Consider the following 72,089-nt stretch of genomic DNA (forward strand, 5'->3'; position numbering starts at 1 on the left):
TAGTACTGTACTATTTATTGGCCAACACTAGGTGCTTCATTGCTTTGATCTGATTATACAATGGGCATCATTTTGCCTAAGTTAAAGTTTGTATTCCGAAAATAGTCTCGCGGTGTGATCGAGAGAAGACCAAATCATATTGCAGTGGATGTTCCTCCATCATGTGTGGTTCATTCTCATGGTTCCAGCTGTTGGTGAAACCACTTACGTTTGCAAGAGGAATTGTAGACTTCACAAACAAATTTGTCTTTCAGTCTGTACTGAATGTTGGCCAAGAGAAGCATCCATGTTAGTAGGAAGAACAGATGTTTTTTCTAGATCTCTGCTTTTGGAGCTACATATTTGTATATGATCTGTTATTGTATATCTTAATATTTTTGTTGTTGATTTGTTATTGTATATCTTAATATTTTTGTATATAAACTTGGTCAAAGTTTGTAAAGCTTTACATTGACCAAAGCTAATATGCGAACTAAATAAAAATGGAGGGAGTACCTCCTTTCCGGTTTGCAGGCTTAATTCAAACCTCTCGCCAACCAAGGTACTCCCTCCGTCCGGGATTTATTAGTCCCGTGAGCAAAGCAGCAAGACCAAGGCATGGCAATAATTAACGGCATGCAGAAGTTTAAGCCTAATTAATTCTAGCGATTTAAGTGGCTACATGCATGCCCTCGGCTGCGACTCGTTGCATGCTGCTTCGCGTACTGCTTGCGAGCGATTCTGAGTGCCTGCATGCAGCCGGCCGTAATTAAGGTAGCTAACTGATGCGAAAAAAGATATGCTTTAAATCCGTGGAATCATTATTGACAAGGAGGGAGATGATTCTAGTGCACTCGTTTGACCGCCATGCCGGCGTGCGACCCAGACGGGACAGGACGGCACAGTCATAATTTCAGTTTCTCTAGTTTTCCATGGGAAGCTGGCACGCTAAGCCATTATGCATTGAATTCCGATGACCGCCGCGCTACCTTCCGCCTATAAGTACTGTTTCCCGGCCTTCTCAGGTGCCACCATGACCCAACTCGCCATATCCTCATAAGCCCCAACCGGCCCGACGTCGCTCGCCACGTCCGCCATGCCCCCGCCCGTCCGCGGTAACGACGCCAGAGGCAGTCATCGCCGGAACTAGTGTTCGGGTTTTCACCGGAAGGCAGACGGAGGGAGGAGGCATTCTATTTGTCTTTAGATGGCAATGCGGAGATCGAGGAGTTGTTGGAGCGCGACCGCATGGCGGAGGAGCAGGAGTTGTTGGAGCGCGACCACCTGGCGGAGGAGCAGCGTATTGCTGATTTGCCCCGCCAGCGGGACATGGAGCAGCACCGCACCGATGCTTTGAGTCGTGAGCAGAGCACCCGCACCTAGGCCGACTACGTGGAGGCCGGCGCCCGACAAATAGACCTGGAGGCTGTCGGGCACGCACGCGTTCGCGATGCTGTTTTTTACTACCAGCTCGTCAAGTGGGTTTCCCGGTTGGATGCCGAAGCTTCGGTGGACCACGCCGGCATGGAAAGGGCCAACGCGCGTGAGCAACGCGCCCTATCGCACCTCTGGCAAGTCCGAGGCGAGGCGGAGGACGCCGGTGCCGGCGTTTAGCATGGACAGCAGATGGCGGCCGGCATCGTCTAGTTAGCTAAGAGTAAGTTAGACCTTTGTACACTACTAGAGTGTTAGTGGGAGTAGATAGTTAACTTAGCTATGATGGTTGTCAACGTGGAAGTTCAGTACTCTATATGTGGATCAGACCTGTTACTTTGGTCTGAATGTTGAACTTTCCGTTTGAATGTATGGAATGGGCTGTTATTTTTTTAAATGGGTTGTATTTGTCCTCCACGGTTTAGAGGCTGACTTATGGGCCTAGCAAGTTGACGCGTACACAATCAGGAGATGATTGTACGTGGAGAGGATGACAGCAGGGACCCGCCAAGGTCATGGCGGTACGCAAGCAAGTGCCTCCTTATTTCAAGCCAATAAAAAATGGCTCCTCCTAGTGGATTTCTGACATCTGGGTCCCATGCCATTGTCAACGTAGTCAATAAACGAGAGAATTGCACAACGAGCGGCTGACACCAGGGACCCAGCAGCTCGCCCTGTTATTTTTGTTTTGGGTTAATTTGATAAATGCCACTCCAAATCTGGTGTATCCGAGAAATGCCACTGCAATTTCCAAACTTTGAAAAATGCCATTTCAAGCCATTTCTAGTGGCATTTTTTGAAGTCTGGAGTGGCGTTTTTCAAAGTTTGCAAAAATTTGCAGTGGCATTTTTCAAAGTTTGGAAATTGCAGTGGCATTTTTATGAATCGCCATAATTGGAGTGGCATTTATCCAATTTGTTTTTGAGACGGAAGCAGGGTGTCAACTGGGCTGTGCGGGACACTCTGGCCTGTCTAGACAGCCTTTTCTTTTATGTTTACCACAGACCAGCCCAGTAGTTTTTTTTCTTTCTGAAAATGGCTAGCCCAGTTCTTTTGTGATTTGTCAAGTAAGTCGCTTTTTGAGGCCTGTTGGGCTGCAAATCTTTCAAGACAAGGAGAGCTTCATTCGGCTGGCCGAGAAAATGGCCTATCACTAATGAGAAATGGGCTGTACATTTTTAAAACACATCAAACCGGCAATTATTTTCAAATATCTTTTTTTCATTTCGAGATTTTAAATTGCATTGATTTTTATGCGTGGACAATTTATTGGATTTTATGTTGATATACATTTATTTTTAAAATCAGTCTAAATGTGACTCGAAATTTTGGGATTAAAAATAGTTCACACCGCACCGACATATGCAAAATTTCGTATAATTTTTTAACCGTGGCCACAATATGGGCTGTAATGCTAACATAAAGAATATGGGCTCCAAAAAACCCATAAGAATTAGCAAATGGGCTGTAAATTATTTGCAATAATGGCAGATGGGTTGTATGCTGTTTTCCACATATTTGAGGCTTTTGATAGATGGCCTATATACTGTTGGATGTCCATCCAACGGCCGTCGTGCATCTTCAATCTCTGCTCTTCCTGCTCCAGCCGCTCAAATAAGCGCTGGCGGGACTGCCTACTCCCTCCTCCCCGCGGCCGGCTGTGCTGCCGCGCAGGCCTCACCGCCCCACCATACTCCCATCGCTGGCCTAGACATCCCTCTACTCACCCACACCTGCTGTTATTCTCCAGCGAGGGCAGACGAACCAGTAAACCCTCGTACAGTCGTACTCCCCTCCGCGTGGGAAACAAAAACAACGGCCGAGCCTTCCCTGCCTCTGTGTTGTTCCCTTCCTAGGCCTCGCCGTCGTCCACCGCCCTGGTGCTCTCGGCGTGGCGTGGTCAGCGTGGTGAACGACCGACATGCATTTGAAGTGGACTGTACGTGGAGAGGCTAACAGCTGGGTCCACGGTCGCACGCAAGGAAATGCCTCCTTATTACGCGCAAAATAATGATTTCCTCCACCTGACATCTGGGACCCACCGAAACGGCCTCTGTATTTCACAAAAAAACATTACCACCACTGACAGCTCAGACTCACCAGCTATATCTTCGCACGCAAGGAAGTGCCTCCTTATTACGCACAAAAAAATGAATACTCTCCCTGCTAGCTGGGACCCAGTATAGTGGGCCTACTAAGTTGACGGAGACGAAGGGCTTTGTCAACTTAGTCAATATGCACGATTCTAGCTCGATTGACCGTACGATGTCCATCCAACGGCCGTAGTGCTTCTTCAACCTCTGGTCTTCTTGCTCCAGCCACCCAAAGCAGCGCCGGTCGTGTCGCCTGCTCCTGCCTCCCGTGGCCGGCTGTGCTATCGCGGAGGCCTCACTGCCCCCATACTACTCCCACTACTGGCCAGGCCATCCCTCAACTCCACTCACCCACACCCCCTGTTATTCTGCGGCGATGGCAGCGCAGCCGAACCAGTGAACCCTCGTACTTCTCTCTGCGTGGGCATCCACTGCCGCGTCTTCCCCGGCTCCGCGTCGTCCCCTTCCTAGGCCTCGCCATCGTCCACCGTCGTGGTGCTGTTGGCGCGGTGTGGTCAATGTGGTCAACGACCGAATTCCATTGGAAGAATACTGTACGTGGAGAGGTTGACAGCTGGGTCCACGGCAGCCACAAGGAAGTGCCTCCTTATTACGCAAAAAATAATTATTCCTCCACCTGACAGCAGGGACCCACCGGACGCCCACCAGTATATCACAAAAAAATGTTTGCCCCTGACTGCTGGGACCCACCCGACGGGCCACCGTATTTCGTGAAAAAACGTCCCCCCTGCTGTCAGCTAGGACCCACCGGAAGTGCCTCCTTATTACACAAAAAAATGAATACCCCCTGCTAGCTGGGACCCACCTTGGTGAGAGGCCGACTTGTGGGCCTACTAAGTTGACGGGGACGGAGGGCTTTGTCAACTTAGTCAATATGCACGATTCTAGCTCTAGTGACCGTACGATGTCCATCCAACGGCCGTAGTGCTTCTTCAACCTCTGGTCTTCTTGCTCCAGCTGCCCAAACCAGCGCCGGTCGTGCCTCGTTCTCCTGCCTCCCGTGGCCGGCTGTGATGCGGCGAAGGCCTCACCGCCCCCTAATACTCCCACCGCTGGCCAGGCCATCCCTCTACTCACCCACACCTCCTGTTATTCTGCAGCGACAGCAGCCTCACACCGCAGCGAACCAGTGAACCGACGTACTCCTCTACGCGTGGGCATCCACTGCCGCGTCTTCCGCGGATCCGCGTCGTCCCCTTCCTAGGCCTCGCCGTGGTGCTCTCGGTGGGGTGTGGTCAATGTGGTCAACGACCGACTTCCATCAGAAGAGTACTGTGCATGGAGACGCTGACAGCTGGGTCCAAGGTCGCAACAAGGAAGTGCTCCTTGTTAGGCGCAAAATAATTATTCCTCCACCTGACAGCGGGGACCCACTGGACGTGCCACCGTATTTTGCAAAAAAATGTTTGCCCCTGACTGCTGGGACCCACCAGCTACATCTTCACACGCAAGGAAGTGCCTGACAGTCGGGACCCACTTGGTCGAAGCGTACGTAGCGTTGTCATTCTGGTCGCGAACGTGTACGTACATATATACTGGTCGATGTAGAGGCGCGCACGTGTCGTAGTAGAGGCGCGCACGTAGCATGTACACGTACGTACATCGGCCAGGGTGCAAGAAAGAAAATACGGCCACGTATGTGTACATATGGGCGGGGTCTCGAACGCCTACTCGCGCATACGTACGGCCAGGGCTTGTGTACATGGCTGGGTCGGAACGGAGAAACAGCGTCGTCGTCATGTTCATGGGGAGGCAACGGAATGCGTCGTGTTCATCGGGAGGGCTTGGATGGAACATGCGATGGAAACGAGTCCTGGCGTACCGCAGAATGGAGGAAACGGCCTTGTGTTCGACCGGCCATGTTCGAAACGGGATCCTATTCATCGGGAGGGGTCTGGCGTACCGCAAAACGGAGGAAACGGACCTCCTATGGTCGAAACGGGGGTCCTGTTGATCGGGAGGGGTGTGGCGTACCGCAAAACGGAGGAAACGGACTTGTGTTGGAGTGCTACGGTCAAAACGGGGGTCCTGTTCATCGGGAGGGGTGTGGCGTACCGCAAAACGGGACTCCACGGGATACTGTTCATCTCCACCGTCGACCCCCTCCAGCCTCCACGAGCTACTACTCATCCACCGTCGACCTCCTCCAGCCTCCACCTTTCATCCACGGGCTCCTGTTCATCCAGCCTCCACCGCGCGCTACTCCACCGGCTATTGTTCAACTAGCCCTCTCCACGGGCTCCTGTTCAACCACCCCTCCACGGGCTACTGTTCATCCTGCCCTCCACCGTCTACTGTTCATCCTGCCCTCCACGGGGTGGTCCTGTTCATCCAGCCCTCCACGGGGTCCTGTTCATCCAGCCCCAACCGGCTCGATCGATCGGGGTCATGTTCATCCAGAGGCAACACCACAGGGTCCTGTTCATCCACCCTACCGAGAACTGTTCATCCAAACCCCCCGCAACGCTCACTGTTCATCCAGAGACAGCATCGATCGGCTTCAGTTAGGAGCAGTAGCGAAGGAATCGCTCGATCGGGTTCAGTTAACAGCCATCGATCGATCGCTCGGGTTCAGTAATGCGTAGCCTGCAATGCAATCGCTCGGGTTCAGTTAGAGCCAACGCCTCGCACACACGCGCGTACGTGTACGAGAGAAACGCGCATCGCTCGGCCCCCGACCTCCCACCGTAACCGGGAACTCCCCGAAATTTTCCTCCCCCTCGCTTCTACCACGGTTTTTTCCTTCATGGACGGCCCAAAGAATGTCATGCAGCTGCGTCTCCGGCCCGCCTAGGACGAAAAGCCCATTTTCTATCATGATTTTTTTTCATAGAAGTAGGAGCCCACCACATCTATGATGATACCAGGTTTTGTCACAATTATCGTCATAGAAGTGTCATATGTATGACAGAAATTTTTTTTGTTCGGCCCAAAATGTCACGGATGTGTCTTTTTTTTGTAGTGCATATTGCAACGCCGATGTAGTTTGTTGCAATATGAGGCCTCTATTGCAACAAAGTTAGTATTTATCGTGACCAAACTAGGTTATGCCAATATGTGCGGCCTATTACCACAACCGGAGAATTTGTGGTAATATTGCGCTTTTTTGCAACAAAACTTAGTTGTAGCAATAAATTTTGTTGCAATAGACCGGATCCTTATAGTGGCTTTCCTTACAAAAAATTACATCAATTCACGTCCTAGAGTCCTAGTTCTAGTCCAACTCGGATTCAGTCTGAATCTAGCCCAAACTTCTGTCTTGCTCCTTACGCGGGTCGTAGAGCTTCCATATGACCTTCAATCAAGACGACCCAAATATCCAATTTGTGCACCTTGACGAGAAAAACAACTCTCGTGTGGTCACTTTTTCAAACAAGACCATCTTGAATACTTTATGAGGTCATCTTTACCTACCAGTCAGACTCGGTCTTGCAGCAGACTGGACTGTCAGAGTCTAATAGTGAATTTTCTAGCCATATACTATCTCAGATGATGAGGACTCTAGAACCAAATTTACATTTTTGACGATACACACAACTTCCGCGTTGAACACTTGCCCATCCAAGGTCATCTAGATAATCTTTCGGGCACGTCTTCAGCTTCTGGTCGGAGCACTCGGATATTAGAGTCTTTTACTCGGATCGTCCGACTGGACTTTTTCACTCAGATGTTAGAATCTTTCACTCGGATTTCTTGATTATACTTCTTCACTCGGACGACAACTTTCACTAGGATGGAAAAATATCCACTCGGAAGACAATCTCTCACTCGGATGACTATATTTTCACTCGGAAGACAATCTCTTACTCGATCGGCAAGTTTTCATTCCGACGGTAATATTTTCACTCGGATGACTATATTTTTATTCAGATGATAATACTTCACTCGGACGGTAACTTTCACTCGATCGGTAAGTTTTCACTCGGAGGATAAGATTTCCACTCGGATTTCCCGACTGAAAACATAGCCTGATCTTGATTTGTCTCTCCAGGTCTCATACGACCTCAGATTGAGACGAATTATAAATGAAAATCAATCGGCTCGATGAGACGAAACTTTCCCTTGTTGATAGTTTTTCGATTCAAGGCCTTATTGAGGGCCGAATTGCTCGCGCGACCCAACAAACAGGGTGTGTGGTACCTCCCGTGATATCTCCGTTTAGCCTCGGTCTGCAGTGTATTGTCTCTAACTTTTGCATACGAACTCGGATTGAGATGATTTATATATCAAAATTGATTGCCTCTACGAGACGAAAACAATTCATTTAGAGCGCTCCTTCTTCTGGGGTCATATTCAAGGCGTGATCGGCCGAAAACCACTTGGAACACTGAATTCTGCCACTTGGAGTACAATTTCGATCCCTAAGATGGGTTTGGATGATGATAACCTAAACATCAATGTTGTTCCACTCAGCGATGTGAAACTTTCCATGCTGAAAACCCTTTCAATCGAAGCCATCTTATTTTCTTTTATGCCATGCCAAAATCTGATGTCAACAGGAATTTACCTCAAATTTGGATAATTCTATTTAATTTTTAACAAATATATATGGTCCTAACTCTGTCGAGGGAAAAAATGAATTATGTAACTCGCTTATGAATCTTGACTCTAGTACAATGGAGCACTTGATGATAGTGGGAGATTTGAACTTTATCATAAGCCTAGAAGATAGAAACAGATCAGGTGGAGATCCAAATAGTATGATGCTATTCAACAACATTATCATTAATCAAGTCCTTATGGAGATCCCTCTCAAAGGTAGAAAATAAACATGGAGCAACATGTAGGACCAGCCTCTACTTGAAAAACTAGACTGGATCTTCATAAGCACTATTTGGACTAGCAAATTTCTGAATGCTCTAGCAATTCCTCTTGCTAAGTTTTCATCATATCATGTCCCTATTAAGGTACAAATTGATAGCCATATCCCTAAATGTCATATCTTCAGACTTGAGGAATTCTGGATTGAATTCGAGGGCTTTATTGAAACAGTAGAAAACCACTGGTTGAACAGCGCTCACTTTGGTGACTCAGCAAAAAATGTTGTCTTAAAATTTAAGTCAATCAAAAAAGGATTGAAAAATTGGAGTAAAAAGCTATGATAGGTGAACCTGAACATAGAGAAATGTTGTTTCTATGTCAAGTTACTTGATGGGCTAGAAAATCAAAGACCACTGTCCAAGCCCAAAAAGAACTTTAGGAAGATACTTATTGATCATACCAATAATCTCCTTGAAGATGAGAGAAAATACTAGAAAATCAGAGCAAATATCAAATGGGCCAAATTTGTTGATGAAAATATAAAAAAATCCATACCATAGCTACTCAAGTATTCAGAAATAATTATATATCCTTCTTACTGAATTATGACAGTGATATTGTCCATGATCATGAACAGAAAATTGCTATTTTGTGGCAATCCTTCAAAGAAAGCATTTGTACAAGAGAAACTACTATAAAAAACTTCAACATTGATGAACTGTCCAACCATGAACACCTACAAGATCTAGAGAAGCCCTTCACCAAGGATGATGTTGATGAGGTGATTAAGTCCATCCCAAATGATAAATCACCAGGCCCTGATGGCTTTAATGGACTATTTTTGAGGAAATGTCGGCATACCATCAAAGAAAGCTTCTATAAGCTAATTTAAGTCTTTCATGATGAAAAAGTAGACTTATCCCCAGTCAACTCAGCATACATAGCTCTAATTCCTAAGAAGGAAAATCCTAAGACCCCCGATGACTTCGAGCCCATATCCCGATGAGCATGCGAATCAAAGTACTCACCAAAATGTTAGCAAACGGAGTACAAAAGGTCATTATTCCTATGGTCAGTGTAAACCAGTATGATTTTATTAAAACAAAGACCATTCAAGACCGACTTGCATGGGCTTTTGAGTATATACATATGTGCTACTGATCCAAGAAGGATATTATCATCTTCAAAACTGATTTTGAAAAAGCAATTGACAAAGTGAATTCGAATGAAATACTATACATGCTTCAACACCTAGGCTTTGATGAATGGACCGGGTGGATCAAATAGTTACTCACAACAACATCTGCATTTGTTATTCTCAATGTAGTGCGTGGTAAGATTTATTTTTTTGCAAAGTAGGAGTCATACAAGGAGACCCATTGTCCCCTCTACTATATGTCATTGATGCTGAGCTTCTACAAGTCTATTTAATAAATCATGGCAAGAAGGTCACCTGTGAACTCCTATTGAGAACCATGGTTGTATGAACTACCACATCATTTAGTATGCAGATGACGCATTGATCATCATGCCAGCTGATCGTCAACAACTCAGTCACTTGGTACACATATATAAAAGCTCCTCTGAATTTATTGGGCTTAAGGTAAACTATAGTAATTCCTCCCTTGTAACAATCTACATAATGGATTAAAGAGCTCTGCACCTTGCCAACATACTTGGATGTAAAAAAGAAAGCATGCCTTTCACATGTCTTGGTTTACCAATGGGCTCCACAAGACCAAAAATTGATGATTTGATGCCCATGGTGTCATGATTAGATGTCAGGCTATCTGGTATAACATCTACGATGTCATATGCAGGAAGGTTGGTCCATCTTAATGTTGGGGAACATAGTAATTTCAAAAATTTCCTACGCACACGCAAGATCGTGGTGATACATAGCAACGAGAGGGGAGAGTATCGTCTACGTACCCTCGTAGACCGTAAGTGGAAGCATTATGAGAACGCGGTTGATGTAGTCGTACATCTTCATGATACGACCGATCCAAGTATCGAACGTACGGCACCTCTGAGTTCAGCACACGTTCAGCTCGGTGACGTCCCACGAACTCCGATCCAGCAGAGCTTCGAGGGAGAGTTCAGTTAGCATGACGACGCGATGACGGTGATGATGATGCTACCGATGCAGGGCTTCGCCTAAGAACCGCTAGGATATGACCGAGGTGGATTATGGTGGAGGGGTTACCGCACACGGCTAAAAGATCAACTGATCAACTTGTGTGTTCTAGGGTGCCCCGCTCCCCATTTATATAAAGGAGGGAGGGGAGGCCGTCCGGCCTCTCTAGGTGCGCCATGGGGGGGAGGAATCCTCCTCCTAGTAGGAGTAGGATTCCTCCTTTCCTAGTCCTACTAGGAGGGGGAAGGAAGGAGAAGGGGAGGAGAAGGAAAGAGGGGGCGCAACCCCTCCCCTAGTCCAATTCGGACTACGCCCATGGAGGGCGCGCGGCCAGCCCTCGTGGCTTCTCCTCTTTTTATTTTAAAGCCCACTAAGGCCCATATGTACTCCCGTATTCCTGTAACTCCCCCGGTACTCCGAAAAATACCCGGATCACTCAGAACCTTTCTGATGTCCGAATATAGCCTTGCAATATATCGATGTTTACGGCTCGATCATTTTGAGACTCCTCTTCATGTCCATGATCTCATCCGGGACTCCGAACAACCTTCGGTACATCAAATCACATAAACTCATAATACCAATTGTCACCGAACGTTAAGCGTGCGGACCCTACGGGTTCGAGAACTATGTAGACATGACCGAGACATGTCTCCGGTCAATAACCAATAGCGGAACCTGGATGCTCATATTGGCTCCTACATATTCTACGAAGATCTTTATCGGTCAAACCGCATAACGATATACATTGTTCCCTTTGTCATCGGTATGTTACTTTCCCGAGATTCGACCGTCGGTATCTCAATACCTAGTTCAATCTCGTTATCGGCAAGTGTCTTTACTCATTCCATAATGCTACATCCCGTAACTAACTCATTAGCTACATTGCTTGCAAGGCTTATAGTGATGTACATTACCGAGAGGGCCCAAAGATACCTCTCCGACACTCGGAGTGACAAATCCTAATGTTGATCCATGCCAACTCAACAAACACCATCGGAGATACCTGTAGAGCACCTTTATAATCACCCGATTACGTTGTGACGTTTGGTAGCACACAAAGTGTTCCTCCGGTATTCGGGAGTTGCCTGATCTCATAGTCATAGGAACATGTATAGTTATGGAGAAAGCAATAGCAACAAACTAAACAATCATCGTGCTAAGCTAACGAATGGGTCAAGTCAATCACATCATTCTCTAATGATGTGATCCCATTAATCAAATGACAACTCATGTCTATGGTTAGGAAACATAACCATCATTAATTCAACGAGCTAGTCAAGTAGAGGCAAACTAGTGACACTCTGTTTGTCTATGTATTCACACATGTACTAAGTTTCCGGTTAATACAATTCTAGCATGAATAATAAACATTTATCATGATATAAGGAAATATAAATAACAACTTTATTATTGCCTCTAGGGCATATTTCCTTCAGTCTCCCACTTGCACTAGTGTCAATAATCTAGTTCACATCGTCATGTGATTTAACACCAATAGTTCACATCTTTATGTGAGTAGTTCACATCTCCATGTGACTAACACCCAAAGGGTTTACTAGAGTCAATAATCTAGTTCACATCGCTATGTGATTAACACCCAAAGAGTGATCACGTTTTGCTTGTGAGAGAAATTTAGTCAACGGGTCTGCCACATTCAGAGCCGTATGTATTTTGCAAATTTTCAATGTCTACAATGCTTTGCACGGAGCTACTCTAGCTAATTGCTACCACTTTCAATATGTATCTAGATCGAGACATAGAGGCATCCAGATCGGTGTCAAAGCTTGCATCGACGTAACTCTTTATGACAAACTCTTTGTCACCTCCATAACCGAGAACCATTTCCTTATTCCACTAAGGATATTTTTGACTGTTGTCCAGTGATCCACTCCTGGATCATTATTGTACCCTCTTGCCAAACTTATGTTGAGGTACACAATAGGCCTGGTACATAGCATAGCATACTTTATAGAACCTATGACTGAGGCATAGGGAATGACTTTTCATTCTCTTTCTATTTTCTGTTCTGGTCGAGTTTTGAGTCTTTACTCAACTTCACACCTTGCAACATAGGCAAGAATTCCTTCTTTGACTGTTCCATTTTGAACTACTTCAAAATCTTGTCAAGGTATGTACTTATTGAAATCATATCAAGCGTCTTGATCTATCTCTATAGATCTTGATGCTCAATATGTAAGTAGCTTCACCAAGTTCTTTCTTTGAAAAACTCCTTTCAAACACTCCTTTATGCTTTCCAGAAAATTCTACATTATTTCCGATCAATAATATGTCATTCACATATACTTATCAGAAATGTTGTAGTGCTCCCACTCACTTTCTTGTAAATACAGGCTTCACTGCAAGTCTGTATAAAACCATATGCTTTGATCACTTTATCAATACATATATTCCAACTCTGAGATGCTTGCACCAGTCCATAGATGGATCGCTAGAGCTTGCTCACTTTGTTAGTACCTTTAGGATCGAAAAACCTTCTGGTTGCATCATATACAGCTCTTCTTTAACAAATCCATTAAGGAATACAGTTTTGACATCCATTTGCCACATTTCATAAAATGCGGCAACTGCTAACATGATTCAGACAGACTTTTAAGCATCGATACGAGTGAGAAAATCTCATCGTAGTCCACACGTTGAACTTGTCGAAAACATTTTGCGACAATTTGAGCTTTGTAGATAGTAACACTACTATCAGTGTCCGTCTTCCTCTTGAAGATCCATTTATTCTCAATGAATCACCGATCATCAAGCAAGTCGATCAAAGTCCATACTTTGTTCTCATACATGGATACCATCTCAAATTTCATGGCCTCAAGCCATTTTGCGGAATCTCGGCTCATCATCGCTTCCTCATAGTTCGTAGGTTCTTCATCTTCAAGTAACATGACTTCTAGAATAGGATTACCGTACCACTCTGGTGCGGATCTTACTCTAGTTAACCTATGAGGTTCAGTAGTAACTTGATCAGAAGTTTCATGATCATCATCATTAGCTTCCTCATTGACTGGTGTAGGAATCACTTGAACTGATTTCAGTGATAAACTACTTTCCAACAAGGGAGCAGGTACAGTTACCTCATCAAGTTCTACTTTCCTCCCACTCACTTCTTTCGAGAGAAATCCTTCTTTAGAAAGGATCCATTCTTAGCAACGAATATCTTTCCTTCGGATCTGTGATAGAAGGTGTACCCAATAGTTACTTTTGGGTATCCTATGAAGACGCACTTCTCCTATTTGGGTTTGAGCTTTATTAGGATGAAACTTTTTCATATAAGCATTGCAACCCCAAACTTTAAGAAACGTCAGCTTAGGTTTCTAGCCAAACCATAGTTCATACGGTGTCATCTCAACGGATTAGACGGTGCCCTATTTAGTGTGAATGTAGCTGTCTCTAATGCATAACCCCAAAATGATAGCGGTAAATCAGTAAGAGACATCATAGATCACAGTATATCTAGTAAAGTACGATTACGACGTCCGGACACACCATTAAGCTGTGGTGTTCCGGGTGGCGTGAGTTGCGAAACTATTCCACATTGTTTCAAATGAAGACCAGACTCGTAACTCAAATATTCTCCTCCACGATCAGATCGTAGAAGCTTTATTTTTCTTGTTACGATGATTTTCCACTTCACTCTGAAATTATTTGAACTTTTCAAATGCTTCAGATTTATGTTTCATCAAGAAGATATACCCATATCTGCTCAAATCATCTGTGAAGGTTAGAAAATAACGATACTTGTCGTGAGCCTCAACACTCATCGGCTGCATACATCAGTATGTATTATTTCCAACAAGTTTGTTGCTCGCTCCATTGTTCCGGAGAACGCAGTCTTAGTCATCTTGCCCATGAGGCATGGTTCGCAAGCATCAACTGATTCATAATCAAGTGATTCCAAAAACCCATCAGTATGGATTTTCTTCATGCGCTTTACACCAATATGACCTAAACGGCAGTGCCACAAATAAGTTGCACTATCATTATTAACTTTGCATCTTTTGGCTTCAATATTATGAATATGTGTATCACTACGATCGAGATTCAATAAACCACTTATATTGAGTGTATGGCCATAGAAGGTTTTATTCATGTAAATAGAACAAAAATTATTCTTTGACTTAAATGAATAACCGTTTTGCAATAAACATCATCCAATCATATTCATACTCAACGCGAACACCAAATAACATTTATTTTAGGTTCAACACTAATCCCGAAGGTAAAGGGAGTGTGCGATGGTGATCTTATCAACCTTGGAATCACTTCCAACTCACATCATCACCTTTCCCTTAACTAGTCTATGTTTATTTTGCAACTCCCGTTTCGAGTTACTACTCTTAGCAACTGAACTAGTATCAAATACCGAGGGGTTTGCTATAAACACTAGTAAAGTACACATCAATAAAATGTATGTCAAATATACTTTTGTTCACTTTGCCATCCTTCTTATCCGCCAAGTATCTAGGGCAGTTCCACTTCCAGTGACCATTTCCTTTGCAGTAGAAGCACTCAGTTTCAGGCTTGGGTCTAGCTTTGGGATTCTTCATGGGAGTGGCCACTTGCTTGCCATTCTTCTTGAAGTTCCCTTTATTTTCCTTGCCCTTTTACTTGAAACTAGTGGTCTTGTCAACCATCAACACTTGATTCTTTTCTTGATTTCTACCTCCGCTGAATTCAGCATCGCGAAGAGCTTGGGAATTACTTTCTTCATCCTTTGCATATTATAGTTCATCACTAAGTTCTAGTAACTTGGTGATAGTGACTAGAGAACTTTGTCAATTACTATCTTATTTGGAAGATTAACTCCCACTTGATTCAAGTAATTATAGTACCCAGACAATCTAAGCACATGCTCACTGGTTGAGCTATTCTCCTCCATCTTGTAGGCAAATTACTGTCAGAGGTCTCCTACCTCTCGACACGGGCATGAGTATGAAATACCAATTTCAACTCTTTGAACATGTTATATGCTCCATGGCGTTCAAAACATTTTTGAAGTCCCGGTTCTAAGCCGTAAAGCATGGTGCATTAAACTATCAAGTAGTCATCATACCGAGCTTTGCCAAACGTTCATAACGTCTGCATCTGCTCCTGCAATAGGTCCGTCACCTAGCGGTGCATCAAGGACATAATTCTTCTGTGTAACAATGAGGATAATCCTCAGATCACGGATCCAATCCGCATCATTGCTACTATCATCTTTCAATATAGTTTTCTCTAGGAACATGTCATAAATAAAACTGGGAAGCTATACACGAGCAATTGATCTACAACATAGATATGCAAATACTATCAGGACTAAGTTCATGATAAATTAAAGTTCAATTAATCATATTACTTAAGAACTCCCACTTAGATAGACATCCCTCTAGTCATCTAAATGATCACGTAACCCAAATCAACTAAACCATGTCCGATCATCACGTGAGATGGAGTAGTTTTCAATTGTGAACATCACTATGTTGATCATATCTACTATATGATTCACACTCGACCTTTCGGTCTCCAGTGTTCCAAGGCCATATCTGCATATGCTAGGCTCATCAAGTTTAATCCGAGTTTTATGTGTGTGCAAAACTGGCTTGCACCCGTTGTATGTGAACGTAGAGCTTATCACACCCGATCATCACGTGGTGTCTTGGCACGACGAACTGTCGCAACGGTGCATACTCAGGGAGAACACTTATACCTTGAAATTTAGTGACAGATCATCTTATAATGCCACCGTTGAACTAAGCGAAATAATATGTATAAAAGATAAACATCACATGCAATCAAAAATATGTGACATGATATGGCCATCATCATCTTGTGCCTTTGATCTCCATCTCCAAAGTACTGTCATGATCTCTATTGTTACCGGCATGACACCATGATCTCCATCATCTTGATCTTTTATCAATGTGTCATCACATGGTCATCTCGCCAGCTATTGCTTTTGCAACTATTGCTATTGTATAGCGATAAAGTAAATCAATTACATGGCACTTGCATCTTATGCAATAAAGAGACAACCATAAGGCTCCTCCCAGTTGCCGATAACTTTACCAAAACATGATCATCTCATACAACAATTTATATCTCATCACGTCTTGATCATATCACATCACAACATGCCCTGCAAAACACAAGTTAGACGTTCTCTACTTTGTTGTTGCAAGTTTTACGTGGCTGTTACGGGCCGAGCAAGAACCGTTCTTACCTACGCATCAAAAACCACAACGTGGTATAGTGATTGCTTTTTGATCTTCAGAAAGAACCCTGTTCATCGAATCCGATTCAACTAAAGATGGAGAAATAGACACCCACTAGCCACCTGTGTGTGAAGCACGTCGGTAGAAGCAGTCTCGCGTAAGCGTACGTGTCGGGGATATACCCCGTCGTATGACCTGGCCAGACTTGGCTAATCACTAGTAACCCGCCCTAACTTGGCGACTCACTAGTAACCCGCCCTAACTTGGCGACTCACGAAGTGACCCGCCCGGATCTCTCCACTCACTGATGACCCGGCTGGGCCTGGTGACTCATTGATGACCCGACAGGCGGGTCAGAGGAGCAACAAGACCCGGTGGCCCAACGGGCGGTTCATGGAAGGTCGGCTCATATTATGGTCTGCCGGTTTAAGAGGAAAGAATAAGGAATATTGCCTTACAAAGGAAGCAAGACTAGGACTCTACATGTAATAGAGTAATCCTAATCCTAATAGGACTAGTCATGTAAGTCGCCCCTTCAACATATATAAGGAGGGGCAGGGCTCCCCAAGAGGGACGAGTTTTCACAAGTTAGTTTTAGACAGACAAGTATATAGCTCTCAAGATAGAGCATCCTTGTAATCATGATCATCATCATCAATATCAATGAAGCAGAATGTAGGCTTTTACCTCCACAGTGAGGGGCCGAACCTGGGTAAAAATCTTGTGTCTCTCGATTTCGCTCAACCCCTCTCAAGCTACCACATAGATGCATTGGCCTAAGTCATTTTCACGAGGACATCTGCCGTGACAATTCCATAGTTGGCGCCCACCGTGGGGCAAACGCGCACGGTGGTGTTGAGTTCTTGAATGAATATCTGCAGGGATCGAGAAGCTATGACCCGCCGGATCAGCAAGAGCCGGCATGGGAGAGTTCACATCAACTACGAAGTTAATCAGTCAAGATTAAAGAAGTTTTCAGCGGCAGCGTATAGAAAATTGAGCATGGAAATGTAGGGTTGCATCACGCCGCTCCCCAGGCCTCCGAGACAGGTAGGAAATTGGTCTCGCCAAAGATAAACCGCCACCGCCTCATGTGAACTGTTAAAGCTGGCAGGTTCCGTCGACGGAAGTTGGTGCATCAATTCAATTCCTGTCCAAGTCAATCTAAACTTGAGGAATCTGCGAGTCACCATCACTGCTCCACGTACTATCGTCCAAATCCAAAGTGATCAGAGACTGCCGGCAGGCATCATGTGTCATCTGCCAGTACAAACGGCGATTAAGAGAGCTGCTTGCAGCTGTTGGTGCCACCTCTCGTCGCAGCGCCTCTCCTCTTCTTCCTCACACAACTTTCTTTTCCTCTTGTTTCTCTCAAAAACACACACCATGGAAGAACCGAGAAACACACACACACACACACACACGCATGTACCAGGGAAGGAAGCCAACTAGCTTTGCCAAGAGACTCTCCTCCTTGGTCACACAAGTGCTACATCTTTTTCACTATCCCTCACGGACACACTTTTCTCATTGACTTACAACACTTAAATAGAGGCACACACGTACTATACTACTGCTCATCTCCTCTCCACTAGCCGGCTGCTTAGGCCACGAGTAACAACCTCTTGGCAACGCCCCATGATTCGGCCGGCACCCTCCTTCCTAGCTGAATACTTGGTCCACATCTGAGCCTATCTAACAGCTATGGAGCTTGGTCAAGCAACGATACAAACGTACATGCATGCAACAAGAAATAATCTAAACTTATCACTAATAACAAGATTAGTTCTAACATTCACCTCCCTAATCTTGTTAACTTATTTTTCTTTTGAAGCCCGTGGTCGTCGATGTCGTCGGTGCAACACGGAGACGGCCGCCAATGCCATCTTGTCACGCCGATTGCCGCCGTCGCCACTGGCTTCACCGAGAGCCGCACCTCGTGCTTCTTCACCATGAGCGCGCCGCCGTGGCACCCTCGCTGCCGCATGTTTGCCACTGGTGCCGCAATTCGTCAGTGACTCGCCTCCATATTTGCCACCGGTGCCGCAACTCGCCGGTGACTCGCCTCCATGTTCGTCACCGGTGACGCAACTCGCCAATGACTCGCCTCCATGTTGCCGATGATGACGCACCTTATCGCCGACTCGGACATGGAACTCCTCGTGGCAATGGCCTCAGCTCCATGGCCATCACCTCCTTGCCGCCGGTGATGCAAATTACCGGACAACACACCTCTCTCCATCGTTCGTGACGCAGCTCGACGATGATGAAGACACGCACCGGCCATTAGCAGCATCGTGCCACCAACGGCGTCCACCGCGCCGTCGCCGTCGCCTCGGATCGACAAGGCTCTGAAGCCAATTCTTGGCGCCACCTCTCATCACAGCGCCTCTCCTCTTCTTCCTCACACAACTTTCTTTTCCTCTTGTTTCTCTCAAAAACACACACCATGGAAGAACCGAGAAACACACACACACACACACATGCATGTACTAGGGAAGGAAGCCAACTAGCTTTGCCAAGAGGCTCTCCTCCTTGGTCACACAAGTGCTACATCTTTTTCACTATCCCTCACGGCCACACTTTTCTCATTGACTTACAACACTTAAATAGAGGCACACACGTACTATACTACTGCTGATCTCCTCTCCACTAGCCGGCTGCGAGTAACAACCTCTTGGCAACGCCCCATGATTCGGCCGGCACCCTCCTTCCTAGCTGAATACTCGGTCCACATCTGAGCCTATCTAACAGCTATGGAGCTTGGTCAAGCAACGGTACAAACGTACATGCATGCAACAAGAAATAATCTAAACTTGTCACTAATAACAAGATTAGTTCTAACATTCATCTCCCTAATCTTGTTAACTTATTTTTCTCTTGAAGCCCGTAGTCGTCGATGTCGTCGATGCAACACGGAGACGGGCGCCAATGCCATCTTGTCACGCCGATTGCCGCCGTCGCCGCTGGCTTCACCGAGAGCCGCACCTCGTGCTCCTTCACCATGAGCGCGCCGCTGTGGCACCCTCGCTGCCGCATGTTTGCCACCGGTGCCGCAATTCGTCGGTGACTCGCCTCCATATTTGCCACCGGTGCCGCAACTCGCCGGTGACTCGCTTCCATGTTCGTCACCGGTGACGCAACTCGCCGATGAATCGCCTCCATGTTGCCGATGATGACGCACCTTATCGCCGACTTGGACATGGAACTCCTCGTGGCAATGGCCTCAGCTTCATGGCCATCACCTCCTTGCCGCCCGTGACGCAAATTACCGGACAACACACCTCTCTCCATCGTTCGTGACGCAGCTCGACGATGATGAAGACACGCACCGGCCACTAGCAGCATCGTGCCACCAACGGCGTCCACCGCGCCGTCCCCTCGGATTGACAAGGCTCTAATGCCAATTGTTGGCGCCACCTCTCGTCGCAGCGCCTGTCCTTTTCTTCCTCACACAACTTTCTTTTTCTCTTGTTTCTCTCAAAAACACACACCATGGAAGAACCGAGAAACACACACACACACACACGCATGTATCAGGGAAGGAAGCCAACTAGCTTTGCCAAGAGGCTCTCCTCCTTGGTCACACAAGTGCTACTTCTTTTTCACTATCCCTCACGGCCACACTTTTCTCATTGACTTACAACACTTAAATAGAGGCACACACGTACTATACTACTGCTGATCTCCTCTCCACTAGCCGGCTGCTTAGGCCACGAGTAACAACCTCTTGGCAACGCCCCATGATTCGGCCGGCACCCTCCTTTCTAGCTGAATACTCGGTCCACGTCTGAGCCTATCTAACAGCTATGGAGCTTGGTCAAGCAACGGTACAAACGTACATGCATGCAACAAGAAATAATCTAAACTTATCATTAATAACAAGATTAGTTCTAACAGCAGCCACGTGACATCGCCAGATCGATCTACATGAGTCAAAGTTTCTGCTAATCAACCTGAAACCCAAAGCCTGATGGATTTCCAAGTTATTCCACGTGAAAGACCCCTCAACTAGTACAACCACTACACATGCACGGACTCCAAGGAAGGATTAAATATAAAAGGCAACCCCCAACATTGATTTGGATTCAGAGAACTTTCGACGGGGTCCAGGATTCAGGTTTAAAAGGAAAAAGGAAAAGAGGAACTACCAATGGTGCCAAGGTATTAGTATTAGCACGGACAGACACAAAAAAAACAAAAAAAGGGGAGAGGGAAGCCACGACCTGGGAAGGACAAGGGTCATGGACTCGTTTTCGTCTTGCCGGGTCAACGCACTATCCCGTCTCTGCCTTGATGATCTCTACAGGCTCCGCCTCGAGCCGCCCTCGCTGCACGGCCTCGCCGCCGTGGGGTGCTGCCACTCTTTGTCTCCGCTACGGGTCAGTCACGGCCGCCTAGCTTCAAGCCGCCGTGGCGGTCCCCATTTCGCTGACTCGCCATCAAGCCGGCCTGTTCTGAGTCGTCCTCGACTCCAACCCTTCCTCAGCCGCTACTGTACCTCGAGCTGCCAAGTCGCGTGCTGCCAACTTATCGCCGGATTGCAATCCGGACATTGGAACAACTATCGTTCGAGCAAGCTATCATCTTGCATACGCAGGTTCAGGACATTTATTGTTTTCTGTGGCCAAGCCGGGTTGCCCCGTTTCACGCCGGCTCACAAACGCCATGCTCGACGTCCACATTTACGTCGGCTTACAGCACCAGGTTCAACGTCTACATTGCCGCGCCGGCTTACGGTACCACACTCAACACCCACAACTGCATCGGCGTACAATGTCGCGCCTGACGCTCACGTCCACGTCGGCTTTACCTCGCTGGTTTTACCGATCACGGCATCCAGGCCTCCAACACGGCCAGGCCACCAAGTCTCCCGCGCACCGACTCCAGCATCGCTCTGGCTTGTCGGCCTCCCGCATAAGCTGATTCTAGTACAACGCAACTACACGCAATTGGACAATAAATCAGTGTCACACTGCTCGACGAACACATGGTCCGGTCTATGTCAACACGCGTGGGTTGACCTGATACCTCCGCCTGTGTAACCCGCCAAGGAGGCACGGCTTATTTAAAAAATTGGATGGAGGCGTGGTTGGACGTGAAGGCCATCATTTGGTAAAATTGCATGCAATCACTTCGTCCGAAAATACAACAGGTGAAATCTGTCCAGACTATTTTAAATAGCACATATTTTTTTAAGAACAATTACTCTGGCTTGCGATATTTTTGATGCAGGACAATTGTTCACTACATCAACACGACGTGGTTGACTCGCCCGTCCGCGCGGTTTACTGCGCCCGCGATTGACTCGCCCGTCCACGCCGGCTTAGAACACCGTGCCCGATTCATCTGTCTGAGTCGCATCTGATGTTGCGGTCGTATTTTTCGTCCATCTCTCACGGCCTGGTCTACATCAACATACCGGGCCATACCTTTCTGCATGAGCTGATTATTGAGTATGAGCAAGTCACTGTTTGGGTAGCCCGGTTTTCTTCTAAAAAATTGGAGGCAAATTATCATGTATTATCAGCCGCCGTCTGCACTGGATGGCTCAATGGGCAGGCGTACAAGTCGCCGCCACTACAGCTTGGTTAACTTCAAGCAGCCAGTTGGAGAGAACCATTGGCCGAGTGGCTGACACGGCTCATATGAGAACATTTATAACCCGCCGCAGTCACCTCAACATTCTGTGGATTCACATCGCGCTATCAACGCCAATGATATACACCTTCTGCTATGGTCAAATACGGAGAATCCCAAGACAACTCCTTGAGTCATCTTAGGACTCGGGGCCTACAATGGTATGACTCGGTATGACTCAGCAATTCTTGCCAGTTTCAGCAAACCAGGACGTTGGAGGGAAAAATAACCCGGTCCCAGAGGCAACTGCCATATTTATAAAATTTAAAGGCCGTCGGAAAAATTCCGGCTTAAAGAGAAGATTCTGGTTTAACATCCGGCTCAAGAAAAATCTGTCTCTCACAAAGCTTTGAAGCTCTCAAATATCCGGTTTAAAATCCAGCTCAAGGGACGTCACTCTGACTGAAGCTCTCAAATATCCGGTTTATAATCCGGTTCAAGGGAAATTTATCTACCACAAAGCTTTAAAGCTCTCAATATCCGGTTCAAAATCCGGTTCAAGGGAAAATCTGTCTCCCACAAAGCTCTGACGCTCTCAATATCCGGTTCAAAGTCCCGGTTCAAGAAAAAAAATATCTTTGCAAAAAGTTAAAGGTTACCGAAGAGGACCTGTCGCCACGATGTGCGGTTCAAACACGGGTATCATGCCTTATTGGCTTATCATATTATTGATCACATGGGTGCTTCTTGATCGTATTCGAATCATAGCTTAACCCCTTTTGGTCCAACTTTGATCATATTCAAATCAGAGTCGTTAAAAAGTCTCAAGGTCATTTGGGGGCATCCTGTTCAAACATGGGTCGTATTCGAACCAAAGAGAACATAGCTGTCGGTACCCTCTTGATCGGCGCAATGCCAAACCCACTAGGGGCTTCTTGATCGTATTCGAATCATAGCTTAACCCCTCTTGGGTCCGACTTTGATCGTATTTGAATCAGAGTCGTTAAAAAAAACTCTGAAGGTCATTTGGGGGCTTCCTGTTCAAACATAGGTCGTATTCGAACCAAAGAGAACATAGCTGTCGGTACCCTCTTGATCGGAGCAACGTCAAAGCCACTGGGGCTACATGATCGTATTCGAATCCTACCTTAACCCCTTTGGTCTGGTTTACTGATCGTATTCGAATCAGAAGCCTCAAATTTTTCTTTCTATTTGGCTTAAGTTTTTTTGAAAACAATCTTTTGGGTTTGTTTTGAGACTTTTTGTTCATATCTGAAGCATATATGTGTGGTTTCTATTTAACGCGGCTCGATTTTAAACGATTAGTCGCCACCATATGTCAATCATAAACATTTGGAAGTTTTGGCTTCTAAAGATTGGGTTATCACCCTTACTGGACGGGTCACATAAGCCGGCAGTACGATTCAATATCACAGGTATGATATTGTTTATACATGATTATGTTTAAACCGGCCCTGGCTATGGACTTTAAGTCGCCAGTATTTTGGATTGCGCCATTGGAATCATGCGCTTATCAATCATTTGATTATTGCTTTTATTGGATACGGCAATGTAAGGCGGCAGTATGAGCTAACTCTACAGGTATGCTTTCCTGGTTATATAAATATGCGAGGTTTAATAACCCGTCCTGGCTTTTGACGTTAAATCACCAGTATGTTTAGGCTTGAATGGCCTTAAATTCTAGTCTTTTCTATACTTGCATAAAAAATAATTATGTTTGGGTTGTTACCCGCCCTGGCTTTTGACGTTAAGTTGCCAGGGCATATGTTGTTTAAACTTTGTGCATGATTTGCAGAACTATGACTTATATAAATGCTTAAGTCCAAGCTCATCATTAAAATTGATGCTTCAAAATGATTATCCGTTCTGGATTTTCTCAAAGGCTATAAGCCGCCGGGTTATAAAAATGCTGGTTTACAATGCAGGCGTATTAAATCGCCATCGACCAAGAGCCGCCGGGTATTTAAACTCCGGATTTACTTATCAAGAGATAAGGTATTCAAAGTCGCTTTGGGGCAATGGCTATTATTTTATCAATGGATATGATTTTTTCTACATTGGAAGGAATAGTCCCGAGTCGCTGCAGGCTTACGACCCTGCACTTGGGGGCTACATTATTCAAATTGAGATTACATCAAATACGCAAGTCCCATGTCACTGCCAGCATGCACCATGGCACTTGGGGGCTAATACAAAATCATTTTTTGTTCATCTTATTGAAGACCTGATTCATCACATCATAATGAGCCGGCCCTTGGGGGCTACCAATTGCTCCTATCAAAGATTTAAGGTACACAAGGTTTAATCCATTATATTAAAGGATCCACTGCTCAGTTGGTAAAGCACAAAGCTCTTAACCTTGTGGACATGGGTTCAAGCCCTATGATGGAGATTACATCATATGATATTATTATCAAGGAATTATATACAAAAGTCCCTGCTCATTATTGCACAATGACCCGGCCCTTGGGGGCTACACTGGTTGAAGTTTTCATGAGCATAATGCAATTACAAGTCCTAGGTTGCTGCAAGCATGACAGCCCGACACTTGGGGCTACAAGTGATATACATATAAGGGATAAAAATATATTCAAATTCTCAGTTTTGAGCAAACCAGATTGACCCGGTGTCTGCAACAATCATGACCCGACGTCACCAACAATCATGACCCGGCGTCACCAATAATCATGACTCGGCGTCACCTAACTATGACCCGGCGTCACCAATAACTATGACCCGGCGTCGACAACAATTATGACCCGGTGCTATCAATATTTACGAACCGGATATTTTGGCAATAATAATCCGACAAGTTCTACCAGCTGACTTAAAATTAGATGAGTATTTCAAGACCAATATTTTTGATAAGCATTGGGAGCTGAATCAAATATTCTTCACAATATATTTTTGTGACAAGCCAATGTCAGCAAATTAATTATGAAGCTGGTCGATTGACCCGAACTGTCCAGAAGAAGGAAATGACAAGGACTTAAGGATGATCAGGTGCCGGCTTACAAGTACTTTTAACCCGGAGCACAACCTATCAAATTTGTTCTTGTGTTTATTTTGCAGGATCAATTTAACATGGATAAATCCAAACTAAACTGGGGGCTAATGTCGGGGATATACCCCGTGGTATGACCCGGCCTGACTTGGCGACTCACTAGTAACCCGCCTAACTTGGCGACTCACGAGTAACCCGCCCTAACTTGGAGACTCACGAAGTGACCCGCCCGGATCTCTCCAGTCACTGATGACCCGGCTGGGCCTGGTGACTCATTGATGACCCAACAGGTGGGTTAGAGGAGCAACAAGGCCTGGTGGCCCAACGGGCGGTTCATGGAAGACCGGCTCGTATTATGGTGGGCCGATTTAAGAGGAAAGCATAAGGAATATTCCCTTACAAAGGAAGCAAGACTAGGACTCCACTTGTAATAGAGTAATCCTAATCCTAATAGGACTAGTCATGTAAGCCGCCCCTTCAACATATATAAGGAGGGGCAGGGCTCCCCAAGAGGGACGAGTTTTCACAAGTTAGTTTTAGACAGACAAGTCTATAATCATGATCATCATCATCAATATCAATGAAGCAGGATGTAGGCTTTTACCTCCACCGTGAGGGGCCGAACCTGGGTAAAAACCTTGTGTCTCTCGATTCCGCTCAACCCCTCTCAAGGTATCACATAGATGCATTGGGCTCACGACTAAGTCCTTTTCACGAGGACATCTACCGTGACAATTCCATGACAGTATGCGTAATGTCGGTCTGGGCCGCTTCATCCAACAATGCCGCTGAATCAAGAATCAACTAGTGACGGCAAGCAATATGTATATACCCACGCCCACAACTCCTTTGTGTTGTACTCATGCATATAACATCTACGCATAGACCTGGCTCGGATGCCACTGTTGGGGAACGTAGTAATTTCAAAAATTTCCTACGCACACGCAAGATCATGGTGATGCATAGCAACGAGAGGGGAGAGTATCATTTACATACGCTCATAGACCCGTAAGCAGAAGCATTATGAGAAGGCAGTTGATGTAGTCATACGTCTTCACGATCCGACTAATCCAAGTACTGAACGTACATCACCTCCAAGTTCAGCACACGTTCAGCTCGGTGACGTCCCACGAACTCCGATCCAGTAGAGCTTAGAGGGAGAGTTCGGTCAGCGCGACGGCGTGATGATGATGCTACCGACGCAGGGCTTCACCTAAGCACCGCTACGATATGACCGAGGTGGATTATGGTGGAGGGGGGCACCACACACGGCTAAAAGATCAACTGATCAACTTGTGTGTTCTAGGGTGCCCCCCTCCCCACGTATATAAAGGAGGGAGGGGAGGCCGGCCGGCCTCTCTAGGCACGCCAAGGGGGGGAGGAATCCTCCTCCTAGTAGGAGTAGGATTCCTCCTTTCCTAGTCCTACTAGGAGGAGGAAGGAAGGAGAAGGGGAGGAGAAGGAAAGAGGGGGCGCAGCCCCTCCCCTAGTCCAATTCGGACTAGGCCCATGGGGGGCGCGCGGCCAGCCCTCGTGGCTTCTCCTCTTTTTCCCTTAAAGCCCACTAAGGCCCATATGTACTCCCGTATTCTCGTAACTCCCCCGGTACTCTGAAAAATACCTGGATTACTCGGAACCTTTCCAATGTCCGAATATAGACTTCCAATATATCGATCTTTACGACTCAATCATTTCGAGACTCCTCATCATGTCTGTGATATCATCCGGGAATGTGAACAACCTTCGGTACATCAAATCACATCAACTCATAATACCAATCGTCACCGAACATTAAGCGTGTAGACCCTACGGGTTCGAGAACTATGTAGACATGACCGAGACATGTCTCCGGTCAATAACCAATAGTGGAACCTGTATGCTCATATTGGACCCTACATATTCTACGAAGATCTTTATCGGTCAAACCGCATAACGGTATATGTTGTTCCCTTTGTCATCGGTATGTTACTTGCCCGAGATTCGATCGTCGGTATCTCAATACCTAGTTCAATCTCGTTACCGGCAAGTCTCTTTACCCGTTCCATAATGCTACATCCCATAACTAACTCATTAGCTACATTGCTTGCAAGGCTTATAGTGATGTACATTACCGAGAGGGCCTAGAGATACCCCTCCGACACTCGGAGTGACAAATCCTAATATTGATCCATGCCAACTCAACAAACACCATCGGAGACAACTGTAGAGCACCTTTATAATCACCCAGTTACGTTGTGACGTTTGGTAGAACATAAAGTGTTCCTCCGGTATTCGGGAGTTGCATGATCTCATAGTCATAGGATCATATATAGTTATGGAGAAAGCAATAGCAACAAACTAAACGATCATCGTGCTAAGCTAACGGATGGTCAAGTCAATCACATCATTCTCTAATGATGTGATCCCATTAATAAAATGACAACTCATGTCTTTGGTTAGGAAACATTACCATCGTTGATTCAACGAGCTAGTCAAGTAGAGGCAAACTAGTGACACTCTGCTTGTCTATGTATTCACACATGTACTAAGTTTCCGGTTAATACAATTCTAGCATGAATAATAAACATTTATCATGGTATAAGGAAATATAAATAACAACTTTATTATTGCCTCTAGGGCATATTTCCTTCACTTAAAGCTATGGTCAATGCATCTTATGATGTTGGAAGAATATCAACAAACATGGCAAATGTCTGGCCAAATGGGAGAAGGTATGCCTACTCAAAAAAGCTAGTGGCCTAGAGTACTATACCTTAGAACTCAGAACAGAGCATGCCTGACAAAGTTCATACACTAGTTCTTTAATAAGAATGACATCCCATGGGTGCAATTATTATGGAACTCATACTACAATAACGGTGAGCTTCCAACTTATCCAACAAATGTTGGATCATGGGTGGAGAGACTACTACTCTGTTCTAAATGATTTCAAAAGCAAGTAACTTTGCAAAGTTGGTGATGGATCAACTTTCAGGTTATGGTATGATAAATGGGAGGGTGATAATCTTGAGAATAAATTCCCCCAACTATTTTCATATGCTAAAAACAAGGATATAACATTTGCTGCTACACAGGTCAACTATTGCTGTACAACAAAGCATATATTTGAGGAACATGATCAGTATTGCAAGCAACAATAGCAGAGATAATTGGCACTTCTATTGGTCATCTACAAGGTATTCCACCAAGAGGATTTATCTATAATTGATTGGCAACCCACCATGTAACACCCTCGATGCGACTATAGCTCCCACGTGTCGAGGCACGACTTAGAGACATAATCGCATTGAAGGCATATGTCGCAAGTTAGGCAATCTTCACAACATCCCATGTAATATAATAATAAAAGGGGAGATAACATAGTTGGCTTACACTCGCCACGTCAATCAAGGTACATAAATAACATTACATCATCCAAACACTCATGGCCCGACTACGGCGCCAAAATAAAAGAGAACCCAACATGCGACAACGGTCCCGTTCACCCCCAACTGGGCACCACTACTGATCATCGGGAAAGGAAACATAGTATCGTTGGGAGTCTTCGTCGAACTCCCACTTGAGCTCATACGCGTCTCCTGGAGCGGAATCATCAGGCCCTGCATCTGGTGTAATAGTAATCTGTGAGCCACAGGGACTCAGCAATCTCGCACCCTCGCGATCAAGACTATTTAAGATTATAGGTAATGGCAAGGTAAGTATAAGTGGAGCTACAGCAAGCGGCTAGCATATATGGTGGCTAACTTATTCGCAAAGCAGAGCGAGAAGAGGAGGCAAAGCGCGAGCGAGAAACTAGAGAGCAACCTACGCAAACATTACTCCAACACCGTGTCCACTTCCCAGACTCCGCCGAGAAGAGGCCATCACGGTAACACACACTGTTGATTCATTTTAATTAAGTTAAGGTTCAAGTTATCTACAACCGAACATTAACAAATTCCCATCTGCCCATAACTGCGGGCACGACTTTCAAAAGTTCAAATCCCTACAGGGGAGTCCCAACTTAGCCCATGACAAGCTCTCACGATCAACGAAGGAATAGACCTCCTCCCGAGACGTTCCGATCAGACTCGGTACCTCGGTTCTTCAAGACACTTCGACAGGTTAAAACAAAACTAGCAACACCACCCGAATGTGCCGACAAATCCCGATAGGAGCTGCACATATCTCTTTCTCAGGGCACAATCAGATAAGCAATCAGTACAACTAAAACCAGCCCTCGAGTTTCCCCGAGATGGCGCTGCAAGGGGCTCTAGTTTGGACCAACACTTAGAGGAGCACTGGCTCGGGGGGGTTAAAATAAGATGACCCTTGAGTCTGCAAAACCCAAGGGAAAGAAAAGGCTAGGTGGCAAATGGTAAAACCAAGGTTGGGCATTGCTGGAAAATCTTTAATCAAGGCGAACTATCAAGGGGTTCCCATTATAACCCAACCGCGTAAGGAACGCAAAATCCGGGAACATAACACCGATATGACGGAAAACTAGGGCGGCAAGAGTGGAACAAAACACTAGGCGAGAGGCTGAGCCTTCCACCCTTTACCAAGTATATAGATGCATTAAGATAACATAGTAATATAATGATATCCCAACAAGTAAATAAAAGATGTTCCAACAAGGAACGGCCTCCAATCTTCACCTGCAACTAGCAACGCTATAAGAGGGGCTGAGCAAAAGCGGTAACATAGCCAATCAACGGTTTGCTAGGACATGGTGGGTTAGAGGTTTGACATGGCAATTTGGGAGGCTTTCAAGCAAGTGGTAGGCATCGTATCAATGGCATAGCAAAAGAGCGAGCAAACTAGCATAGCAAAGATAGTAGTGATTTCGAGGGTATGATCATCTTGCCTGCACAGTTGTCAGAGTTGACTGGATCCTCAAAAGCAAACTCAACAGGCTCCTCGTTAGCTAACTCGTCTCCCGGCTCTACCCAAACAATACAAACAAGCAACAAGGATACAATCAACCACGTGCAAGGATCAAGCAATATGATGCAATGATGATATGCTATGCGGGATGCGATGTGGGATGCAAAATGCAAGATATGACAGGAAATGCATGAACCTGGCCTCAACTTGGAAAACCAAGTGTGCCGCTGGAAAGATGAGATGAAATCGCTTGAAAACGATATAAAGAACGCCGGAATCGGAGTTACGGTTTGGAAATGGCAAGCGATTCAAAAATGACACCGGTCTGCGATTTACAACAAGTAGGCATCTAAATGCAACGAAATGAACATGCTACAGCAAGCAAACATGACAACAAAATACATGGTAGGGATGCACACAAGATGCTTAACAAAAGTCTAGCACTGAGCTACGGCCAATTCATCCATTAACAGGTTCAAACAAGCATGGCAAAAATGCATATGACAAACAGATCTCAGGCTTAGTGAAATTAACACTTGTGTGAAATTTCAGATCAGGTAGCCCTCTTCGGAGCAACAAAACTACATGATATAGGATCTGAACATGGCAAAGTAAAGCATGGCATGGAGCTACTCAAAGAGCTTAACAAAAGTCCCTTAGTGACCTTGAGCCAAAAGGGATCATAAAATACAATTGCAAGCATGTGAACATAGCAAAAACATAATCAGTTTTCAGACTTAGTGAAAACTGACACATGCTGAAATATAACTCAAGTAGTCATGTTTACGAGCTCGATGCACTCACTACGGTGCAAGTAATGGCAAGACAAGCATACACCCATCAAGAAGTCACAAAATGCAATCTATACATGGCAAGAACAAAAGCATAGCATGCATGTATCAACTACAACATCATCGGCAAAATTGCAAACAAGTTGACAATCTGCCCAGATTCACAAAGTAGCAAAAGTAGAGCTCGATTGACTCAAGCTAGGGTGCTCCATAATTGTAAACAAAGACATGGATAGATAGAGCACTACAATATTAACAAAACATCCTTACTGATCATCCTCAAAAGAGGAAAGGATCACTAGGAAACAATAAGAACATATGGCATCATGAGATAAACAACTCCAGGACTTAGTGAAATCACTAAGTCCCTGAAAACAGAATTAGCAAGTGCACCACTTTGCAAGCTTGCACAAGTCACCACACACATAACAAAAATACATGGGTTGCACCTCTGGAAAGATGACAAAACCCTTAACAAAACACATGTAGAGCATCAGGGCATAGCATGCACACATTAATCATGGCAAAAATGACAGAAGTGCTAAACGGAGTAGCAGATCTGACAATTATCTCAAGTAGCCCTCTTCTAACAGCATTTCGGGCATCAAGATGAACTCAAATGAAAATGATGCAATGGAATGAAATGATGTACTCTCTAAGATGAACATTTCGATATGCTATATGCATGAATCGCAGCTATGGATGCAAAGTTACGGGGTCTTGAACAGAGGCACTTGGATCTGCAATTTGGACTTAGAGGAAAAAATGACCTAGGGTTTACTGTTCACCGTATCCGGATCTGGCAAAAACACTGTTCACGGCGGTGCGGAAGCCAAGGATCGGCGTCGGGGCTCGCCGGAGGAGGACGCCGGAGGTGAGGAGGAGCTCGCCGGCTTGCTCTCGCCGGAGCACGGGGCACGGGTGCGGCGTCGGGGAGGCTAGGGCGGCGCGTGGCGTCGGGCGATGGCGACGGCCGGTCGGTGACCGAGGCGGAGGCGGACGCCGGCGATGGTGCGGCGGCGGAGCGGCGGAGGCGGCGGATGGTGGCGGGCGCGGGCGCGGCTGAGGAGGCGGCGGGGCACGGCTGAGGAGGCGGCGGCCCGGTTGGCGGCGGCGGGGGCCCGTCCTGGGCCGAACGGGCCACGGCGGTGGCGCGGCTGCCGTGCCACATGGCGGCGCCTGATAGGCGCGGGCGGGCGGCGGCGACTCCGGACGTGTCCGGCCGGACGATATTTGTCCGCCGGCGCGCGATGAGGGTGGATCTAGGGTTTTGGACGAGGGGGGATCCGGATTTTCGGGGAGGAGGTTATATATAGGCATAGGGGGAGCTAGGAGAGTCCAAATGAAGTGCGGTTTTTGGCCACGCGATCGTGATCGAACGCTCTAGGTGATGGAGCAGAGTTAGGTGGGTTTTAGGCCAAATTGGAGGGGTGTTGGGCTGCAACACACACGAGGCCTTTTCGGTCCCTCGGTTAACCGTTGGAGTATCAAACGAAGTCCAAATGGTACGAAACTTGACAGGCGGTCTACCGGTAGTAAACCAAAGCCGCTTGGCAAGTCTCGGTCCAATCTGGAAATGTTTAATCCCCACACACGAAAGAAAGCTAGAAATGACCACCGGAGGAGAACGAAGCGCCGGAATGCAAAACAGACAACGGGGAAAATGCTCGAATGCATGAGACGAACATGTATGGAAATGCAATGCACATGATGACATGATATGAGATGCATGACAATGACAACAACACACGGAGACAAAACCCGAACCCGAGGAAATAAAATAACTTAACGCCGGAAACGACAAGAGTTGGAGTACAAATAGGGAAAGTTACATCCGGGGTGTTACACACCAGATGCCCCTTAACCTCTCCCGTGGATTTGGGAATCTGGATACTTAGCGAAACAAAAAAAACTTCTAGTTATTGGTACTTAACAGGCTAAATACCAGAGACTTGCTAGCGAGGAAACACTTCTCTATTGAATCAAGCAAATGTGTCCGATGTGCTGATAAGCCAAATGAACACCTGAAGCATCTATTCTTCCCATGTGACTTCAGCCACAATTTCTGGATGTCTATTGGGATTGAATGGAACACTGCCCTTAGCATCAATGAAATGCTAGATGAAGCAAAAAACCAGAAACAACATACAACCATTCAGAGCATGCTTGATTGCTAGATGCTGGTCCATTTGGAAGCACAGAAACATCATTATTTTTACCACAAGACAAAGATCTTAGAATATTGCAATGCCCGTTTCAAGGAACACTTTTGCACAGTCACGAGGAAAGAAAAACCAAGCCTGAAGGAAGGGATGCAAACTTGGCTAGATTATTTGTAAATCTATCATAGGCATACACATAGCCATATTCACATTGTACATCGACTTGTAATACCACACTTATATGAATAGAAAAAGTGTTATAGTAGGGGTTTACACTACTGTTTTTGCTCAAAAAAATATATAATACTTTTCCCAGTAGTGAAAGCAGAGATGCAGGTATTGTTGGTAAAGAAGAAAATGGTACAAGTGAAGTCGACAATGCAATATGCATGTGGATCTTTAATGGTAGATATATTTTAGATAATTTGTGTGGAGCCATGAGAATATTTTGGTCGTATTGCACCATATCATTCGCTTCTCATTGTTAGGTGCATAAATTTGACCTTCCCATTTGATCTTAAAAATTTAAGTCTGATTGGGAATCACAGTGGTTGATAAATAGGTGGGATGTGGGAAGTGAAACTTTAGTGCTTGCTTTAACGTGCTTGAGGAATTTTTTGACATCTACGGTAGCAACGCGTGGGCATTGTCCTTATATAACATAACTATATACATGTGTAAATTTTCCTTCAAAAAATTACATATATGTGTTTCGATTTTTGAAATTGTATACGTGTCCCAATTTTTGATATTTAAATAATACTGTTGGTGTCAAAACCGGCGGATCTCGGGTAGGGGGTCCCGAACTGTGCGTCTAGGCCCGATGGTAACAGGAGACAAGGGACACGAAGTTTTACCCAGGTTCGGGCCCTCTCGATGGAGGTAAAACCCTACGTCCTGCTTGATTAATATTGATGATATGGGTAGTACAAGAGTAGATCTACCACGAGATCGGAGAGGCTAAACCCTAGAAGCTAGCCTATGGTATGATTGTTGTTGTGTATGTTGTCCTACGGACTAAAACCCTCCGGTTTATATAGACACCGGAGAGGGTTAGGGTTACACAAAGTCGGTTACAATGGTAGGAGATCTAAATATCCGTATCGCCAAGCTTGCCTTCCACGCCAAGGAAAGTCCCTTCCGGACACAGGATGAAGTCTTCAATCTTGTATCTTCATAGTCCAGGAGTCCGGCAGAAGGTATAGTCCGGCTATCCAAACACCCCCTAATCCAGGACTCCCTCAGTAGCCCCCGAACCAGGCTTCAATGAAGATAAGTCCGGCGCGCAGATTGTCTTCGGCATTGAAAGGCGGGTTCTCCCCAAATTCCGTGCACCTGTTGAATAAAGTCCGGTTTTTTTGTAGATGTTGCGCTCCTTGGCTTCTACGCCCAATAATGGCCGCTTCCGACGTGTCAAACGAATATGAAAATTCTGAGTGCTTTTACATTCACACCCCTAGCCGCGTAAACGAGCTGCCCTATTTAAGGGGACGAGGATTTAGATCCAAACCACATCTTCCCCCCTTCGCGAGTGTTCATCAGAGATTATCCGACAAAGGTCCAATCCACCATGGCCAGTCATCACAAATCCTCCCCTTGCCCTTTCAGCCCTCAGCCCGGGTACTGGGAGAGATGCTTCGTCCCGCATAGCGAGCTGGTGAAGCTCCAGACCAAAGGATTCCTCCCCCCGGCCTACATGATCCCGGTTCAAGCCGGTCTTGCCATCTATAACGGTGGAAAGCAAGCGGAAAATGCCCCCAATCCCTCCAAAGGAGAGCGGGTGTGCCTCGTCCCTTATTTAATAAGGGGGCTTGGGTTTCCAATCCATCCATTTCTCCGGGGGCTGCTGGAGTTCTATGGCCTCCAGCTACACAATCTCACGCCTACCTCCGTATTGCATATCGCGGGCTTCATAGCCCTCTGTGAGCTGTTTTTGTGCGTCGAGGCTCATTTCGGGCTATGGAAAAGGTTATTCTGCCTTGTGCCCCGTTCTAAGGAGGGGTCAATGTACCAAGTGGGCGGAGCCGAAGTGTGGCGCATCGCCGGGACCGGATATCTGTCCGGAACCCCAAAGAAGGCGTCCGAAGACTGGCCCTCGGAATGGTTCTATATAGAGGATGTCTCGCTGCCGGATCCTGTCCGGATCGGCCTCCATGAATTCGATGGTGCTCCCTTAAAGAAGCGCCTAAGCTGGCGTCCGCGGAGCCCTCAGAGGGAAAGTGATAGGGACATCATTTACCTGATGGGCCGCATAAGATTGTTAGCCCATTCCGGACTAACCATGATCGGGGTTATGGCCGAATGCATCATGCAGGGGGTGCAGCCGCTTCAGTATAGAAGCCACCCCATGTGGGACTTCAACGGGGAGGACGACGCCACCCGCTACGGCCGTAAGGGACCGGATTCAGCTGGCGCTCTATTAAAGATCTTGTCCACTTTGTACAAGGGAGAAGAGGAGGAATTTCCCCGCGGCAACCCACAGGGTGGATTCTCTATGCACAATCCCCCAAGCTCGATAAGTGGTCGCATTTACTTGCTCATCCGTTTAGTATTCCCATTGTTAAATATTTAGTCTGACGACTTCAACGCAGGAACTCCGCCGGGCGGTTAAGGAAATAAGCAGCCCTGCTCCACAACCCGAGGACCCAGGACGGTCCCTCGACCCGGCCTCTCAAGAGGATCTAGACATATCTGTGGAGCTAATTGATGGAGTATTCCGTCAATTGAGCATGGACAACGCCTTGGTGGCCATTACGGCTGATTACCCAGGGCTAATTCTGGCCTCCTAGGTAACTGAGATCAAAGTCCCAGTACCCCGAATAGGTGTCCGCCCTCTCGTGTTTTCAGTTTCCTGATTACAACCGAACTTTGCAGGGGAGGTTTTTGAGGCGGAAGGCCGAACCTGCGGCGACAAGCCAACGAGGGGCCGCAGGGCCCCGTGGGCAGAAAAGAAGTGCAGTCCGGACCGAGACATCAGTGCAAAGGTATGGCGCGCCCCCCTATCCTAGGTGTTTATACCTTCGGGGCACACATGACACTCGTGCTTTCTTTAGGACAAAGAGACCTCGCCGGACTATATCCGGAGAGGCTCCCAATCGCGCCTCCACCAGCCAGGCTCTAAAGCCTGGTCCGGAGGCGGAGGCGAATGCAAGGCGCGTGCCAGACGCTCCTCCGACGGAGGATGCAGACGGGTTGTCTACCACCAACTTTGAGGTGGAGAGTGCCATGAACCACTGGCGCCGCTGAACAATTCTTCGCGACGCTTGTTTCTCCTAAGGGGCGTTAGATGCCTTCAATTCGGGAGATGCGTACCTCCGTGACGCTCAAAATAGTCTAGCCAGAGCCACGGAGCAATATGTAAAAGACATACGGGTAAGAAAATTTTGGTAATTATATATAGACCAGTAGCCCCCGAGACTTGAAACAGTTAGAATAACTGATTTAAGGATCATTTGTTATGCAGGTTCTTACAGAAAAGAATTCCCTACTGTCCAAGGAGCTGGAAGAGTGCAAAGCCCAACTTGAGGCCGCACTGGCCGCGGCAGGGGAGCCCGAGGAGACCCCCTCTGGTAATATACACTTTGAAAGATAAGTATTTTGCGAAGCGTGGCATGGGTGCAAATCTGACAAACAAAATTGTAGATGGCGTCGGATTAAACCCAGAAAGGCAACACCTCCTACGCCAGCTAAAGGCTGGTGAGAAGGTGCTGACGAAGGTGAGGCGGTAGAAGAACGATCTCCAGGATGCCAACACCAAGCTGGCGTCGAGCTGAAAGATGTTCGTGCCCAGCTGTCAGACTCCGTGAAGGAGAATTAGCGGCTTCAGCGCGGCGTATTTAGTAAGTGCTTGAACGAACCTTTAAAAGAAAGTTCAGCGGGGAAGTCGATTAACAGAGCAATGTCTGTAGGTGTGCTAACAGGTCGTCCTGCAGAGGAGATGCTCGGTTCTACGGGTGACCTTCTTCCCGAGCTCTCGCAACTGCTCGATCGAGTTCGGCAGGCGATGCAAGGCGTCGCCCAGGCCCTGTGGCCATCCATCTCCATGCCCAAAGGTCTTGGAGAGCTTGTGGAGAAGCTAAAGGGAGCACGGCGGCGCTTTCGATTGTGGAAGATATCGGCCTGCCGTCAAGGCGCTAGGGAGGCCTGGGCCATGGTGAAGACGCGGTACTCAAAGGCTGACCCCAACCACATGGCCGAGGTCAGTCCTATGGGGCCTGATGGGAAGGAGATCCCTGTAAGCTTAGTGTACGGCCAAGTAGAGTTGGCCGCAAAGTATTCCCAGCAGGACTGTAAATTAGACAGCCTGTTAGATGATATTGAAGAGGAATACAATCAGTCAAAATGACTATGTAGTTGAATTGACATTTATAATGCCTTCTAGCTGGATTGTAGATCATTTGTCATGGCCGACCTTTTCGCTTCAGCCTCGGGACCTGACGGTCCGGAGTGTGTCCGAATTCCCATGCGGTTATATAAGAACCGGGGAATGCATGGAGACCAGGCGTAGGGGTCATTAGTGCGTGAACAGACAAGTGCCCGACTAGTTATGTTATATTACATGGTTAGTAAGAAACATCTTCCAGGGAGAATAGTTCTGTTAGGGGTTCCTTTCCCTAGGGGGCATGCCCTAAAGTGCATGTCCATGCTGCGAAAAGAAACGCAGGAAAACCATCTGGAGGCATATAGATAAAAATAGATCATCTTTAGTTCACCGACTGAATATTCCCTTAAGAACGCTAGCTTTCGGCTTCACCCAATCCGAGGTACACGTCCGGCTGACCCGGCGGTAACAATCGCAGAGGTGCTCCCTTTACCACCTAGCCGAACAATCGGGAACGTAGGGGTAAGCACAGGAGCCAGGCAACCCAGCTTGACCAAAACTTAAGTCATATCGATGTATATAATGGTGAATAAAAGGTACATGCGGAAGTTTGACACATGTGTTGGGCATGAAGCCCATATAAATAAGCTTCTGTTTAAAGAAGCCCCCAGGTTTACTGAGCGCGGATAGCGCGTCACTTTATGAGCCTTTAAAGGTTATAAGAGAGAGAAAGAGAGAGAAGGAGAGAAATGTAAGACAGAAAGTATATAAAAAATGGAGAGAGTAAGGAGATGAACACAGGATCCGGCGCTAGGCATAGAATCTTCGGAGATGGGCTGCGTTCCATGGGTTCGGCTCGAGTCAGTTATCCGATGCGTTTCGCAGGCGTTACGATCCACCAGTCAGGACTTGGTCAATTATGAAGGGACCTTCCCACTTGGGCTTGAGTTTGTACCTTTTCTTGTCCGGCAGGTGTAGAACTAATTCGCCAACGTTGTAATTTTTGGCCCATACTTCTCTGCTTTGGTATCTTCGAGCCTGCTGTTGATAGAATGCGGAACGGGCTTTTGCCACGTCACGCTCCTCCTCTAATGCGTCCAAACTGTCCTGCCGATCGAGCTCGGCTTCTCTTTCCTCGTATATGCGCACTCGAGGTGAGTCATGAATTATGTCGCAAGGCAAAATTGCCTCTGCGCTGTACACCATAAAGAATGGTGTGTATCCGGTGGTGCGATTCAGCGTGGTCCATAGCCCCCAGAGTACGGAGTCGAGCTCCTCTACCCAGTGCGTGTTATATTCCTTGAGGGACCGCACTAATCTGGGTTTAATGCCGCTCATGATAAGACCATTTGCGCGTTCGACCTGGCCGTTAGTTTGTGGGTGATAGACGGAAGCATAATCGAGCTTTATGCCCATGTTTTTGCACCAGAGTTTTACCTCGTCGGCCGTAAAGTTTGTGCCATTATCAGTGATGATGCTGTGGGGGACGCCGTAACGGTGTACAACCCCGGATATAAAGTCTATTATAGGTCCGGATTCGGCTGTCTTAACAGGCTTGGCTTCTATCCATTTGGTGAACTTATCCACCATGACCAGTAAGTATTTGTGCTTGTGGGTTCCTCCTTTAAGGGGTCCAACCATATCAAGCCCCCAAACCGCAAAGGGCCAAGTTATGGGGATAGTTTGGAGGGCGGTGGGTGGCATATGGCTTTGGTTTGCAAAGAGGTGGCAACCGGTGCATCTTTGGACTAAGTCCTGGGCGTCTGCCCGGGATGTCGGCCAGTAAAAGCCCGTGCGGAAGGCCTTGCTCACAAGGGACCGAGCTGCGGCGTGATGACCGTCGAGTCCGGCATGAATTTCAGCCAGGAGGTTCCGCCCTTCCTCTTCAGAGATACACCTTTGAAGGACTCCGGTAGTGCTTTTCTTATAAAGCTCTCCCTCGTGGACTTTGTAGGCTTTGGATCGCCGCACTATGCAGCGTGCCTCGTTTTGGTCCTCGGGGAGTTCCTGCCTAATAAGGTAGGCGAGGAATGGTTCTGTCCATGGGGCGATGACGACCATTATTGCATGGGCTGAAGGTGTTATCTCATTGGCAGAGCCACCGATTGTGTCAGAATGTTCGGTGTCGGGCAGTGCGGTTGGGTCCGGGCTATTGTTATACGGCTCCCCTTCCCATATTACAGATGGCTTGAACAGCCTTTCCAAGAAGATGTTGGTGGGGGACTGCTTCGCGTTTGGCGCCAATGCGTGCCAGGACATCTGCCGCCTGATTATTTTCCCGGGCTATGTGGTGAAATTCAAGCCCTTCGAACCGAGCTGACATTTTTAGGATGGCGTTGCGGTAAGCCGCCATCTTTGGATCCTTGGCGTCGAAGTCTCCATTTATTTGGGATATTGCGAGGTTCGAGTCCCTGCGCACCTCTAGGCGTTGAATGCCCATGGATACTGCCATCTGGAGACCATGTAAAAGGGCCTCATATTTGGCTGCATTGTTGGAGTCTGTGTACATAATCTAGAGTACGTATTGAACTCTGTCTCCTGTGGGGGATGTCAAAACGACGCCAGCCCCTAGTCTGGCCAACATCTTGGAGCCGTCGAAATGCATGATCCAATTTGAATATGTGCCGTACTCTTTAGGGAGGTCGGCCTCCGTCCATTCTGCGACGAAGTCGGCCAAGACTTGCGACTTGATGGCTCGCCGTGGCTTATAAGTTATGTCGAACGGGAGGAGCTCAATGGCCCATTTTGCAATCTGGCCCGTTGCGTCACGGTTGTTTATAATATCATTAAGTGGTACTTCCGAGGCTACTGTTATTGAACACTCTTGAAAGTAGTGTCGTAGCTTCTGGGATGCCATGAATACCGCGTACGCGATCTTTTGATAATGCGGGTACCGTGATTTGCAGGGAGTGAGGACAGTGGACACATAATAGACCGGCTTTTGAAGGGGGAATTTGTGTCCGTCCGTTTCTCGTTCGACAACGAGTACTGCGATTACAACCTGATGTGTAGCTGCAATGTACAATAGCATTGGTTCGTCAGGGTTTGGTGCGGCGAGGACTGGGTTTGTTGCCAACATGGCTTTTATTTCGTCGAGTCCGGCCGTGGCTGCATCTGTCCATTCGAAGTGTTCGGTGCGTCGAAGGAGGTGGTAAAGGGGTAGGGCCTTTTCTCCCAAGCGGGAGATAAAGCGGCTTAGAGCCGCCACACATCCGGTTAACTTTTTTATTTGTTTGAGGTCCCTTGTGATATCCAGTTGTGACAGAGCTCGAATCTTGGCTGGGTTTGCTTCAATTCCTCTACCGGATAAAATGAAGCCCAAGAGCTTTCCGGCTGGAACACCGAAAACGCATTTTTCCAGGTTGAGCTTGATGTCGTATGTTCGGAGGTTATCGAATGTGAGCCTCAAGTCGTCTACTAGAGATTCGACATGTATTGTTTTGACGACCACATCATCTACATATGCCTCCACTGTTTTGCCGATCTGGTTTGCCAGACATGTCTGAATCATGCGCTGATATGTTGCGCCAGCGTTTTTAAGCCCGAAGGGCATTGTGTTGAAGCAGAAAGGGCCGTATGGTGTGATGAATGCCGTTGCGGCCTGGTCTGATTCTGCCATCTTGATTTGATGGTAGCCGAAATATGCATCGAGAAAACACAACGAATCGTGTCCTGCGGTAGCGTCGATGATTTGATCGATGCGGGGGAGGGGGAAGGGATCCTTTGGGCAAGCCTTGTTAAGGTCTTTAAAATCGACACACAGGCGCCAGGATTTGTCCTTCTTTGGTACCATCACCAAGTTTGCTAGCCAGTCCGGATGTTTTATATCTCTGATGAATCCGGCCTCCAATAGCTTTGCTAGCTCCTCTCCCATGGCCTGTCTCTTAGGTTCGGGAAAACACCGAAGAGCCTGTTTGACAGGTTTGAATCCTGTTCGGATATTTAAGCTGTGCTCGGCCAGCCTGCGTGGGATTCCTGGCATGTCTGAAGGGTACCAGGCGAAAATGTCCCAGTTCTCTCATAGGAAGTCTCACAGTGCGACATCTACGTCAGGGTTTAATTGTGCCCCGATGGAAGCTATTTTATTGGGGTCTGTTGGATGGACTTGGAATTTGACTATTTTGCCCGCTGGTTTAAAGGAGGTGGACTTGGATCTTTTGTCGAGTACCACGTCGTCCCTATTCACTATAGAGCGCAGCACAGTCAGTTCCTCAGCCGCTAGGGCTTCGGATAATGCCTCGAGGGCCAGTGCGGCTGTCTTGTTTTCGGCGCAGAATGCTATGTCCGGATCACTAGTGAGAGTGATGATCCCGTTGGGCCCGGGCATCTTGAGCTTCATGTACCCGTAATGGGGTATTGCTTGGAAGATTGCAAACGCTTCCCGCCCTAGCAGAGCGTGATAACCGCTGCTGAACGTGGCCACATGGAACGTGACCTCTTCGGACCTGTAATTATCCAGCGTGCCGAACACCACATCTAGTGTGATTTTTCCTATACAACGCGCTTCCCGACTGGGGATTATTCCTCTAAAGGTTGTGCTGCTTCGGACGATGCGGTTCCAGTCTATTTCCATTTTTTGAAGAGTTTCCTCATAAATGAGGTTCAATCCGCTGCCGCCGTCCATGAGTACCTTGGTAAGACGAAAGCCGTCTACTATTGGACCGAGGACCAATGCAGCTGGTGCTCGGGCTGTTCGGAATTTAGGTTCATCACTGGCGTTAAAGGTAATAGTTGTGTCACTCCATGGGTTTATTGTTGCTACTTGGTAGACTTCGGCAAGGCTGCGAAGTGTCCTTTTTTGTGTATTATTTGATGCGAAGGTCTCGAAGACTGTTAATACCATATTGGTGTCTCTGGGGTGGCTTTCTGTGGCCTCCGGAATTAGGAGATTTTCGCCAATTTTGGCCACCTGCCGGAGTATCCAACATGCTCTAAGGCTGTGAGTTGGTGTGGCATCCTCTGTACTGTGAATTTTACAGGGTCCATTAAGCCATCCTTTCAATACGGTTCCATGCGCTGTAGAGGGTTTTTGCTTTTTGGCGTTTGACCCGGGTGTCTGGCGATGATGCACCCTTTTATTTTAGACTGGGTTTGCATTCAGGGCCGGATTGTCCCAAAATTTTATTTTGGTTTTCCGGGTGCTTTCCATCGCACAGTACTTTCGTACTATGGATGCCAAGTCAGTGAAGCGTGTAATATCACGGTGACTTATGGCGTTGAGGATTCTCTTGTCCGTGCAATTATTGCAGAAAAATGAAATCGCGTCTTCCTCGCGGAAGTCCTTTATCCTGTTCATAACCAGGAGGAATCTGGCCCAGTAATGATGTACTGTTTCTTCGGGCTCTTGCCTAATTTGGGATAGATTGCTAATGTTCGGGTGGGTGGGTGGAATTAAATCCGAAGCCTCACCCCATCTGAGGCTCAGAGGCCGAGGAATTTCCGAACTCGAAAATTTGGATTCCTGGATGTCGTCCAATGAATCCAATCCGTCGCCTGACTCTAGGTTCAGGTCTTGAGTGATATCCTCCCCTCCACGGCCGTCTTGGAGGGATCGGGAATCCGGACATAACGAGTCCTTAAGATAGATGAGGGGTCGCTGCACTGTCCCTCTACCACGGCAACGTGATGGGTGACTTGGGGAGAGTTAATCTCTCTCAGATCGGGTTTAGGCCCAATCTGGTCGTAATCCATAGCGACTCCCAGGGCAGCGAAGCGATCCAAGAGCTCGTTTATGGAGGAGAGCTCCATTGGATCTAACTGCTCGGCGAGTTCCGAGCTGACATGAAGATTGTTTTCGATGGCTCGAGAGGTCATCGTCGGCGTAGAAGCCGAACAGGCGGTCATAAGAAAACCACCTAGCCGGAGGGTTTGGCTGACAACCAAAGCTCCCTTAGCAACGGTGCTGTCTTTAAACATGGGGCGAGGCATCCTTCCTGATGGCGACGACACAGAGGAACTCTCAATGAAAGCACCAATGTCGGTGTCAAAACTGGTGAATCTCGGGTAGGGGGTCCCGAACTGTGCGTCTAGGCCGGATGGTAACAGGAGGCAAGGGACACGAAGTTTTACCCAGGTTCGGGCCCTCTCGATGGAGGTAAAACCCTACGTCCTGCTTGATTAATATTGATGATATGGGTAGTACAAGAGTAGATCTACCACGAGATCGGAGAGGCTAAACCCTAGAAGCTAGCCTATGGTATGATTGTTGTTGTGTATGTTGTCCTACGGACTAAAACCCTCTGGTTTATATAGACACCGGAGAGGGTTAGGGTTACACAAAGTCGGTTACAATGGTAGGAGATCTAAATATCCGTATCGCCAAGCTTGCCTTCCACGCCAAGGAAAGTCCCTTCCGGACACGAGACGAAGTCTTCAATCTTGTATCTTCATAGTCCAGGAGTCCGGCAGAAGGTATAGTCCGGCTATCCGAACACCCCCTAATCTAGGACTCCCTCAAATACACTATCATCTGTTGCAATGCACGGGCACTTTCTAGTGAAGGACAATCATCCGGTGATCTGAGTGTAAATGGTGCTTGTGAGTAATGGGCCGCAACGCCCTGTCCAACCGCTCCTGAGCGAAAGTGGAGTGAAAGCTTGCTCCAAGATACCATCGTCATTTTCCAAGAGATGGTTTTGAAGTAATTCAGGTTGCATCAGTCGCCAAGATCATCACCCTTGTAAAAGTTGGGCCGGGTGATCGATACAAAAATATGCATCAAGTTGCAAAGATAGTGCATCTGCTCAACGAACGCAGCACTCAAATCCATACGATTAGTCATGGGCAGAATAAAGCTGGGCATGTAATGGCGGCAATTGGTCGCGGACAGCAGCACACAACTTCTTGGCTTACACATGCTTGCTCACCAGGAGATTAGCATTATCATTACCGACGATTGTAAAACTGTTATAGCTTGAGTAATGAAATGCGCCCCTCCCCTCCGCCAGCGGGAAAAAAGCACGCGACCGCCCAAAATGAAACATGCTTAGTTGACTGAAAAATCAAAATAACAAATTCAGTCAAATATCAGGTGACTATGCAGTATCAGGTGTATGCACATGTATATGAGTGCTTGTGTCTGTACTGATGTTAAAAAATGCCATAATCTTCGTATGGAGTATTACAAAGTAATTCCGTCTGTAAATAATATTGGGAGCCAATAAAATGTCACAATGTTATTATGAAAAACTAATTAATTTCGTATGGTTATTTTTAGGAGGCAATAAATGCCCTAATTGTGTATATGGAATACTAATAAACTCCTTATGGATATATTTGTAGTCTGTCAATCGATACCTACAGGATATTCCATGTTGTGCGTATCATCCGAGGATCCTTATTAATTACGTCGAATTGTAAAAAGGAAACACATCAAAGAAGGAATGAATAAAATGGCAAACATTGATACTCCAAGAATCGGCCATGCCTCTATATAAACAGCAGAAGGAACCAGCAAAGTAGTACAAGTCTACAACCAAAAGGACATAGGAGAAGAGAACACTAAACAATTTCGTTATGGCTCTAATCCGGATCAACACTGGTGTTCTGTGTTTGATGGTACTTCTGATGGGTTCAACCACTTTATTGTCGAGTGAAGCGTCAGGGAGGAAGATAGGTACATTTCTATTTACCAGAGCTTATCAACTGTAGTATATATGAATTTGTGGTTTCCTGGAGCTAGATAAAAAATTGATCCTATTGCATCATTCTCTGTTGCCAATGATATGAATGTTTCTTATGAAGTTTGATCGTTCAAGTTAATATATGCAAGTATTTTTGCCAGAGAAGTGTTTCAACCATACCTAATAGAGTGAGGTGTTTAGTTAAGATATGCAAGTATCTTTTTCCTCATACCCGCAAAAAATAAATATAAAAACATTTTTCCTCGTAGTGCAAACTTGTGCGTCGCGCTCGTCCCCTTATTTGAAAGTTATTATGCCTCATAGTACTTTAAACCTAGTGTTATTTAACAATGGCATGGATGGAAAGAGGTGTTTTCCTTGTGATTTTATAATCACCATTACAATTCTGTCATGGTACGAATGGTTTCCATAGTACATAATAATTATATACCAGCTAATAGCTGTTCTTCTTGTGTTTGTATTAGCACTCCATTGATGTTCTACTATTTGCATAGTACATAGATTTCACATAATCCTAGTTTAAATACGAATAGCAAAAGGTTCTGATGGCACCTTTTATTTTTTTTTGTTGTAGGCAAGGAAGCTAACATTGGCGTCGATGGGCACCGTGAACCCTACACTCCATGTATGGATCCTTCATTTTGTAATGATATCTGCAATAGAGATGGTTACGGAGGTGGGACCTGCCGTGATGGTCACTACGAATGCATCAGATAATTGTAGCAAGAACATGACCAATAATAAAGTTCGGAAATAAAGATTCAATTGGGAGCATTATGAATTGTTTTTTCAAGCTGGAATAATTTAAATCCAACTTCTTTATTTTCCTACTCTTTGTACTTGAACTCGTATCATAGCCTTTTTTAACATAGATGCCGACATACATGTGCATTACACTCACCGTATTGGGATGATTTTGGGCAAAATTAAAATTAAATCTACCACCGAAGTATAATTAATACTATGATTCCAACCAGAACGTTTATCATCTAAAGCTAGAACTACACACGAGATAGTCTCTAATCTTTTAAACTTAACCATACCTTCTGCAGAACTTGATGTATGGACTTGAATAATTCTGTAGCAGACAATCATCCTTGATACCAAGAGTTAGGATAGCTGGAAAACATATAATGGCTTATTAGCTATTGGGACCAAATAGATTCATTGTTCTTGCACACAAAATAAGCGCACACCAATGGTCCATCAAACATATTTAGCTGGAAACTAACAAGCTGCAGCATATTTTGTTTCTAGCTATCTACCACAACAATGTTTGCCCTTCTTCGATGAAGGATGTGTGATGATGACGGCACACCTTCTGGCTAGCTCCAGTGCTTGTAGTCGTCGCTAAGTGGTCTATGGACCTGGATGTAAATTTTATTTCTGGTGTTCTTTGAAATACCTGACAGTTGGTGAATACTGCCCTAGTTGAGTTTCTTATAATTCCTCATAATTTCATTTTAGCCCTCTAGAGAAAAGGAAAGTATCTCTCTCATGATTGTACATATCTCTCCTTGTAGGAAAGTGTCGGTGTACAAAAGTAGGGGTCCCTTTTGTACCCCTTTACTTGTGCGCGGGCTGTCACAGCCACGCGCCTGTGGCCACGCTTGGCAGAGTGGAGGAAGCAAAGACACAAGACTATTAGAGCAGCGCCAAGCTGAAGGCACAAGAAGCAGAGGGGTGAGGTGAAACTCCCCCGGCAAGAGTCTTGCCGGGGAAACTTGCCCCACACCAACAAGGTCGCCAACCTCGAGTCTAAGAGTCCCGACGCCATCAACCACATCAGAACCAAGGCTCGGGAGGCGCCTCCATGGTGGCATGCAGACCTTTGTGAAGACAAAGGGCCTACAAGGCCTATATAGGAACCAAGAAACAAGACAATAGCAAGGCTCATTGCCGAGGATGCCCACGAGGCCCCAGCAAGGCTCCTTCCAAAGATACCCACGAGGCCCCGGCAAGACTCTTGTTCAGGGCGCTCACAAGGCCCCGGCAAGACCCTTGCCGGGAAGATTAGCAAGACCGCGGCAAGGCCTTGCCGCGTCGCCACCCCAGCTCAGCGGCCGACCCACCAACTAAGCAGGTACCGGCGTGGCAGTACGTGGCTCCTAAGCCAACTAGTCAAGCACCTACGTGGTGGCATGCAGATCTTTGTGAAGACCCTACCACAACACCAGCTCAGCAGCCTGCCAGCCTACATGGCGCTGCATGCCTCGTTGGCCTGGACGCGTGTCGGAGCAAGGTGAAGCGGCAGCGGACGGGATGGGCTTCGCTGCCATCCCTGATAAAGCAAGGGGACACCTGAGAAGCACATTTAATGCGTTTTGTCCCGTGATTTCAGGTGATAAACTTGACTACTGTACAACTTTCCACCTCCTATGTGCCACTGTGGCAGCCCCTTTGACTATAAAAGGAGGCCTGTAGCATACTGTGAGAGGATTCGGACTTTTTGGACCCTGCATCCTTTGTAGCTAGTCCAAGAACACGAGATAAACACAAACCAGCAAGAGTAGGGTATTACGCATCACTTGCGGCCCAAACCTGGATAAACTCACCCGCGTTGATCTTTTAAACCCGCTCTTTCCACAGCCCCGCTCCCGCTGACCGTAGAAGGGATTCCCTGTGATCCCATAGGTGTCGTTCACGCCGACATCTTTGGCGCGCCAGGTATGGGGCGCAAGTTGTGAAAATCTAGATTTGGAGTCAACTTATGGACTCCCTCGTCGTGATGCCACGAGAGGAGAAGGCGACGTCAATCAGCCACGCTCTGGTGTCATCCGCAGCAGCAGCGACCGTCCGCATGGTTGTAAAAAGCTAAGTCACGCACAGCATTGATCATTTCTTCTTAATATAAGGTTATTCTCCTCGAATGACCTTGCTCTTTGTACAGAAAACCTGCATGCAATGGGACCCTTCCGCTATTGGAAACACCCTCGTTCTGTTTTGAGTCCGCTCAACAGTTCGAGCGGCCGCACTGAGAACGACGAGGTGACCTACCCGCTATTAGCAACGTCCTTTTTCTATTTCGAGTCTGCTCAACAGTTCAAGCGGTCGGCAGCAAGCACGCCCCGGCAGGCTGCTAAGGATCCGTCCTCAAAGTGCCATAGCATGGGTTTACGTGTAGGCGAACCTATCCTACTGGGCGTAGGGTGTATGCGTACAAAGAAAGATCGATACAGGAAGATATCATGTTTCATCTTACAGTACTGCAAAGTTATATTACATCAATAATTGCCGTGGTTCTAACTTAAGATAAAAATTGTCTTGGTCATGAATCCGCAGCGGCAACGAGAAATGGGGTGGCTAGTCGCGGCGCTGGCCCTCCACTCTCCCGACTCCGTCGACACAACTGATGATGGGCTCGATACTCTCCATGGGCGCCGCGAGGTCCGTCCCTTTCGGCAAGCTCTCTAGCGCATTGGCGAAGTAGACGCCGGGGTTCCAGAATGCCACCTTGGTGAGTACCTTGGTCAGGGCGCCCTGACAGAGCCTCCAGGACTCGTTGGCCAGATAGGCTGCTCGATTGGAGCGGAGTCGCTCCAAGGCTTCGTGGACGCCCTCGAAGAACTGGGTCAGCCTGGCGTTGGGGCTCATGTTCGGCTCCTGGGAGTACCTGACATTCGGTATCCCCATGGCAGCCAGCTTCGTGGTGATCCTGCCGGCGACGTCGACGAGGCAGCTGATCCAGAGGTTCACGCCCTCCACGTACTCCTTGTGCTCGGTGGCGTCATTCCTCCGCAACTGCCTCTCGTCCTCCAGGACCTTGCTCATGGTCTCTTCACGAGTCCCGACCTCCGAAAGCTTCCCCTCCAAGCCGTTCAACTTCAACTTTAGTTCATTAATGGAGTCGTTGGCCTCGGTGAGCAGCTTGTCCTTGTCGGAGATGGCGACATGCACATCCGCAAGAGTGCGGTTGGCCGTGTCCCTCTCCTTCGTCAGCTCTGAGGCCACCTTCTTCAGCTCCTCCCGCTCTAGCTCCAGCTCCTTCACCTTGTCGGCAAGGACCAGGGCCTCAGCATTGCGTGCCTCTTTGTGCCTCTACTCCAGCTCCAGGGTCCGTTGCATGATGAGCTTCTCGACCTCCTAGTCCTTGCTGCGGAGCGTGGCGGCGAGCGCCTTCTCATGAGCAGCAAGGTCCTCCTCCTGGGAGTTCAGCTAGGCCTGCTACTATTGCCGGGCAGCTTCATCCGCGGCGGCCTGATTCTTCGCCACCTCCTGGGCCTTTTCGATATCAGCCTGCTTCAGGATTAGCTCCCGCCTGCGCTCCTCCAGCTCACCCTGTGCGGTCCTCAGTTCATCCCTAGCCTCACCGAACCAAACCTGCGTCTTAGCGACGCGCTCCTCAAAAGCTGCCTCCGCCTTGTCCACCTCCGCCATCCTAGATTTTACCTTGTCTTGGCGGGCCCGGTGGAGCGCCTGGAGCTTGTGGAAGTTGGCGCCCATGGCTCGGAGCTGCTCCTCTTGGGAACCGCTACCGCCGACGCTCGGTTCATCAACAACCTGGAGCCCGGCGGAGGCAAGCGCCTCATCGTCGTACACCTCCCCCTCGGTTGGCGCCCTGGTGCTCGCCGTCCCTGGGAGGTGGATGAATAGGTCATCGCCCTCCTTCAAGTACTTGCCCGGGCCAGGGGCGACAGAGGAGGAAGGTTGGTCATCAACCACCCCCTCACCGACAGGCCCCTTGCCGGCCTCCTCAGCAGCGGCCTTGCCGGTCACCCCAGCAGGCCCCTTGCCGGCCTCCTCGACAGCAGCCTTACCGGCCTCCCCGGCAGTCCCCTTGGCGGCCTCCCCAGCGGCGGTCTTGGTGGCCTCCTCAGCAGCAATCTTGTTGGCCTCAGCCTCGGCGTCCTTAGCGACCTCCCTAATGACGGTGTCAATATCCTCCAGATCCGCCGAGGGAGGGTCTAGATACCAAGGAAGGGAATGAGACGGAGCCAAGATCAAGGTTCGAAAAGAATAAGAAAGAACAGGGACGTGATGCAAACAACTTACCCGCACCAGGCTGGGAAGAAGTGGTGCCCTCCCCGGCAACATTCGTTGTCGGGGCAGAGCCACCGGCACCCAAGCTCGCCTCCTCCTCCATACGCGTGGGCTCGGGGGTGGATGCCCTTGTCGGGGACGCCCCTCTGGGCGGTGTAGTCAAGGGGGGCGGCGTGTTGGGAGTGGCCCTCGGTGGCTCATCCTGCTGTCGTTCTTCTCCTGCAAACCCGGCAAGGTCAGCATCAAGAATTTACACCCCAATGCTCATTAGTGAAGAAGTGAGTGATGAACTCACGTTGGGGGCTGAAGCGAGGGCTACGTCGGGGGCTGCCGTTCGGGCTGCTCTCCAACAACACCAGCATACGCGAAATACCCGTCGGGGGCTTGTCGCCTGTCGAGGCCCTGGCCCTCTTCGCCACCCTCTGGGCCAGCGTCTCCTTGTCCCTGTGAAGATAACATCAAATCAAAAGAGGATAACACGGGCGTAAGGTCAGGAGATGATGGGGGGCGAAATACTTACTCGTCCTCTACCTCCTCCTCCACTGGCTTCCTCTTCCTCTTCGGACTAAAAGACCGTTGGGGGGAAATAGGCGTGCTGCGTCCGCAACACCGCCAACTCGCTCTCCGACACCTTTTTCTCCCCGACGTCCTTGGCCACCCCTTTGCCTCTGCCCATCTTGGGTGCCATGGAAACTGAGAGGGGATGGAGGATTAGGGCAGTGAGGGCGCGACGGCAGTGAGCAAAGGCGAAAGCTTGAAGAGGAAGAATGGAGCGGCGGTTCTGAGATTGGAGAAGGCATAGGGGGTAAATGAGCCACACCCCTGCGTTTTCCTATTTTTATGGGGAAGGCGCGGGCCGCCTCTTTACCATTTACCATGATGTGACACAGGCATGTAGCAACTGCCCCACGCGCGACCCCCATGTCACGCATTCAACGCGGGTCGTGGGGAAGCGCAACTGGTGAGGAGTTACTGCGGTAAAACTCCACCGCATGCACACCCGTGCACCATTCTAGGCCTGGCTCTATAACACTCCGCGCTTGTATGTGGCCCAGGCCCGGGGGCTCCTGTCGGTGTATAAAAGTAGGGGTCCCTTTTGTACCCCTTTACTGGTGCGCGGGTAGTTGCATCCACGCACCTGTGGCCACGCTTGGCGGAGCGAAGGAAGCAAAGACACAAGACTACCAGAGCAGCGCCAAGCCGAAGGAACAAGAAGAAGAGGGGCGAGGTGAAACTCCCCCGGCAAGGCCCTTGCCAGGGTGGCCTTTATGGCCCCAGCAAGTGTTTTGCCGGGGTAACTTGCCCCACATCAACAAGGCCGCCACCCTCGAGTCTAAGAGTCCCGACGCCATCAACCACATTAGAACCAAGGCTCGAGAGGCGCCTCCATGGTGGCATGCAGACCTTTGTGAAGACAAAGGGCCTATGAGGCCTAGATAGCAACCAAGAAACAAGACAACAACAAGGCACCTTGCTGAGGATGCCCACGAGGCCCCGGCAAGGCTCCTGCCAAAGATACCCACGAGGCCCCGGCAAGACTCTTGCCGAGGGTGCTCACAAGGACCCGGCAAGACCCTTGCCGGGAAGATCAGCAAGACCGCGACAAGGCCTTGCCGCCCCGTCGCCACCCTAGCAGCTCAGCGGCTGACCCGCCAACTAAGCATGTACCCGCGTGGCAGTACGTGGCTCCTAAGACAACTAGTGAAGCACCTACATGGTGGCATGCAGATCTTCGTGAAGACCCTGCCACCACAGCAGCTTAGCAGCCTGCCAGCCTACATGGCGCTACATGCCTCGTTGGCCTGGACGCGTGTCGGAGCAAGGAGAAGCGGCGACGGACAAGACATGCTTCGCTGCCATCCCCGATAAAGCAAGGGGACACCTAAGTAGCACATTTAATGCATTTTGTCCCGTGATGTCAGATGATAAACTTGACTACTATACAACTTTCCACCTCCTGTGTGCCACTATGGCAGCCCCTTTGACTATAAAAGCAGGCCCGTGGCGTACTGTGAGAGGATTCATACTTTTTGGACCCTGCATGCTTTGTAGCTAGTCCAAGAACGCCAGATAAACACAAACCTGCAGGAGTAGGGTATTACGCATCACTTGCGGCCCGAACCTAGATAAACTCTCCCGCGTTGATCTTCTAAACCCGCTCTTTCTACAGCCCCATGCCCACCGACCGTAGAAGGGGTTCCTTGTGATCCCATAGGTGTCGTTCACCCCGACAGAAAGGAAGGAAAGTATCTTTCTTGATTGCGTGTATCTCTTACTTTCTTGTGCTAGGCTAATTCATATTACGTACAAGAATGGAGGAGTAGATCGGAAGTTTTCTCGCAAAAAAGATCAATCATTGCAAAATGGATTTTAGTGCTAGACTAGTTGAGCTGTTATAAACTGTGCAAAACGCCTCCACTTATTAACAAAATCTTTACTATGAAAAAACAGTTTTGCCAAAAAACACATATGGTCTAAAAAATATCTTAAAAAGTTAAGGTTTCCTTTGTCTATTTTTGTTCCTTACTTACGCATCCGAGGAGTGGCCGCCGTCCTAAATGGTCTAATTATCAATGGATTGATAAATGTTTTGACTTTTGTGATAACTTTTTAAGAACCTTTTCATCTGTCCTCGGATGTACGCTAACTCTTGTACTTATATTAGTTTTCTGTTTACTAATCTCCAAAATTTTCTCTTTAAAATGGTTTTCATCTAGACAGACAAATTAGATCTTTCTTTGGTAACCTATCGCTATCTCCCATATGCTGCGTTGTTTCGTAGCCCGCTCCTCCCCCCGCCGCACCGACGTACTTGCGAGGTTATTCTCCTTGAAGGTCCCCTTCCTAGAGTCATTTGTGTCAGTGCAGTTCTAGGCATGAGTGTTGGTGTCCTATAGGCTTCGTCGATGAATATTGTGTACCATAAAATCTTGGAGAGACTTGCACGTACAGTCATCATCCTCAAGCAACATCTACGCAGGCTATCGCGGGGAATCGTTTTCTCTACACATTTAAACGGGATAGGTGCCTTATCCACGCCTCCTGAGTGATAATCCCAGATATATTCGCTCCACACAGGAGTCGAACTCTGGTTGATGGGAGCACCACTGTGATCGCAGCCATTGGTCTACTGCCCCGAAAATATAGGAGCCTCCTGTTAGGCGATTAGAGTTTCGAGGGGACGCACGACTGATGTTGATCGATGGGGCGCATATGGGGGTGGTGTCAGGTTGGATCCATTCGGCGCTAGCAAAGGGAAGGAAGATGCTCTCTTGCCATGCGCGGTGAGGGCACGACTGGAGGAGGCGATGGGCAAGTTAGGTCTGAAGGAAGAGGAAGCTACACTGGTGATAGATGACGTCGATGAGGGTGAACCGACGAAGTGGTCATTGGTACGGAAAATTCTCCATCGACATACGTTCCATATCCAGACAATCTCAAAGGCTGTCCGTCCTACTTGGGGGGAACCCTAGAGGTCTGATTTTTAGCTCTGTGAGAGAAATCTTCATTGTGGTGGAATTTCCTCCAATAATGACATATACTTAGCTTTATTTCCTCTGATATGCTTACCATAATGACCTAAGTTAGCTCTAATATGCTAAGTTAGCTCTAATATGCTTAGTTACCTCGGTTAGCTCAATAATGGTATTTACTTAGCTTACTTATGTCAAAAATGGCATAATTAGCCTACTTAGGTAAAAAATGGCATAATAACCTTTTTAACCTCATAAATATCATATACTTAGCTTATTTTCCTCCAAAATGACATAATGAGCTTACTTAGCTAAAAATGATCCATTTTACTTAAGTTAGCTCTAAAATGACCTATACTTAGCTTTGTTTCCTCCAAGATGACCTAAGTTAGCTCTAATATGCTTTGTTACCTAGGTTAGCTCAATAATGACATATACTTAGCTTACCTATGACAAAAATGACATAAATAGTTTACTTAGGTAAAAAATGGCATAATAACCTTGCTAACCTCATAAATGTCATATGCTTAGCTTATTTTCCTCCAAAATGACATAATAAGCTTACTTAGCTCTAAAATGATCCATTTTACCTAAGTTGGATCCAAAATGACCTAAGTTAGCTATAATTTGCTTAGTTACCTAGGTTAGCTCAATAATGACCAATACTTAGCTTACTTATGTAAAAAATGGCATAATTAGCTTACTTAGGTTTAAAATGGCATAATAACCTTCGTAAGCTCATACATATCATATACTCAGCTTATTTTCATCCAAAATGACATAATAATCTTACTTAGCTCCAAAATGACCTATTTTACCCAAGTTAGCACTAAAATGACATATACTTAGCTTTGTTTCCTCCAAAATGCCATAATATGCTTAGTTAACTTAAAATTGGCATAATTACCTTACTTAGGTGAAAAATGGCATGATAACCTTGCTATGCTCATAAATGTCATATACTTAGCTTACTTAGATAAACAATGGCATCATAACCTTGGTAACCTCATAAATGTCATATACTTCTTTTTCTTTTTCTTCTTCTTCTTCTTCTTCTTTTTCTTCTGCTTCTAGTCTTTTTCTTCTTCTAGTCTTCTTCTTCTTCTTTGAACTTTCTTATTTCCCATTTTGCAGATTTTATTCACTTCATGGAAGCTTGCATTGATGGAGTGCTTGTTTTTTACTTTTTGTTTTGAATTGTTATCGATCAAACAATGTGGAACTTGGTATATGGATGAAACTATGTGAGGGAGTCCTGGATTAGGGGGTCTCCGGATAGCCGGACTATATCCTTTGGCCGGACTACTAGACTATGAAGATACAAGATTGAAGACTTCGTCTCGTGTCCGGATGGGACTCTACTTGGAGTGGAAGGCAAGCTAGGCAATAAGGATATGTGTATCTCCTACTTTGTAACCGACCTTGTGTAACCCTAGCCCTCTCCAGTATCTATATAAACCGGAGGGTTTTAGTCCGTAGGACAACATACAATCATACCATAGGCTAGCTTTCAGGGTTTAGCCTCTCTAATCTCGTGGTAGATCTACTCTTGTACTACCCATATCATCAACATTAATCAAGAAGGACGTAGGGTTTTACCTCCATCAAGAGGGCCCGAACCTGGGTAAAACATCGTGTTCCCTTCCTCCTGTTACCATCCGCCTTAGATGCACAGTTCGGGACCCCCTACCCGAGATCCGCCGGTTTTGACACCGACATTGGTGCTTTCATTGAGAGTTCCTCTGTGTCATCGCTATTAGGCTTGATGGCCCCTATGATCATCGATAGCGATACAGTCCAGGGTGAGACTTTTCTCCCCGGACAGATCTTTGTGTTTGGCGGCTTCGCACTGCGGGCCAACTCGCTTGGCCATCTGGAGCAGATCGAAAGTTACGCCCCTGGCCACCAGGTCAGGTTTGGAAGCTTAAACTACACAGCCAATGTCCGTGGAGACTTGATCTTTGACGAATTCGAGCCTCTTCCTTGTGCGTCACGCGGTCACGATGAGTACGATTTAGTTCTACCATCGGATAGTGTTCAGGAGATCGCACCGGCAGCCGCTCCGACCCTCAATTCAGAGCCAGTTGCGCAGTCCATGGACGGGTGGATGGACCCCGCCACGGAAGCCTTACCCTCATCGGCATCGAGCCGAACATCGACCTTACCCTACACGAGAGCCGTGTTGTCAAATTGCCAGATACTTCTCCAGCCACGGGCTCCGAACCGCCTGCGCCCGTTCCTAGCGAATCCGATTGGGTGCCGATCATGGAGTTTACCTCCGCAGATATTTTTTATAAATCGCCCTTTGGCGACATACCGAACTCATTAAGGTCTCTCTCCTTGTCAGGAGGATCCTGGCCGAACTATGTCCGGCAGGATTGGGATGCGGACGACGAAGAAATTTGCGGCCCACCCACCACCCACTTAGTAGCCACTGTCGATGACTTAACCGAGATGCTCGACTTTGACTCCGAAGACATCGACGGTATGGACGATGATGCGGGAGACGAAGAGGAACCAATGCCCACAGGGCATTGGACAGCCACCTCATCATACGATATATACATGGTGGACGCACCCAAAGAAGGCAATGGCGACGAGACAGCGGAGGATGACCCCTCCAAGAAGCAACCCAAGCGTCAGCGTCAGCGGCGCCGCTCTAAGTCCCGCCAAAGCAAAAGTTGTGATACCAGCACAAGAGATAATAACACTCCGGATAGTGCCGAAGACAACAACAATCCCCTCCAGCAAGATTTAGAGCAGGAGGATGGAGGAGCCAGCCCTCCTGAGAGAGCGACAGATGGAGAGGCGGAGTATGATAATCACATGCCCCACTCCAAAGACGAGGCAAGCCTCGCCGATGACGAATTCACCGTGCCAGAGGATCTCGTCGAACAAGAGCGCTTCAAGCGCCGGCTTATGGCCACGGCAAACAGCCTTAAGAAAAAGCAGTAGCAGCTTCAAGCTGATCAAGATCTGCTAGCTGACAGATGGACTGAAGTCCTCGCAGCCGAGGAATATAAACTCGAATGCCCCTCCAAGAATTACCCAAAATGCAGGTTGCTACCCCGACTGGAGGAAGAAGCGTATGACGCGGCTGATCGGCCACCTCGTGGCCGCGATAGAGAGGCATTTCAGCCAAAAGCTCAGGCTGCACCTTGATGCCATTCAAATAAAAAGGCATGGGGAAATACGCCAGACCTGCGAGGCGTATTGGAGGACAAAGCAAAACATGCAAGATCGATCTACGGATCACGAGGGTGCGCCACTATGCAAGACGATAAACTTCACGCCGGATACAGTAAAAGTAAATCCGGCCGGGCCGAACACAGCGGGCAAGACCCATTCAAGCTGCGTCGTAATATAGCCCAATACAGAGGCACTGCACACCCCTTACGCTTCACAGACGAAGTCATGGATCATCAAATCCCAGAGGGTTTCAAACCCGTAAATATAGAATCATACGACGGCACGACATATCCTGCGGTATGGATCGAGGATTTCCTCCTCCACATCCACATGGCCCGTGGTGATGACTTACACGCCATCAAATACCTCCCGCTAAAGCTCAAAGGACCATCGCGGCATTGGCTTAACAGCTTGCCAGTAGAGACCATTAGCTGTTGGGAAGATCTGGAAGCCACATTCCTCGACAACTTTCAGGGCACTTACGTGCGACCATCAGATGCCGATGACTTGAGCCACATAATTCAGTAGCCAAAAGAATCGGCCAGGCAATTTTGGACTCGGTTCCTAACAAAGAAAAATCAAATCGTCGACTGCCCGGATGCAGAGGCCCTAGCAGCCTTCGAACACAACATCCGCGACGAGTGGCTAGCCCAGCACCTTGGTCAGGAAAAGCCGAAATCCATGGCAGCCCTCACGACACTCATGACCCACTTTTGTGCGGGAGAAGACAGCTGGCTGGCTCGCAGTAATAACATATCAAAGAACCATGGTACTTCGGATAACAAGGACGGCAATAGCAGGTCACGTCGCAACAAACATAAGCGCCACATTAACAGCGATAATACTGAGGATACGACAGTCAATGCCGGATTCAAAGGCTCTAAACCCGGTCAGCAGAAAAAGCCATTCAAAAGAAGCAATCCGGGGCCGTCCAGTTTGGACCCCATACTCGATCGCTCGTGTCAGATACACGGCACCCCGGACAAGCCAGCCAACCACACCAATAGGGATTGTTGGGTATTCAAGCAGGCCGGCAAGTTAATTGCCGAAAACAAAGATAAGGGGCCACATAGCGATGACAAGGAGGAGCCCCGGCAGCCAAACACCGGAGGACAGAAGAGGTTCCCCCCACAAGTGCGGACGGTGAACATGATATACGCAACGCACATCCCCAAAAGGGAGCGGAAGCGTGCGCTCAGGGACGTGTATGCGTTGGAGCCAGTCGCCCCAAAGTTCAACCCATGGTCCTCCTGTCCAATCACCTTCGATCGCAGGGACCACCCCACTAGTATCCGTCATGGCGGATTCACCGCACTGGTCCTAGACCCAATCATTGATGGATTTCACCTCACTCGAGTCCTTATGGATGGTGGGAGCAGCCTGAACCCGCTTTATCAGGACAAAATGCGCAAAATGGGTATAGACCCCTCAAGGATCAAACCCACGAAAACGACCTTTAAAGGCGTCATACCAGGTGTAGAGGCCCATTGCACAGGCTCAATTACACTGGAAGTGGTCTTCGGATCCCCGGATAACTTCCGAAGCGAAGAATTAATCTTCGATATAGTCCCGTTCCGCAGTGGCTATCATGCACTGCTCGGGCGAACCGCATTTGAGGGATTCAATGCGGTACCGCATTATGCATACCTCAAGCTCAAGATGCCAAGACCTCGGGGGGTCATTACAGTTATTGGAAACACAGAGCACTCACTCCGCATGGAGGAGCACACTGCGGCCCTCGCAGCAGAAGCGCAAAGCAGCCTCTCAAGGCAATCCACCAGTTCGGCGTTCCAAGACCCAGACACCTTCAAGCGCGCTCAGAGTAATCGGCAACTAGACCGCCTGGCACGGTCTGAGCTCACGTAGCAATGCGGCCCCCACCCCAGTCCCAGCCAAACGGCGAAATCCATGCCACGCGTACATAATTACGCATTAAAAATACCATGGGCACATGCGGGGAGGGGGGCACAACTACGACACGCCCCAATACGCGGCTTAAACCCCACTAGGGGCTTCCCACCTTGTTATTTTTTCTCTTTCAGGACTTTAATATCTGGAAACCCTGTCCGGCAGCATGATTGCCGAACACATGATGCAGCAACCAAGGAGGCAGAAAGCTACGTCACACCACGGAACTCCCAGGTGGATTACGATAATGAGTGAAATATTTTCTTTAATACTATTCCTCATCTTGCCCTTGGAAGGGACATAGTCCTACTTTTTGCTTATCGCACTATCTGTATCATTCTGCTTTAACGCACCTTTTTGAATAAACAATGCATAGCATTAAGACTATTATTGTATTCTTCTTTATATATATATGTGTTCATTAATGACGCCTTGCAACCGTACGCTTTGGTACGGCCAATACACTAGGGGCTTAAGTACCCCACAATATGGTGTGAGAAGTCCGAACACTTTCACAAGTGCGGCACCCCGAACTTATAGCATTATATGCATCAGCTCTGAATTATGTCTTTGGTCAAATGTTGGGTTTGCCCGGCTCCTATGTTTTGGTACCTTACCTTCCGCTCTATCGGCTAAGGTAGCACTAGGAGAACTACTACGATTGTGCCCCAGTTCTGCTGGGCTAAGCACCTCAGTAGAGAAAGCTAAAACTGACTGTCATGATAAGGCGAGAGACTGGTCGCTGTTCGGTGAGGTTTCGAGTCCCTAAAGACTGATGCCGCTTAGAGCGAGGAGCCGGTCCTGTCCGGCTTAAAGGCGTGTATCGCGCCCCGAATTCGACCTTCCGAATACCAGGGGCTTCACTGAAATTTAAAATTATAGAATTCTATGGCTAAGTGAGAGTGATAAAGCATTATTAGTCCGGTTGCCTTGTTCGTTGTGCTGAGCACCTCCCTCGAAGGACCCAAAAATGGGAACAAGAGTGCTCAGGTTTATCCCGAACACCCCAGCACTCATGGCATGGCGGCAGAAGCCGATTACTAGCCATCTCTCAGATTGGATAAACAGCCAAACAGAAGGTAATATTTTAAATTCAAACAAGCGTTGCATGGCGCATATGAAACAAGTTTTCATCATACAGGATCACACGAGCAAGTTTACTCAAATAGTACATCCTTTGAACATTCCTCCGCTACAAGACGGGCACCCTTCAAGACACCCTCATAATAAATTTCGGGGGTGCGATGCTCCTTGTCCTGCGGCGGTCCTTCCTTGATCAGCTTCACGGCGTCTAGCTTGGCCCATTGCACCTTCACACGGGCGAAAGCCCGACGTGCACCTTCTATGCAGACGGACCACTTGACGACTTCCAGCCGTGGACAGGCATCCATGAGCCGCCTCACCAGGCCAAAGTAGATGTTCAGAACGGCGTCGCCAGGCCACAGCCGGACTATAAAGCCCTTCATGGCCTGTTCGGCCGCCTTGTGTAGCTCGACCAGCTGCTTTAGTTGGTCACTCAGAGGCATCAGGTGTTCGATCCCTGTCGGTGTCAAAACCGGCGGATCTCGGGTAGTGGGTCCCGAACTGTGTGTCTAGGCCGGATGGTAACATGAGGCAGGGAACACGATGTTTTACCCAGGTTCGGGCCCTCTTGATGGAGGTAAAACCCTGCGTCCTGCTTGATTAATATTGATGATATGGGTAGTCAAGAGTAGATCTACCAGAGATCAAGGAGGCTAAACCCTAGAAGCTAGCCTATGGTATGATTGTTGTATATGGAGTTGATTGCCTACGGACTACAACCCTTCAGTTTATATAGACACCTGATAGGGTTAGGGTTACACAGAGTCGGTTACAATGGCAGGAGATCTTGAATATCCGCATCGCCAAGCTTGCCTTCCACACCAAGGAAAGTCCCATCCGGACATGGGACAAAGTCTTTAATCTTGTATCTTCATAGTCCAGGAGTCCGGCTGAAGGTATAGTCCGGCTACCCGAACACCCCCTAATCCAGGACTCGCTCAGTAGCCCCTGAACCAGGCTTCAATGACGACGAGTCCGGCGTGCAAATTGTCTTCGGCATTGCAAGGCGGGTTCCTCCTCCAAGTCCTTCATAAAAGATTGTAAACACCAAGAGTAATGTCTGGCTCTGCAAAATAAGCTTCCACATATCGCAATAGAGGGAATAATATTAACACAAATCAAAACTGCTAACGTATTCTGCAGTGTGTCATCACACTACGGCCAAGTCCTTTACTCGAATCGTTTTTACTTTTCCACCTCAGCATGTTTTGCGAGGCGGTTTCCTTGGCACATCTTGTCAAAGCAGAGATCGTGTACCCCCTTTACGGGATTCTCATCAATACGGATGTGGGTAACCCAACCGTGCCATTTATCACGGCTCTTGGGAGGCAAGCGAGTTTTACTAGGCTGGTGGGGACGCATAACCGCATCCGCCCATATAAGGGGATAAGGATCCACCTTTTTACCTACGCCTTCTTCCTCCTTTGCCTATCCATCTCCTGCGCACTCGAGCTCCAGCGCCCAAGCCCGCACTTCCCACCTCAACCTTCTCCAGCAATGTCCGGAGCAGGAGGCAAGTGGATGGTCTCCTCCGCTACGGAGGGCCAAGTCAAGAAGCTAAGGAAGGCCGGATACCTATCCAAGGACATCGCGCACCGGCTTCCCGAAAAGGGGCAACTTCTCCCCACCCCAAGGCCCCATGAGAGGGTAGTATTTCTCCCCCACTTCCTCTGCAGACTGGGTTTTCCACTCCACCCATTTGTCCGGGGGCTCATGTTCTATTACGGCCTGGATTTCCACGATCTGGCCCCGAACTTCATCCTCAACATCTCGGCGTTTATCATCGTGTGCAAGGCTTTCCTCCGCGTCCGCCCTCATTTCGGCCTCTGGCTCAAGACCTTCAACGTCAAGCCCAAGGTGGTGCGCGGCAGCCAGGCGGAGTGCGGAGGTGCCATGGCGGGCAAGATGGCCAACGTCCTATGGTTCGAGGGTTCTTTTGTGGAGACCCTAAAGGGGTGGCAATCCGGGTGGTTTTACATCACCGAGCCACGCAATCCAAAATGGACCGCAGCCCCCGAGTTCCGATCCGGACCCCCCACGCGGCTTATGTCCTGGAAAGAGATGGGCCTGTCGTGGGGTGACGAAAAAGAGGTGACCGGATTGCAAACATGCATCCAGTCCCTGGTGAACAAGCCAATCCGGCTTGTTAATGTAATCCAGGTTATGCTCGTCCGCCGGATCCTCCCGTGCCAACAACGGGATTTTAATCTGTGGGAGTTCGACCCGGCGCAGCACCAAACCCTTAGCAGGCTCTTCGACACGACGTACGAAGATGCCTAGAAGGTGCTATTCAAGGGCACCGAGGCTCCCGCATCTGCTTCCGAGGACCGCGGATACAGCTCGCAGCGTCACGCTAGCGAGGTAAGCTATCTTCACCTTTTACATGATGTTAAGCTTTCCTCATAGTTTGACTCTATGCGGGATCTAAACTCCCTTACCTTTGACAGGATTGGCGGGCGATATTCGAACCGATTAACTGTCCGGCTCCGCTGCCCGAAGACCCAGCCCCAGCTCTACTAGTGAAGCTGCTGGTTCTGGTGCCTTATGTGGTTCCGGAGAAGAAGGCCAAGAAGAAGAAGACCACGGGGACTCAAAGGAGTGCCTGTAACATGGTGGTGTCGGACTCGTCATCCACGAGTCCGAGACGCCCTCTTCCCGCGAAAACGAGGAGGAGGAAGAAGAAAACTCTCCCTCCCGGTGGAGGGAGGAGAGAAGAGGAAGGTCGCCCCAACAGGGGAGGCTGAGGGGTCTAGGAAAAGGAAGACCCCTCCGCCGGACCACTCCCCCGACGTCGAAGAGGGCGAAGAGGAGTGGCCAAACAGGGCCAAGCGTCCGGCGAAATCGTAAGTTCGGACATCATAGTAACTCATGATGTTCCTTTGTTGCATAGCTGTCCCTAATGTCAAACGTAATTATGCAGCCCGCCCCAGGCCGAATTCAACGAATCATCGGGCGGCTCCCTGGACACATCGGACGTGAACTCAGTTCCGCCCGCTGTCTCCCCCCGCACTGCAGACGACACCGAAGTGGCGTCACGACAAGCTCCGGGGCAGGAGGAGGTGGTCCTGGAGGAGGCGCAAGGCAACCTCCCGGACTCCAGGAGTGAAGGGGATAAGGCCCCCAGGGCTCCAAGTCCGGCCTTGTGCCGGACACCGCGCCGGAATCTTCTACAGTTCCGGACCGCGGTAGGCAAACTCCTTCCAAGAGGAGCAAGCCTTCTAAGCCGGCGGCCCCCATCCAACAGGAGGTGCCGGACAATCTGCTGGAGGTGCTTGACGGCGCCTCCATCAACGAGGAGCACCGTACTATTATGAGTACGGTGATCCAGCAGGTTCAGTCCACCAAGAGCGGACTGACTGAAGCTTGCGCTAGCCTTCTAACAGGCTTCGAGGTAAGTAAAAATATGTAAAAATATTGCCGCATAGACAGTAGCCCCTAATGCTCTGTTTGGCGTTCGGAAAGAAAAGCCGAATAGAGGATCTATTAAATTTTGTAGGAGTCTAACAAAAAGAGTCAATATGCGTATGCAGGATTCGCTGCTATCCACCACCGCACTGACTGCGGAGGTGGGTGTCCTGAAGCAGGACCTTGAGCGGACCGAGCAAGAGCTCGGCCTTGCCAAGCGGCATCTCGAGGAGAAATAAGGTAAGCAATACCTTACAGAAAAAGTGCCTATAAAAAGGCGTGATTGCAAAAAAAAAATAACAGGATTGTACTGCTTATTGTAGGGGCCACGACTGAGGTGGCGACCCTTAAGCAGGCGCTGTCTAAGGCCGAAAAGAAAACTGCCGCGGAGCGCACCGAGCGAGACAGACTTGAGGCTCAGGTCGGCGAGGTGCAGCAAGAGCTTCAGGCTCTCATGAAAAAACATGAGAGTTTGGAGCTTGAGTCAAAGGCGCAAGCATCCGAGCTCGCAACGGCCCTTGAGACTGCCAAGTCTGCCAAGGCCGAAGCCCAAAAGGCCCTCCAAGAGTTGGAGGAGATGAGGAAGATAGCAGCGGGTAAGGCATTCTTCATGCAAAGCAGAAATATAAAAGTAAACTACTTGTTACTTACCCAAATTCGGAGCTCTCCAGGGGCATTCGCAGATCTTCCCCATAGCGTATCCGATGCCGCCACATTCTACTGAGCTGAAGAGGGCAGCTCGACAGAGAAGGTGTTTTGGTCTCAGTATTCTGAGGCCGGACACCCTGTGCCTTTGAGCGACCAGCTGAAACAGCTGGTCGAGCTCCACAAGGCGGCCGAACAGGCCATGAAGGGCTTCATAGTTCGGCTGTGGCCCGGAGAGGCCCTGCCTGGGAGCTATTTCGGGCTGGTGCGGCCGCTGGTGGAGGCCTGTCCGAGGCTCGAGGTCATCAAGCGCTCTGTCTGCATCGAAGGTGCCCGTCGGGCCCTTGCCCGTGCAAAGGTTCACTGGGGTAAGCTGGACGGTGAGAAGCTTGTGAAGGACGGGCCGCCGCCGGGGAAGGAGCATCGCAAGCCCGAGAACTACTACAAGGATGTTCTTGCAGGTGCCCGCCTTGTGGCGGATGAATGTACCAAGGATGTGATTTTTGAATGAACTCGCTCGTGTTTATCCTGTGCGCTGAAAACTTGTTCATATGCACTAAGCAATGCTTATTGAATTTAAAATATTACTTCCTGTGCGGCCATTTATCCAAAAATTGAGAGATGGCCAGTCGTCGGCTTCTGCCCCCATGCCACTAGTGCTGGGGTGTTCGGGATAAACCTGAGCGCTCTTTTTCCCATAGTTGGGTCCTTCGAGGGAGGCGCTCAGCACAACGAACCAGGCAATCGGACTATAATGCTTGAACACTCTCACTTAGCCATAGAACTCTATAATTTTAAATTTCGGCGAAGCCCCTAGTTCGGAAAACCGAGTTCGGGGCGCTATCCACGCCTTGGCCGGACAAAGCCAGCTCCTCGCTCAAAGCGGCATAAGTCTTTAGGGACTCGAAAAACCTCTTGAACAGCGACCGGTCTCTCGCCTCATCATGACAGTCAGTTTTAGCTTTCTCCACTGAGGTGCTTAACCCAGGTGAACCGGGGCACAATCGCAGTGGTTCTCCTAGTGCTACCTTAGCCGATAGAGCGGAACGTAAGGCACCAAAACATAGGAGCCGGGCAAACCCAACTATTGACCCAAATCATGATTCGGAGCCGATGCATATAGTGCTATAAGTTCGGGGTGCCGCACTTGTGAAAGTGTATGGACTTCTCACGCCATAATGAGGGGTACTGAAGCCCCTGGTGTGTTCGCCGTACCATGGTGTACGGGTGCAATCATGTCATTTAATAAACATATATGTGAAAAGAGGATAATGCAAAAAATAGACAAAAAGCTAAGCATTGTTTATAGAGAGGCTATTTATCAAAGCCGAACGATACAAATAGTGCGGTAAGCAAAAGATATTGGACTATTCAGTATGTCCTGACCAGGGGCAGGCCGCGGAATTGTATTTAAAACAGGTATACCGCTCCTAATAGAGACCACCTGGGAGTTCCATAATGCGGCATGGCTTGTCTGCCTCCCTGGATCTTGCATCGTTTGTGCGGCAGTCGAATTGCCGAACAGGTCGTCCGAAGTATGGAGTCCTGAAAGTATGAAAAAATTAAAAAAAGAATCCGGCAGCCCCTAGTACGTTTTAAGCCGTATTTTGGGCATGCCGTTATTGTGCCCCTTCCCCTGTGCCCATGGTATTTAAAGGGCGTAGTTATGTACGCGAGGTACTGGTTTCGCTATGTCGCGAAAGCTGGGGTTGGGGCCGCATTGCTACGCTTGCTCAGAGTGTGCCAGACGGTCCTGCGGTGGGTTACTCCGGGCGCGCTTGGTAGTGTCTGGCTTTTTAATGGCCAGACTGGAGAATTGCCTGAGAAGGCTACTTTGTACCTCCGCTGCGAGAGCCGCCGTATGCTCCTCCGTACGGAGGGAGCGTTCGGTGTTTCCGTTGACCGTAATTACTCCTCGAGGGCCTGGCATCTTGAGCTTGAGATATGCATAGTGCGGCACCGCATTAAACTTTGCGAATGCGGTTCGTCCGAGCAGGGCGTGATAGCCACTGCGAAACGGGACTATATCGAAGATTAACTCTTCGCTTCAGAAATTGTCCGGGGATCCGAAGACCACGTCAAGTGTTACTGAGCCTGTACAGTTGGCTTCTACACCTGGTATAACGCCTTTAAAGGTCGTTCTTGTGGGCTTAATCCTTGAGGGATCTATGCCCATTTTCCTCACTGTATCCTGATAAAGCAAGTTCAGGCTACTGCCGCCGTCCATGAGGACTCTTGTGAGATGAAATCCGTCGATGATTGGGTCGAGAACCAATGCGGCAAAGCCGCCATGACGGATGCTAGTGGGATGGTCCCTCCGATCAAAAGTGATCGGGCAGGAGGACCATGGGTTGAACTTTGGGGCGACTGGCTCCATCGCGTATACGTCCCGTAGCGCACGCTTCCGCTCCCACTTGGGAATGTGGGTTGCGTATATCATGTTCACCGTCCGCACTTGTGGGGGAAAGCCCTTCTGTCCATTGTTGTTCGGCGGCTTGGGCTCCTCGTCGTCGCTGTGCAGCCCCTTGTCTCTGTTTTCGGCCCTTAACTTGCCTGCCTGCTTGAACACCCAACAATCCCTGTTAGTGTGATTGGCTGGCCTTTCGGGGGTGCCATGTATCTGGCAGAAGCGATCGAGTATTCGGTCCAAACTGGACGGGCCCTGAGTATTCTTTTTGAATGGCTTTTTCCGCTGACCGGATTTGTAGCCTTTGAATCCGGCATTGACTGCCGTGTCTTCATTGATGTCGCTGTTAATGTGGCGTTTTTGCTTATTCCGACGTGTCCTGCCACTTTTGTCCTTGGTATCCGAATTACCAGGGTTCTTTGATAAGTTGTTACTGCGAGCTAGCCAGCTGTCTTCTCCCGCGCAAAAGCGGGTCATGAGTGTCGTGAGGCCTACCATGGATTTCGACTTTTCCTGTCCCAGGTGCCGGGCAAGCCACTCGTCGCGGATGTTATGCTTGAAGGCTTCTAGGGCCTCTGCGTCCAGACAGTCGACTATCTGGTTTTTCTTTGTTAGGAACCATGTCCAGAATTGTCTGGCTGATTCCTCTGGCTGCTGAATTATGTGGCTTAAGTTGTCGGCATCCGGCGGTCGCACGTAAGTGCCCTGGAAGTTGTCGAGGAATGCGGCTTCCAGGTCCTCCCAAGAACCGATTGAGTCTGCTGGCAAGCTGTTAAGCCAATGCCGGGCCGGTCCTTTAAGTTTGAGCGGGAGGTATTTGATGGCGTGTAGATCATCGCCGCGTGCCATGTGGATGTGAAGGAGGTAATCCTCGATCCATACCGCCGGATCTGTTGTGCCATCGTATGATTCGATGTTTACAGGTTTGAAACCCTCTGGGATTTTATGATCCATTACTTCATTCGTGAAGCATAGCGGGTGTGCGGCGCCTCTGTACTGGGCTATATCACGACGCAGCTCGGAAGAGCTATGTCTGTTGTGTTTGGCCCGGCCGGATTTGTTGTATCCGGAGTGAAGATCATTGTCACATGCCGTAGGGCGCCTGCGCGATCCATAGATCGATCTTGTTTGTCTTGCCTTATCCTCCAGTATGTCTCGCAGGTCGGGCGCATTTTCCCGTGCCTTAGTTGAGCGGCGTCGGGGCATGGCTTGGGTGGAGGGCCGAGAGGCCTCTCTGTCGCGGCCGTCAGGTGGCCGGTCTGCCATGTCATGCGCTGGTGATGTAGGTCCTTCCTCCTCTGATCGGGGTAGCGGCCTGCGCATCGGGTAACTCTTGGAGGGGCGTTCGAGTTCATACTCTTCGGCCGCAAGGACTTCAGTCCATCTGTCAGCTAGCAAATCTTGGGCAGCTCTAAGATGTTGCTGCTTTTTCTTGAGGCTACTTGCCGTGGCTAAAAGCTTGTGTTTAAAACGCTCTTGTTCGGCGGGGTCTGATGGTATGACGAATTCATCGTCATCGAGGCTTGCCTCGTCTTCGGAGGGAGGCGTATAGTTATCATCCTCGACCTCTCGGTCTGCCGCTCTCTCATGAGGGCTGGCTTCTCCATCTTCCTGTGCCGAATCTTGCTGAGGTGGGTGTTCTTCGACGCTATCCGGGGTAGTATTATCTCCCGTGTCGGAATCACCATTTTTGCTTTGGCGGGATTTAGAGCGGCGCCGCTGACGCCGGCGCTTTGGCTGTTTCTTGGGGGCGTCATCCCCCACTGTTCCATCGCCATCTCCATCTTTTGGAGTATCCACCATATATATGTCATATGACGAGGTGGCCTTCCAGCGCCCTACAGGTGCTGGTTCCTGTTCATCTCCTACATCGTCGTCCATGCCGTCGATGTCTTCGGAGCTGAAGTCAAGCATGTCGGTTAGATCGTCGACAGTGGCTACAAAGTGGGTGGTGGGTGGGCTTTGAATTTCCTCATCGCCCGTATCCCACCCTCGCTGACCGTAGTCCGGCCAGGGCTCTCCTCATAAAGAGAGAGACTTAAGAGAATTCAGGATGTCGCCAAAAGGCGAACGCTAAAAGATGTCTGCGGCGGTGAACTCCATTATCGGCGCCCAATCGGATTCGATTGGCAGGGGTGCAGGGGGTTCGGAGTCCGGGGATGAGTCCGGATCCTCGGAGTCACGAGTCGTGCAGAGTGCGGGGCTAGCGTTCGGCTCGATCGCTTTTGGGATCGCAGCCCCTGAGGTGACGTCCAACCGCTCCTCTATTGGCACAATACGCTCCGAGTTAGGGGTCGGAACCGATGCGTGTGCGGCCTCCAGGACACTGTCCGGAGGCAGAGCTAGATCATGCCCCTCGAGATAGTGCAGCACGCTTGGCCGTGGCTCGAACCCGTCGAAGATCAAGTCTCCGCGGATGTCAGTCGTGTAGTTTAGGCTTCCAAACCTGACTTGATGGCCAGGGGCGTAGCTTTCGATCTGCTCCAGGTGGCCGAGCGAATTGGCTCGCAGAGCGAAGCCGCCGAAGACGAAGATCTGTCCGGGGAGAAAAGTCTCACCCTGGACCACATCGTTGTTGATGATCAAAGGAGCCATCGGGCCTAAAGGCGACGACACAAAGGAACTCTCAATGAAATCACCAATGTCGGTGTCAAAACCGGCGGATCTCGGGTAGTGGGTCCCGAACTGTGCGTCTAGGCCAGATGGTAACAGGAGGCAGGGAACACGATGTTTTACCCAGGTTCGGGCCCTCTTGATGGAGGTAAAACCCTATGTCCTGCTTGATTAATATTGATGATATGGGTAGTACAAGAGTAGATCTACCACGAGATCAAGGAGGCTAAACCCTAGAAGCTAGCCTAGTGTATGATTGTTGTATATGGAGTTGATTGCCTACGGACTACAACCCTCCGGTTTATATAGACACCGGATAGGGTTAGGGTTACACAGAGTCGGTTACAATGGTAGGAGATCTTGAATATCCGCATCGCCAAGCTTGCCTTCCACGCCAAGGAAAGTCCCATCCGGACACGGGACGAAGTCTTTAATCTTGTATCTTCATAGTTCAGGAGTCCGGCTGAAGGTATAGTTCGGCTACCCAAACACCCCCTAATCCAGGACTCCCTCAGTCCCAGTATACTGAGACTAGAACAACTTCTCCGTTGAGCTTCCCTCCTCGGCCTGGTAAAACTGTGCGGTCTCCGACACGCTGTGGGGCAAATCTGCGAATGCTCCTGGAGAGCTCCGGATTCGGGTAAGTAATAGGTAATTTACTTTCACATGCTTGCTTTGCATATAGAATGCCTTACCTACCGCTATTTTATTCATCGCGTCAATCTCCTAGAGGTCCTTTTGGGCTTCGGCCTTGGCACTCTTTGCGCTCTCGAGGGCCGCGGCAAGTTCAGACTCTCGCGTCTTCGAGTCAAGCTCCAACGCATCATACTTCGTCACGAGAGCCTGGAGCTTTTGCTGCACCTCGCCCACCCGAGCCTCTTGCCTTTCCCGCTCGGTGCGCTCCTTGGCCGCTTTAGGGTCGCCACTTCAGTCGTGGCCCCTGGCAAATTCATGAGGATCCTGTCATTTTGCAATCGCATCCTTTTTATACATATCCATAGACTAGGTACTACTTACCTTTGTTCTCCTCGAGCTGCCTCTTGGCAAGGCCGAGCTCGTCCTTGGACCCTTTAAAGTCCTGCTTCAGTGCGGCGACCTCCGCAGTCAGTGCGGCAGATGCCAGCAGCGAAGCCTGCATACACATATTGACATACTTATATTAGACTCCTGCGATATTGTTTGATCCTCTGTTCGGCTTTTCTTTGTGAACACCGAACAGAGCATCAGGGGCTACTGTCTATGCAGTAATATTTTCCCTATATTTTAAAACACTTACCTGAAAGCCTGTTAGAAGGCTGGCACAAGCTTCAGTCAGTCCGCCCTTGGTGGACTGAACCCTCTGGACCACCGCACTCATAATAGTTCGGTGCTCCTCGTCGATGGAAGCGCTGTGAAGCGCCCTCAGCCGAACACCGCGCCGGAACCTCCAGTGGTTCCGGAGCCCTTAGGGGCCTTGTCCTCTCTGCTCCCGGAGTCCGGAAGGTCGCCTTGAGGCGCCTCTGGGACTGTCTCCCCTCGACCCGGTGCCTCTTGAGAAAATACCTCGGCGTTGTCCGCAGGGCAAGGGGAGGTGGCGGTCGGAAGTGGATCACTATCCATATCCGACGAGCCCAGGGAGCCGTCCGACGATACATCGATACGGGCTCGTGGCTTCCTGCATAATCATATTCAATGTTAAGGGAAGCAGTGCGACAAAGGAATGCTATGAGTTACTCTGGTATCCGAATACTTACGACTTCCCCAGGGGCTTGGCCCTGGGTAGCCACTCGTCTTCGCCGTCGACGGCGGTGGTAGAACTGTCCGGAAGGAGAGTCCTTCCCTTCTTGGACCCTTCGGTCTCCCCAGTTGGGGCGGCCTTCCTTTTCTTGTCTCCCCCGTCTGGAGGGGGAGCATCTTCTTCTTCCTTCTCATCTTCGGGGGAGGAGTGTGTCGCAGAGTTATCGGACGATGAGTTCGATGACGCCTGGCGTCAGGAACTCTTTCGGCTTCCCTTGGCCTTCTTTGTCTTCTCCGGCACCTTGTAAGGAGCCGGAGTCAGCATCTTTGTCAGGAGAGCGTTTGCTGGGCCTTCGGGCAAAGGAGCCGGACAGTCGATCTGTCCGGCCGTCTCCTGCCAGTCCTGTCAAAGGTACAGGAGCTTAGATCCCGCATAGAGTCAAACTATGAAAGACAAGTATCCTGTGAAAGGTAAAACAGCTTACCGCACTGGCTTGGCGCTTCGCGCAGAATCCGCGATCCTCGGTAGTGGGAGGGAGAACCTCGGCGCCCTTGAATAACACCCTCTAGGCATCCTCGTGAGTTGTGTCAAAGAGCCTATTCAGAGTTCGATGCTAGGCCGGGTCGAACTCCCACAAGTTGAAAGCCCGTTGCTGGCACGGGAGGATCCGACGGATGAGCATGACCTGGACTATGTTGACGAGTTTGAGCTTCTTGTTCACCATGTTCTGAATACATGTTTGGAGTCCCGTCAGCTGTCCCGAACTACCCCAGGACAAGCCCTTCTCTTGCCAGGAGGTGAGCCGCGTGGGGATGCCAGATCGGAACTCGGGGGCCGCTGCCCATTTAGGGTCACGCGGCTCGGTGATGTAGAACCACCCCGATTGCCACCCATTTATGGTCTCTACGAATGAGCCCTCGAGCCATGTAACATTGGGCATCTTGCCCACCATGGCGCCTCAGCACTCCTCCTGGCGGCCGCTCACTACCTTCGGCTTGACATTGAAGGTCTTCAGCCATAAGCTGAAGTGGGGCTTGATGCGGAGGAAGGCCTCGCACACGACGATAAATGCCGAGATGTTGAGGATGAAGTTCGGGGCCAGATCATGGAAATCCAGGCCATAGTAGAACATGAGCCCCCAGACGAGTGGGTGGAGAGGGAATCCCAATCCGCGGAGGAAATGGGTAAGGAACACTACCCTCTCATGGGGCCTGGGGGTGGGGATGAGCTGCCCCTCATTTGGGAGTCGGTGCGCGATGTCGTCGGGCAGGTATCCGACTCTCCTCAGCTTCTTGATGTGTCCCTCCGTGACGGAGGAGACCATCCACCTGCCTCCTGCTCCGGACATGGTTGGAGAAGATTGAGGTGGGAAGTGTGGACTTGGGCGCTGGAGCTCGAGTGGGAAAATGGATGAGCAAAGGAGGAAGAAGGCGTGGATGAAAAGGTGAATCCTTATCCCTCTATATGGGTGGACGAAACTATGCGTCCCCACTAGCCTGGTAAAACTCGCTTATCCCCCAAGCGCCGTAATCGATGGCGCAGTTGGGTTACCCACACCCGTATTAATGAGAATCCCGTGATAAGGGGACACGATCTCTGCTTTGACGACACGTGTCAAAAAACTGCCTCGCGTTATGT

The sequence above is a fragment of the Triticum aestivum genome, chromosome 1A, assembly GCF_018294505.1.
Source record: "Triticum aestivum cultivar Chinese Spring chromosome 1A, IWGSC CS RefSeq v2.1, whole genome shotgun sequence".
In the NCBI taxonomy this organism is placed as follows: Eukaryota; Viridiplantae; Streptophyta; class Magnoliopsida; order Poales; family Poaceae; genus Triticum; species Triticum aestivum.